The following is a 72,089-nucleotide window of genomic DNA, read 5'->3' as shown; positions in this document are numbered from 1 at the left end:
GTATGTTGATCAAACGTTGCAAAAGAGTTTTTATGCATATAAATTGAAGGAGTGGAACTTGAGATGCTAATTACCTCTTTAAACTTGTCATGTATCCTTTCATCTTTTGATGATGATGATGATGGCCAACTCATAGAAGACACTAGCCACCCACTCTTATCCATTGGGATATGGTGTGCTTGTTGAAGATGTTTGCAAAATGTACATGGAACATATTCGAGATATGGTCAAAAACCACTACTTGAACCATGACCACACATTGGCCTCATTCTAGAGGTTTCCCTTGTTGGTGCAGGAGTTGAACTTTTTGCAACTTCCTCATCAAGAAATTGTTGCAAAACAAAGCACATGTGTCTCTTCTCCTCTTCATCTATCTCCAGCATCCTTCTCAATTCTATGTACTCCATCCGAAGAGCCAAACTGTTCTCCTCTAGATCTTGAAGACTCTTTTTACTGCACATTCTTGCAACTTGGTCAATTGCTGCTCTGATACCAAACTGATATGACATTCAATTACGTGATTTCTTTGTGTTTTCAAAAATCAAATAAAACAAAACTTAGGACCGTGTCAATGCTTTGCAAGGTTAAAATGTCTCTTGAAAGAAAAAAATTTACAATGAACCTTGAAATCATGGATCAGTATTCATATGTAAGTTAACATAATTAACATAATAGCACATAATCCATGTAGGCATAAAGAAGAACAAGACAAAAGGTTTGTTGATTGACTTCATCCCTCCTAAGCTACATCTCAGGGATTGTTAACACGACCAGACTACTCATATATTCAGTATCAATGAAGTACATAAACATTTGGTACAGGTAAATATGTGGCTATTACCCCTATAAGGTAATGTTCTCCTACAAAGAACTCTCACAACAACAACAACTCAAAAATGTCTCCTACAAAGATGACATGCTTCAACTGAAATGAGCTAAAAACATCATGTGAACCCTACAATTCCACATTGAAGCACATAATCAAAAATTTGTGTTAAAAGAAGTTGAACCTGAACTAAACCCTACTAGTTATAGCTACTGTAGTAGCCTTGTGGAAGTGAGAATACCCCTACAAGATCTTCTCCAAGCCAAAATACCTCCCATAAGTGCTTCCAAACTTTGACTGATCCATACACATTTAGTATCAAACTGGAAAAAATAATTTCAAGGTTTACTCAAATCCAAAATTAGAGGTTACCAATGGATTCCGAACACCCAAAAACCCCGAAGTAGCCTCTTTCTGACCTGAATTTGGATAAAAATTCCAAATGTTATGAGCTTCTAAGCTCTCTCATGAACTTCATTCTTAACCATCCTATAAATCCGCCCTTCTGGCTAACTATCCTACAAATCCGCCCTTTTGGCTAACTATCCTACAAATCCACCCCAAAAATTGCTAACGGAGCGACAATTCCACCCTTTGCCAGGGCATTTCATTGGAACTTTAATTCAACCTATAACCCATTCTAACCAAAAATCAAGGTCAACAACAACCAAAGCATGGTCAACAACAACCAAAGCATGATGTATTTGTAATGCACCTTCCTGCTTGGTGGGAGGTCTCGTTTTTTATCCCTACAGGAGCAATTTAGCCCAACGCAATAATTATTTACCATTGTTGAGAGGCCATGGGGCATCCACCCTTTGGCCCATGTGGATTCCACCCATTGGAATTGGAAACAACCAATCAACATTACAAAATTCGACCACTCTAGAGAGGAAAAGTGTCAGTGTGCCATTAGCCCCACATTGTACAGTCAACTTGCCCAGTTAGTGTATGTACTACAAAATTTTTGTTTGTTTGGGAAACTGATCAGAACACAATATCAGGAGCATACAATATCAGCTTTGAGAGATTTAGGTTGTGTTGCATTCATATTGATGATCTCTTTGATTTGGGACTAGTTTCAAGAAGTTCTAGGCACTTTAGATTTTAAGCTTAAAATTGATCACATGATCAGTGGGTTGGGGAGGAGGTTGTGTGCTGCCTTGACGATTTAAAAAAAAAAAACTGAACACAGTTGTCGTGCACTATAATGAAGGCCGATTTTTGAATTAACACAGGAAAAAAAGTTGATTTCACTTCTCATGAAAAAAAAATCATATATTAACCATCGAAGAGACAGGATTCTAAAGAAGCTTACCAAACACAAATGGAATTGAATATTGAACAAGAGTTAGGCCAAGAGTCACAAAATACCTCCAGAAAGCATAGAAACTAGCAGAAACTAGTAATTCTTGCTTGTCAGTCTCTCAAAACAATGAAGAAGATGCTAAAAAATCCAATGAGAAGGTAGTAGACACAATAATTTTTTTAAAGTGAAGGACATAGGTGACATTTCTGTAGAAATTTGTAGAACATGGGAAGGATGGAGTTACAAGGGAAAGTAGGGAAGCCAAAAATGGAGCTAGCTCTGATACCATGTCAGGCCAGGAGGTAATTCCTCAAACTTAATTATGATTTTTCATTAAGGTTAATCATAGATATATACATGGAGGGAGATACTCTTGGGTTTCATCTCCTAATGTCCCTTCATATTCCAGCTCTCCTTATTTTCTATTTACATTATCTTACACATACTCACCCAATCCCAAGTATTAGGTGTCAACACCTATGAATATTAGGGCACAATGGAATCGAACAATCATCTAAAATCACCCCTAGGTGACCTCAAGAAATTAATGAAGGTTTTACAAACTCATGTGCTGGGATATGCCTATGTTATTTTAAGCAACAGATTGTTAAGATTGCGAAATGCACAGGCATTGGAAAACAGTAAGAGAAACATAGCAAGCAAATGCAAAACACAACAATTTAATAAGGAGTTCACCCAATCCTCCTGGGCTACGTCTCTGGTCCAGCTTTTAGTGGTGGCCCTTTCTATTGTGTCTTTAACCAGAGTTTTTACGATGAGTAGCTCAATTTGAGTCTCCTGTAACAGATGAAGCTCAATAGGGTGGTACTTGGATTCCCCAAGCCACTAGAGTACACAAACTCCCACTTACCCAGTCTTGACCTCAACTGGTCTAAATGGGATGAGTCCAATCTGGTACTCAGTTCTCGACCGATATCGTCACAGGGATTGCTTGAATCTCTAAAGCCTTCTTGGTTCTGTCTACTTGATGCTCCCTTAGCTCTACCGATCAGCTCGATTTCTCTCTTCTCTACTTCTTGCTTCCCTCTCTTCTTTGCATACTCTCTACTCTTTGTCTGTTCGTGGCTTAAAGCCAAGTTGTCCTGTGACTATTCGCTTGCTCTTCTGTCTCTTCGGGTCACCTGCCTCTATCTGTTGGAATTCCCTGCTTCTGTGTCATTGCCACTGTGTAACGTTTCACAGAGAGGTGATCACTTGTCTCCTTATGAACTGGGCGCCAACTTTTCATTGAACGATCATTATTTTGGTTTTTTTGTGAAATGATTCATCTGCCATCTCATTGGTCACGTCGAACCCCAAATTTCATGTGCCTCAGTCTATTCTTCCATCAAATCTGGTCTCCCATCGGGTGCAATCTCTATCATTGATCTACAGCCTCTAGATCCTACGATCATTGCTTTTATTACACAGGTGAGTTGCTCGACTGTTACCCTACGATGAGAGCAGTTTTCTCTCTCATCCACCAAACACGCGTCATTCAGTGTATGGAATCACTAGGTCCTTGGCCAAACCTGCTTACTGCCCAAAATGCCTCCGATATTCTGTCGGTTTTGGGTGCAGGACCCGCCTTGTCAGTTTTAGTGCTTTCCCACAGTTTTCAAGTTTCCCTTGTAACTGAGTGTTGGGGCTTTTCCTTCTCCGAGGTTTTTATCCTACGATACGCGATTAGTGAAACAACCTCTGTTTTCAGATCTGGACTCCCTATTTGCTAGTTTGCACCACTGCATGGTCTCCATGGGTCAACAGTCAGTGCACTTTGACTGAGGATCCTAGTTGTTCTATGCTGGCTACAAACTGCCACTTTCCAGAGGTCTTTCCTAGTAGCTCATTTGAAACTGTCATAGAAACTCTGATAATTTTCAAGGATCCAATTCGAATCACAACCTTTCCACCGAAAAATCTTTTGGACCACCAAAATTTGGTTTTCAAGCATCGACTAAATGAGGATACCACTTTCTCACCTGTCCAATCTCTATCCATTTTGCACTTCTTGGCTTTGAACCCCTAATCCCAATTCTGAGGTACTCAACATCTCCCCTACGCATCGTTCTCCCCTTCCTGTCCAGAACTGTGTCTTCCTGCAATTCATTAAGATATTTAGGTAGCAGGTCATAAATAGAAGACAATTGACAGTTCTGCTCTTCGGGATCCTCAATTAGTGAAGGTTCAAATGATCTTAAGCTATCTGCATTTACGACTGAGTAGATGTGCATGTAAGTTGGTAGATCAAGGTGAAAAGCATTCTCACCAATTTTCTCAAGTATCTTGAAAGGTCCATACCTGATAGGCTTTAGATTTTTACCTTCACCTTACATCTTTTCCTTGCTGATATATAGCCAGACTTGATCACCAACTTGGAAACTGTGCTCCATCCGATGCTTGTCATGCCTTGCCTTGTATTTGGCCTGGCCCTTTTCGAGCCATTTCTGTACTACCTGGTGGATCTCTTGGATTTGTTCAATGAACCCGGTTGCCTTGTCCACATCATTGTGTCCCTCAACTATTATGTCCTTACCAAAGACAAAATCCAAGGGAGACCTTGGTGTGAAACCAAAACAGGTCTCAAAAGGAGATCTCAGTGTAGAAGAATGTTTGGCTCGGTTGTAAGCATGCTGCACATAATGCAAATGTTCATCCCAAAGCTTAGGATGCTTACTGCAATATCCCCTAAGCAACTGGATCACTATCCTGTTGACTACTTCTTTCTGGCAATCGGTTTGTTGATGGAAAGTTGTGTTTTTCTTTAGTTTGGTGTCCATTAGTTCCCAAAGACATGACCAAAACATTACCACAAATCTGGTGTCTTGATCGGATATGATGGAAGTGGGTAATCCAAAATGAACCCATACATGTTAAAAGAACAATTTTGTAGTTTGTTCAACTGTAATTTGTTTATTACAAGGTATCAAAATACACATTTTGTTGAACCTATCCACAACAAGATACAGATAATCATGACCTTTCCTAGATTTACATAGTCCTCCAACAAAGTCCATGGAAACACTTTCCCAAGGATGAGAAGGAACTAGTAACGAAGTGTACAAGCCTAGTTTTCTATTGTTGGGCTTCCTTTTAGCACACATAGTACACCCTCTTACATCTCTAAAAACTGTCTCATTCATTTTTGGCCAATAACAGAATCTTTGTAGCTGTGTAACTATTTTACTTACTCCAAAGTGACTTGATATTAGAGAAGTGTGTGCTTCTCGAATTATCTTTACTCTTCAGTTTATGGAATGCATAGCTTCCCACAATGATATGGGAGTCAGTCCTTAATATGATAATCCAATTCTTCTACTCGTTTGCCTTGACTTAAAGTTGTATATACATCTTTAAAGTCTATATCTTGAGCATATTGTTCAATGTAGCTCTCATGTAACACAAAATTATGCTTAAGTATAGTAGATGCATTTATAATGGGTCTATATAACATATCTGCAAATTTATTGTATATTCCCTTTTTATATCTGATGACTAAATGAAACTGTTGTAGAAAACCCATCCATCTATAGTGTCTTGATTGCTGCAACTTAGTTTGGGAGCGTACATATTGAAGTGGTTTATGATCAGTATGTATAACTATTTATTTGACCATTAAATAATGATTCCATTTTTTCACACTCTGTACTAATGCATACAATTCTTTATCATATGTGGGATAGTTAACTACTACAGAATTAAATGTCTCAAAATGATAACATATGGGTTTACCGTGTTGTATCAACACTGCTCCCATGGCATAGTCACTGGCATCTATTTGGATCTCAAATGGTCTTCGAAGATCTAGCAGTGCTAGTACTGGTGTTGTACTAATCTTTTCTTTGAAGGTTTCGAAGGCTTTCTTCTATTTGCCTCCCCACTGAAACACCTTGTTCAGTCCTGTTAAAGCATGTAAGGGAGTTGCAGTTAAGGAAAAGTTAGAAATGAACTTTCTCCAATATTGTGCTACTCTTAATAAACTCCTAACTTCTGTAGTAGATTTCGGTTTAGGCCAGTTTACAATGACTGCCACCTTAGATGGATCTATCTTCAATTCACCACCCCCTACTATATGTCCCAAATAATTCAAGGATGTTTTTCCAAATTCACATTCTGAGATTTTAACATAAATTTTTTCTCTTTTCAAAACATCTAATGTCTGCTTAACATGCTTTAAATGTTCTTCCCATGTTTTTCTAAATATCATAATGTCATCCAGATACACAATAATAAAATCAACAAGAAAAGGTTTGAGTACATCATTCATTATTGTCATGAAAGCAGCAAGAGCATTAGTTAAGCCAAAAGGCATAACCAGCCACTCACATAATCCCTGCTTTGTTTTGAAAGCAGTCTTCCATGCATCTTGCTCTGTAACTCGGACGTGATAATATCCACTATGCAAGTCTAACTTGGAAAAATAAATATCTTCTTTCAATTGATCTAATAGATCATCTATGCGAGGAAGGGGATAACAATTTTTAATTGCTATCTTATTTAGTGCTTGGTAATCAATGCACATTCTCCACGAGCCATCTTTCTTTCTCACCAAAACTATTGGAGATCCACATGGTGATGTGCTAGGTTTGATGAACCCCTTCTCGAGCAAGTCGTGCACCTACTTCTTGATTTCCGCATTCTCTAAAGCGGACAACCTATACATTCCAATGTTAGGCAATGGAGCATCTGCTGCAAATTAATATCATGCACTATTTCCTTCTTGGGTGGCAGACCTTTAGGTTCTTGAAACAAGACATCAAACTCTGAAACAACTTTTTCTAAATCAGCTTGCTGTTTACCATCACTGCCCTCAAATACATTGGTTTTAACAGGTTTCTTTTCCTTTACAACCATCAACAAAAATTGTTTGCATGAATTTTTAATTCATTTCATCTACCGTGAGTTTATGAGAGCGTAATTATCTTTGAGATTATGAGCTCTTACAAAGTATTTGATTGCATCTTTAATGAGTAGATACTTGTTCTCGGATCTATCGAAAATATCTTTTCTGTCATACAAGTAAGGACTTCCTAAAACAATTCATATATATCCAAAGGAATTATGTCTAACTCAACCTCATCTACAAATGCTGACGCAAAAGAAAACTTGAGTTTGCATTGTCTAGTCACTTGTAGTTGTGCTTTATCACTTAACCATCCTAATGGGTATGGTTTCTTGTGAGGTGTAGTCAGTAATCCCAACTTCTTTACAATTTCTTCAAAAATTAAATTTACTTGTGAGCCACTATCAAACAAACTATCAACCTTTTGATGTTTGGAAATAACTCGAATATGGAAAAGCTCATGTCTTTTTCTCTCATTTTCATCATCAATAGTAGATTGTGCAAAATTACTAGTAGATGCTTTAGGATTCTTACCTTTTATACCTGTGGATGCAATGATTGTTTCATCTCCTCAGTCTGACCCCAAATCTTTCTTAATAGCTGCAGCAGTCTTCTTGTTCTTGCCCTTGAACTTCTTAGGTCTCAGCTCCATATGCAGAATCTAATAGTGCTCATCATGATGCCAATCCTTCTTACAGCGAGTGCATGAAGATTTGCTTTTCTATGCAGTGTTGGCCTTCCTTGCTTTCCTTTTCTATTTTCTTTTCTCCTTATTCTTGCTTGTAGTGGGTTGGGTTGATCCCCCAACTTTTGGGTTCCCATTCTTTCCTCTAGCTTCTGGATGCATAGCTTGAATAGATACCTCATCTATATTGGTGGGATTACACATGAGGATAGTGTGCCTCATGTAGCTATGTAGACCACTGATGTACTTCAATAGGTGAGTCTAATGAGATTCCTAGAATCAAACCTTTCTTCCTAAATTCTTGGGTGTAACCTTGTACACTTTTCCTTTTCAATTGTTGAAGAGTTTTCCAGCTCATCATGGCTTGCTGCATGTAGGCCAGTGGATAGTACTGCCTTTTGATTGCAGAAACAAATTCACTCCAGAAAAAAGAGTCTTACCATGTCTTTTCATGTCAGCTTGGGTCCTACCTTCCCACCAAACCAAGGCAGTGCCTCCAAGGGATAGGCTAGCCAGGTGAATCTTATTCTTATCTGAATTGATACTCTGCACTTTGCAATAAACATCAATTTGTCTGATCCAATTGTCCAACTTTTCTGCATTAAAATCTCCATCATATATTGGTAGATCAAATTTAACATCTAGTTTAATCAAAGATGTCTTCTTTTTATGTTCAGGGCTATTAGGAGGTGTGAGAAAGATTTCTTCTTTCCATTTGCCTTTTGACTGGTCATGGAGGAGAGACTTTTCTTCTCCTTTATCTTGTTTGGAGCCTGAGGATTCTTCATCTTTATGTTTTCTAAATTCCTTATACATTTCCTCTACCATGGACCTTATGGCCAAGAAACTATCTATAAATTGAGGGTCTGGCCCCACAGAACCTTCCTCTAACATTATCTTCTAAGGATAGACTTTTCCAATTTCAGGATTAGTTTTGACCAACTCTCCTTCTCCTAATTTGAGCTTTGATCTAGTTATCATTCAATAGCTAAATCCATCACAAGCTTGTCTAACCTTAACAACCTATAGCTCTGAAACCTCCTGATTTGAAATCACTCCTAGGTGACCTTAGGAAATTAATGAAGGTATTACAGACTCATGTGTTGGGATATGCCTATGTTATTTTAAGCAACGGATCGATAAGATTGCGAAATACATAGGAATTTGAAAATAGTAAGAGAAACACAACAAGCAAATGAAAAACACAAAAATTTAATAAGGAGTTCATCCAATCCTCCTGGGCTATGTCTCTTGGTGCAACTTTCAGTGGTGGCCTTTTCTATTTTTTCTTTAAGCAGGGTTTTTTACAATGAGGAGCTCAATTTGAGTCTCTTGTAACAAATGATGCTCAGTAGGGTGGTACTTGGATTCCTAAGCCACTAGAGAACATAGAATCCCCTTTACTGAGTCTCGACCTTGACTGGTCTTAATGGGATGAGTCCAATCTGGTACTCAGCTCCCGACCAATATCCTCACAGGGATTGCTTGAACCTCTCAAGCCTTATCAATTCTGTCTGCTCAATGCTGCCTTAGCTCTGCAGGTTAGTTCGACTTCTCTGTTCTCTGCTTCTTGCTTCTCTCTCTTCTCTATCTCCTCTCTGCTCTTTGTCTGTTCATGGCTTAAAGCCAATCTGTCCCGTGACTGTTCTCTTCCTCTTTCATATCTTTGGATCACCTGCCTCTGTCCGCTGGAATTCCCTACTTCTGTGTCATCGCCACTGTGTAACATTTCACATAGAGGTGGCCACTTGTATCCTTACAAACTAAGTGCCAGCTTTTCCTTGAACGGTCATTATTTTGGTTATTCCACGAAATGATTCATCTGCCAGCTCATTGGTCACATCAGACCCAAAATTTCATATGCCTCAGCCTATTCTTCCGTCAAATACGGTCTCCCATCGGGTGCAATCTCAGTCATTGATCTAGGGCCTCCAGATCCTATGGTCATCGGTTTTATCACATGGGTGAGTTGCTCAACCGTTACCCTATGATGAGAGCATTTTTCTCTCTCATCCACTGAACATGCGTCACTCAGTGTATGGAATCACTGGGTCCTCAGCCTAACCCGAATATTGCCTGAAATGCCTCTGATATTCTGCCGGTTTTGAGCAAGAGACCTGCCTTGTTAGTTTTAGCGCTTTCTCATAGTTTTTGGGTTTCCCTTATGACCGAGTGCTGGGGCCTTTCCTTCTCTGAGGTTTTTATGCTAATGTTTTTGGATCTGGACTCCCTATTTCCTAGTTTGCACCACTGTGTAGTCTCCATGGGCCAATGGTCAGCTCACTTTGAACGAGGGTCCTCGTTGTTCCATGCTAGCTACAAACTGCCACTATCCAAAGGTCTTCCCTAATAGCTCATTTGAAATAGTCATAGAAACTATTATAATTTTCAAGGATCCAATTTAGATCAAACCACCAACCACCTTCTTGTAAAGAAGGTTCTCTTCCATTGAGCTAACACCCTTCGAAGAATTAGTCCTTGAAACTTTATAAATTGTAAATTCTCAAACGTTAACTAAATTATAAAAAATTGTAAAGCCTTGTTGGTTTCATTGACACAGCTAGCACAAAAAATCAACTAATAGATGTAAAACATAATTGTTTTAGAACAAAGAAGCAACTTTCACATGGTTAATACAATCAACCACCTAAAAATAATAATCAAAGTCGATTGTTTAAACATGATACTAACCAAATTACAAACCCAAAGTCCCCATGCTCTATGGCTCATCTAAGACAATTTTATAGAGGAAATAAATCACTGAAGAACCTAAAAATTGTATACAACTATAGAAAAAATTGACGAAAATAGGCATCATAACTACTATGATGATTAAATATGAAAACCATATAGCATTTGAAATTCAACAAAGAGATTGAACATCATGGAGCCAACACAAATTCCAGTGCACATTTCTCACATCGACTCCAAGATTATACATGCCTCTAGAATGTAACTCTTTTGAATCCCTAAAAAAGTAATATAGAACTCCAATGATATATAAATGAAGAAAATGGGAATTATAACTTAACAATAGAGATTCAAAATCTTGCAGGGTTGGTAATTTTTGTATAAAAATTGGACATATGGGTTAGACATGAGATCTTGTGCATGGGAATAGCAAGAGATTTCCAAATGTACATACCTCCAAAAATTTACTCTTTTGAAGCGCCAAAATTTAAAATAAAACTTCGAATATTAAAATAGAAATTCAATTATTAAAATAAAACATTAATTATTTCTCTTGTAAAATGGGAGCTTCAAGTACTAAGACTATGGTCAATTACCGTAATCCTCAATAAAAAGGACAATATTTGATCATAATGTCATCAAAAATCACTTCATGAGGTATCATAGTATGGAGGGATAAGTGTAGTTTTGGTACCTATTATAGGAAATCCATATTGGCTAGACTGTCGAGATTGAAAGGTTGCATATTGGTTATAGTGGGGGTTGTAGTATGTTGGTGCTACAACTTCATGGAGAAACAATTTACATACCAACTAAGCACTCAACATTGCTAACCAAAGAGTTCAATAAGATGACTAAATATGTATCATGTTTAATATATGTGCATTTTTTTCATGGGATGACCAAGTACAACAAAGTTGATTTGACACTTTACCCAATAACAACACATAATTGAAAAACTAGCTAACAAATCAAGAAACATTTAACATGGTTATATCTAATGGGTTTTGAATCAACAACCTGTTGGCTTGATGAGGCCTGACCTAGGTTTAGAAGTGTCTTAGCCAAACAAATCCCATACTACTGGCCCTTTTGGCAACAATCCACAGATCACGGACTAAAGTCTCACCCGAGGTAGTATTGGAGGGTGCTGGAACCAGGTTTCCGCACCCTAAGGATGTCTTGATGAGGACTGGAAGGGTCACGAACCGATCTGCGCACTCACGCTACTCTGCATAGCTGTCTGGCCTCTAATTCTTAAGGTCTTTAATCAAGCATTCAATAGTTATAACCAATGCGCGCAACAATAAATCTTACAGATATGCATAAACTCAGAACATAAGCATAAACAAATAGATCTGGGATAAAATGCCCAATAATTCAGAAACACTTAGCTCTATTAATCTTCTACTCAGTACAATCAGCTCCACCCTGGGCACTCAGCTGTAGGGGTCTGTGCACACAGTTGTGGACTCTACTAGGCCTCTGCACACAGCTGTAGAGCCTACTTTAACTACTACCATCAATGACTCGAACTTACAGACTGAATGTGGCTATTGCATTCACAAACCCATAATAACTCAAATATTCACCAAAAGCTACCTCCTACCCTTCGAGCCTTGCTCTATTTATGCATTCCCATGCTTCGCAGACCATGGGCAGACCGACTCACTCTCTATTCTTTCACATTATTTTTGGGCGAATGACCCTTTGACTTGACCCATTACAATTCACGCTCCACGCACTTCGTGGAGCTTTTTCCATACTATTACCCAAAATTGTTGGCTTTAAGCCCCAAAACCGTTACGTGGGGGATCCGCTGCCCAAAAGGCTCCCAACACAATCATCGTGACTCGTCCTGACTCAATCGTCGGTGCAGTGATATGCGTTGCCAAGGCGTTTCAGTCCACCATCACTGTGAGTGACATAGTACGTTTTGCTGCTCCTGCCTTGTTTCTTGCAACTCTTCTTCAAGCTCCTACTCCATTGCCTCTACTAATTCGCTCAACTGATGATGCTCATCTTGCTCTGCTTAGTTAACAAAAAGATACCCCTCATAGGATTTTAGCTCTAGTTGAGGCGCCAAAAGTGGGAATTCTTTATACCAAAGCACCAAGTTTCCAATCTCTAGTCTAGTATATGCACTGTCTGGTGAATCCTGTGTTACATTTTTATAAGAGAGATGTTGTTGTCCACGAGATCCCAATCTTCAAGGTGCATCAAAGACAAACTGTTAACTGAAATTCCATCCTTTGTCCCAAGATTCACCATCCTTTCCTTATCTTTCATGGGTCGCCTATTAGCCTGTGGTTTAGGCAATGACATCTAGACAAGTTCTGCTTCGTCGCTGGGAATTTCCGGTACATCCCCTATTGTTGGTGCTGATCTCAATGCAGCGTCAGCGATCATCGACATCACACTATCTAGAAGATCATGCATCTCTGTTGGACATATTAAAACCCCTGGGCTTACCCCTTGAGCATTGAAGTTCAACAGTTCCATACTGATAGGAAGTTTGTTGAAATTCAAATTGAGCCATTCCCTCCTTTCCTGGCTCAATAATGTTAGGCATATGGTAGATCATTCTGAATCTAACTCATACATCGTATCTAAATTACCTGTCGCCTGCTCCATTTCATCATAACTCATACATCTTGTCGTGAACAGTGACAACAACAGTCACTTCCATGTTTATCCTCGTAGCAGCATAGCCTCGTCGGTGCATTCCCGACTTTGATGACAGACCAATCTTACTCACGCCCCCGATGCCGCACAACTCTTTAACAGACTGTTTTACCATCCCTCGCTCTCTTTCAACTGTCAAGAGTGCTGAGACTGTGCTCCGGTCGGTTAGTCAAGTAGCTGGCCCACCCATGTAGAGCTTCAGGTCACTGCCATTTACTCTTCCTTGTAAGGGCTCTCCATTAAGCTTGTTAAGCTAGACCACGCCTCCATCTGTGACTTCTTTGACTACATATGGTCCCAACAAATGCATTTGGAGCTTTCCAGGGAATTTCTTGAACTTGTTGTCGTACAACAATACTAGATTGTTTTCTTTGAACGTGTGCAACTTGATATGGTGATCATGCAAAGCTTTTTCTCGCTGCTTTTGTACCTGCTGATGGAATCTTGCTAGAAACTGTTCCTTCTCAAGTTCTTTCAATTGCATGAGCCTCTCTTCCAAGGCCCTGTAGTCTGCCATGCCTGTCATTGCTGCTATTCACAAACTACGTACAATGCATTCCATTGGCATGATGGCTTTCGTGCCGCAGACTAACCGGAAAGGTGTCTGACCCGTCAACTTCTTGCATGTGGTTGGGTATGCTCAGAGAAAAGCAGGTTTGTGTAAATCCCAATCGTTTCACTACACATTACATACTTTTGTCAATGGAGTCTGCAAAATCTTGTTGAAAGCTTTGATGGTCCCATTCACTTGCGGATGGTATGACATACTTTGCTGATGATATATCTAGAATTCCTCAGTGAGTGCATTGATAGTTTCATTTAGGAAGTGTGTTCTACAGTTGCTCATTAGAATTTTTGGGCACCAAAACCATGTCAACATGTGATAAAAAAAAAATGTTGTAGTTGTAGTAGCCTTGCAGTCCTTAACTAGCTGTGCTTCTACCCATTGAGTCAAGTATTCTATTGCGGTGATGATATAGCGTGCACCCATCTTTCCTTGAGGTGAGATAGGCCCGACAAAGTTGATTTCCCATTTCTCTAATGGTTGTAGTATCATTTATGGACTGAGCGGCATTTCACCCCACCGCGATGGTTTCCTAGTCCGTTGACATACGTCATAGGCCCGATAGTACACTTTCGAGTCTTGATGTAAAGTTGGCCACCATAGTCTAGCACAAAGAATCTTCTGTGTTGTTGCACGTCCTACATAATTTCCTCTGGTAGCCCCCCATGTGATTCCGTAAGGATCTGTCCTCGCTCAAATTCAGGTACATATCTCCGTAATATTTCATCGTTTCCCATCTTGTAGAGGTGCCCTCCGATAACAATAAAATCCACTGCACGTATCACCAGTTCTATCCTCTACTGAACTAAATATCCCTATGGCACGGTCCCTGTGGTTAAGAAGTGGATTATATCTTCGAAGTTTTCATCCATGACATGCATTGCATAGAGCTATGCATCAAGTAGTCCTTCCTCCAAATTTGTTGGCTCCTCACCATTCTCAATTCGCAATAGGTGATATGGCCCAGCTTCACGATGACCTCGAAGTCATATTCTTGAAATAGTAACAACCATCTACAAATGTACCCTCCTAACATAGGCTTATTCACTAAGTATTTCAACATGGAATGATCAGTATACATCTTAAAGTGCCCGCCCAATAGATAGTGGCGGTGTTTCTGGAGTGCCTATACCATCGCCAATCCTTCGCGCTCAGTAGTAGAATAGTTATTTTCGGCTTTGGATAACCATAAACTTGCAAATGGAATGGGGTGATCAGTGCATTTCACACCTTCCTGTGTGAGTACAACACCTAGCGTGATAGACAACGCATCAACATGTACATGAAATTTGATGTCCCATTTTGGAAAAACCAAGATTGGAGCGGATGCCATTTTTTCCTTGAGAATCTCCAAACTTTTCTTACTATCGTCATTCCAACAATATGTAGCATGCTTTTTGAACAACTGTTTCATTGGTGCCATGATTTGCGCATAGCCCTTAATAAACTTGTAATAGTAGCCAGTGTGTCCCAATGTGGTGTGGAGTTGTTTGACACTTCACGATGCTTGCAGATTGAGGATGACTGCAATCTTCACAAGGTCCACCATCAGGCGTTGTCTACAAACCACATGGATGTGAAAGTTTCCAAAGGGGATGAGGAAAGTGCATTTCTTAAGGTTTAGTGCAATTTGGTGTCGTCAACACGTATCCAGTATCAACCGTAAGCTCACAATGTGTTTCTCGACTAGCCCAAATACAGTGCAATCATCAAAATAAACTTCCAATAACTTGTGGATGAATTCCGTGAATGCAGCTACTACTACACACGAAAATATCTTTGGGGCATTATTTAACCCAAAGGGCATAACAAGGTACTAAAAACATCCCCATTCATTTGCGAAGGTGGTCTTGTTTATATCCTCCAGTGCGATATTGATCTGATGGTACCCTAAGAACCCATTTGTGAATGAGTATGCTTCCTGTCCACCCACATTCTCTAGAACTTCATCTGTGAATGGGGTTAGGACTGGGTCATGAATGCAGGCGTCATTCAGTTTTCGGAGGTCCACATAGATTCAAATTTCACCCTTCTTTTTTTTCTCCTGTACTATCATGGGACTCACCCAGTTAGACTCTTCCACAGGTTCAATAATTCCTGCTAAAAGCATTTTATCCAATTCCTCGTAGACGTTCTCTTTATACTTTGGATTCAAACAGTAAGGCTACTTCTTAACTGGATTCGCATCCGATTTCAGAGTTATCTTCATTATTCCTAGGTTGCCAAGGATCCCTTTTAACTTCATTATTTTGGTCGGGCATAAGTCTTGATATTCGCGAACTAACTCAATGAATTTGTTCACTGTCGCATCGTCCTAATAATCCCCAAGAGTTGTGTACTTCGGCTCCGCATCCGTAGCAATGTTTACTTGTTTTCAGTTGCGTGATGATGTTGGGGTTCTCGATCGATGATCAGTGAACCTCGCGACTCCCCTTTGTTTTCAGAATATTAATGTTTCTGGGGTCATCATCATCATCCTCTACTTGCACATTGTAACATTATAGGGCTTGGCTTAACTGATGTGACCATACTGGTTGCACTATTTCTTCCGGTTCCTATGGAATTTTGAAAATGGCAGCTTTCACCACTTGTAGTGCATCGTCAACAATATCCATCCATTGGTCCTCAAATAAGAATGTTAATAAAAATCCTTCACGCAAGATATCCCATTCACCTGTACCATTTCGAAGTTTTGTCTCAGTATACCAGTTCCTTGGAGTGACATCCAGGGTATGATAAAATAAGTGTACCTACTCCAGCTGGGGTTCTTCTACATAGGCTTTGGTCCATTTTGTGAGGTGCATGCGCAAGTCATCCCATCCATCATATTTCTCGATTATTCATAGTTCTGGCTTCCCAAACCTTATCTGCATCATCCTCCTATAACCATGCCAATCTTCAAAGGTTCCTTCATATGTTCCCCACCAATGCGTAGGCGTCGAGAGCAACACCCTTTTTAAAGCATCGAATGCTTGGTGCTCTGGTACTGCGCTCTCAAACTTATTCAAGAATTCATCCACCGCTATCAACCCATCATATGTTGGTAGTTCTTGATCCTAGGCTATTACGCAACACAGCGACCTAGACATCATGTTCCAGTTTAACGTTGTTACTTCGTTCAGTTGATTATGCTAATGTTCATCTTCTTCATCTGAATCTGAGGTGTAGGAATCTACATGCTCCCATGATATTCGCCCCTCTGTAGTCGGATTTACCCAATCCTGATCTTGCGCAATTATTTTTTAGATATAATCCAAGTCATCATCACATCCATTGTCACGTACATGATCAGTGTAACGTGCTGCTTCAGCTAGATCTAGCGGAATCACTACACGTAGGGACATTTTCTCATATGTCATATTTCACTTCTTTAAGTTGATGAATCCATTCATATCTATGGCCCAGTCTATTCCTAGTAATGTGGGGTAAGGGTTGCTATCATCCAAAATTTCAATTACCTCAAAATCCATTTCTATGCTCATGCCTTTTATATCCACTGTTCCTCCTTGCAATCTCCCCATGGGCAAGATATTTTGTTAGTTTTCCATCTGTAATTGAATAGGAGACCATTGTAATGCAGGCCTGCCCATGCATTCACATGTCTGTTTAGGTAGCACACTCGCATCCAAACCTAAGTCCAGGATGACCTGATCCATTTCAAAGTTGCCAGTCTGTGCTATCAATTGCATTTCCCACCCAGTGCGCAATGCATGCCTTCCGAGTTTGCGGACCACATCCGGTTCACCTGACCTTATGCACATGGCTATCAGCTCTTGTAATCCCTTAACTACCTTATTGTCATGTAGCAGCTTTATGCATGTCTCTAAAAAGGTAGTTAGCATATAGGGATCCATTTTCGGCTCGGGTTGATCCTTGCTACCTGAAGTAGAGACCTTTGCAAAGCTCCTCTTAGCTTCCATAAATTTCTCCTTTGCACATTCCAAGTCGAACTCAGGTTGCTTTATAGGAGCCTTCCGAACCCATGTAGTTTCTTTAAGTTGTTTCCCTTTATCTTCCCCTATGGCTGCACTAGGTTTGAGCATCATGTTCACGTTGGGGTCTTCTTTGCATAGTTCGGACCTCATTATATGGACATTCTGCATTGGCATAGGCTGCGCTACCCTTTTCTCGCGTATCTACACTATCAGCATGGGACAATCTATCATTTCGTTATTGAACTGCTCACAGTATGAACACAATATCCTAGTTTGGTTGGTACAGTCACGCGCGTAGTGCCTAGGTCCTCCATAATTGTAGCAGATTAGCTATCCACAGCTTCCTCCAGGTCCCATTCCTCCTCATCCTCGACCTTATCCCTGGAACCCACTGTGTACTATTGTTTCCGATAGATCCTAACCTCGCGCCTTAGTCTGCATCCTGTAAGCAGGTGGTCGATCCATCAACAATTCATAACTCCGACAGTCTTATTCATCATGGCCCACCAATCGACAAAAATTGCAAAATAGTTGTTGGGGGTCTGGGTAAACTTCTCCAATAGATGACAGTTGTGTATCATGTGCTTTCCTCCCACCCGACAGATTGTGCACCAGAGCGCAGGTGCCATGCTTGGTCCTGTCTGCAGCTCTATTCTCAATGGAATTGCTGCCCACCCCTACGAATACCGAACAATGATCCTTATCATGGCCTTGGCTTCTACTTTTTATGCACCATTCTTCTTCTCGTGCTTTTAGATGGAGTTCCCTATCCTATTTCAAATTCTTCATCTCTAAGCATAGGTTTTATAGTTGCACGTAGATTTCCTAAACTCCCAACCTAGGATCTTGTATTGGAGTTTCATGCAACCTCATTGCTATCTCTAATGGTTCAGCCTGGGTTGAGATCTTTTTCTGTGACAGTATCATCCTCATATGTGGTGTCAAAGATGCCACAAACCATGCACGGTGCTATGCATCCGTCAACATCATGTTAGCTTCGTGGATCGTGCTCTTCAATCTTGGATCCAAATCCCAAGGGGTTTTTCCTAGAAGCATCGTGATCTCCTTGAATCCAATGATCTAGGAGATCATGACTGGCTAAATTCTCTGTTTAGTGCAATCTAGATTTCCGCTATCTTGACATTTGGATGATCATTCAAGTGCTTGATATACCAAGTCAACACGTGATCCTACAGCACACTTACTAGGGTGGCCTTCTTAATGTTATCATCCGTAACTCCATGTGCTTCCATTACTACTCTTACTACGAACTGAAACTGATCTGGATATTCACTTCCTACTCCTCTGAATATAGGCAACTTAGTCGCGCTCGCCATGTTAAACTTCTAGGTTGGTGGAGGTGGTTTGGGCGAAGATGGGGGTGAAGGAGGTGAGCGAGTGGTGGTGTTAACGGAGATGATAGTCGTGGAATGTATTGCCTTATCAAACTGATAGCACTCCCTAAAGAAGCCCAAGCGCGCTCTTCCTTGTCCTCTTGCAGAGGTGAAATTAATAGACTATTTCCTGACCCTTTGATACCTTTGTAGGTCTTCCTGCTCTGCGTCATTCAACTCATTAATGGATTCACATCACCGTTTTTCACATAATAGTATCTTAATCCAGGTATTCAGGGATTTGATGTACCTACCTTAAGGTCCCTTGAGAAAACATCGCTCTACTTCGATGTAGCTCATGGTTGTGTCTATCACGAACTCAATGAAAAAACCTCCTATTATTCGATCCAGCCAATGATATACTGCTCGTGCGATTTTATCTTCAGATGCCTCTAGCCTGTGCACCAACTCTAGAGTCCACACAATGGGTTGTTCAAGTTTGCACCTTCCCTGACTGTCAGCTAGCCTCACAATCCACTCATACAGTTCTGTCGAGAAGAAGATCTTGTGGATTTCCGTGTATAGGTAGCGATCCAGCCACCTCTTCTCAAATACCTAAAAAGTTTTATTTTCCTGTACCACGAACTCGTGAAGCTTCAGATTCAACCAATCTTCAATTTATTTCTTCATAGGGTTCCAGTGTTCCAACATCAGAAATCCCTTAGGTAGATCCTAGTTCCGACAACGAAACCATTGGTTGGCCTGATGGGGCTTGACCTAGGTTCATAAGTGTTTTAGCCAAAAAAATCCCATACTACCAGCCCTTTCGGCAACAATCCATGAAGCGCAGACTGAAGTGTCACCTGTGGTAGTATGGAAGGGTGTTGGAACTAGGTTTTTTCACCCTAGGGATGTCTTGATGAGGACTGGAAGGGTCACGAACCGATCTCTACACCCGTGCTACTCTGCACAACTTTCTGGCCTCTGCGTAGCTCGGCAATGAGGTAGTTCTTAGATTTGTATTATTAATGTGTTTATTATGGATCAGATCTAATTCTTAAGGTCTTTAATCAAGCATTCAACAGTTATAACCAATGCGCGCAACCATAAATCTTACAAATATTCATAAACTTAGAACATAAGCATAAACATATAGATCCGCGATCAAATGCACAATAACTTAGAAACACTTATCTTTATTAATCTTCTATTCAGTACAATCAGCTGCACCCTGGGCACTCACTTGGAGGGGTCTGCGGACACAGCTGCGGACTCAACCATGCCTCTGTGCACACAGCTGCAGAGCCTACTCTAACTACTACCACCCATGACTTGATTTACAGACTCAAAGTGGCTATTACATTCAAAAAACCATAATACCTCAGATCTTCAGCAAAAGCTACCTCCTACCCTTAGAGCCTTGCTCTATTTATACATTCCCATGGTCCACGGACCATGGGCAGACCGACTCACTCTCTATTCTTTTACATTATTTTCGGGCGGACGACCCTTTGACTGGACCCATTACAATTCGCGCTTCGTGCACTTTGTGGAGCTTTTTCCATACTATTACCTAAAATTATGGGCTTTAAGCCCCAAAACCGTTACGTGGGGGATCCGCTGCCCAACACAACCTTCACACAATAAATGCCTTAATAGAACAACTTGTTGCCAACTATTCTAGACCTTGTGAGTTTGCAATGAAAAACTATTATCCACTTAAAAATTTCAAAGCTAATCTATGTAATTAATGAATCATGAATAAAACACTTATTTATGGTCTTAATTTGCTTATATATTTTTTCTAGTTAGGAAAGGATGGACATGGTTTCAATCATCTTATTCATGCATTCTAAACAATGTGATTGATGGATCTTGATTAACTATTTATCTCTATTTTAACCTGCTTATTTCAAGTAAATGATGAGCTCGGTTTCAACCTGCACTGTTCCTTGTTAGGAAACATGGGAAATCTTCAAATTCCTATGTAGTGGAAAGTTTTAGCTATTGGGAAATATTTCATATTTATTGAGAGCTTAAGAATGAACTACCCATATAGCATCAAATGTATGTGTCCTCAACCCACAACGTGCTTTAATTGTGTTCCCACGCATAGGGTCATTGACCCATGTAATAATCAAGCCTACCTAATTCACGGCTTTCATAAAATAGGGTAGCTTCAACGTCAATTTGTCAACTCCCATTCATACTATTATCTTCATCCACCTCGATTTATTTGTAGGGTTTAATATCTCACAAATATTCACTGACTCTATTGGCTCCATTTTATCACTAGATTGTCAATTAGAAATCCTTATATAAGTTCACAAACAACATGAAGTGCTTCTTAGAAAGAAAAACATCATGTGAACCCATCCATATAACATTCCAAGAGGAGTTATCATTGAAAAATTCAAAGAATTAGATAGAGAAATGGCCTAATCAAACAAGAAATATACAGTTAAAAAAAGAATATCATTGCAACTGAATAAATTTTCCCAAAATTTAATTTCAAGACTCAATAAAATTAGTCATAACACCAAAACAGTTAGTATTGATATCATAAAACAAAAACCAAAACATTTATATTATTATAAATTTAATTTTCCCCATTTGTTTCAGTCATATATATTTCATCTAATTAAATTATAAAAAAGAGCTTAGATTTTCCATATTTTGTTTTATATTATGAAATTATTATCCTTAAATCAATAACCTAAGTCAACATAACAAGGTATCTACACTGAAATTACAACCAATATAGTTGGGTTTTAACCAACACCCAATTATCAGAATGGTTACAAACCTGTTTGGAGTATGTTTTACATTATGAGATTGGACACCTCACACGTTTTAAATGATATATGAGGATGTTTGAACAAATAATGAAAGATATCATTAAAGCAAGAAAGTTTTGAGTTCTAGATGTTATAGTGATTCAATTATGAGCTCTCTTTGTTTCTCAAGAAAACATTTTGACCTCCCAAATAGGTGGTCTTCCCATATTTCCTTGGTAGACAAGGGAAAGGGGAAAGACCATTAATGATGGCTATCATTCTATGTACTCTTTGGTGGCTAAAAAAACCCAATAGATAGAGGTAACCATTATTTAATATGAAATAGGCTATTTCAAATGGTGGAATTCCACACAATTGAAATATTTTACTAATTAGTATTCTTCCCTATCAAAATTTGAAACTTAGTTTCCCTGCCTAGGGTGCCTTTGAGCAGTTACATTAGGCTTAGGAGTATAAGTACAATCCGTCTAAGTCAAATCCAAACCTATTCGATCGAAATTTGCACATGTCTTGATTCCTTGATTAAAAATAAATAAATTTATTGACAGGTTACCTTCGATTACATAGGAAGATGAATGGGAAAGTTAAAACTATGAAATACTGATGGTTCCACCTTGCCATGATTTTACCAATTTCCCAACATCCTATGTACTCTTTGGAAAATATATTTCTTTGAAAAAATTTTCCTTGTACAATCATTATAAAAACACACAATCCAAAGGAAAACATCCTCTACTATGCAACAATTTAATGATTGTTTCTAGAAATTAGGAAACATTTTTAATGGGCGGGTTGAAAAAATGTATAAATGACTATCTCCAACCTGCCCATATTTGTTTCTACCAGTTTCGAAGAAGTAAACCTTGCATTTTTCCATAACCAAACCAACAAGAAAAGGTACAAGCATTGAAATTTTGGTACCTTGAGACCTATAGGATTAATGACACCTCTCAAGAACTCAATATGTTCACCATCACGTTTCTTGGTGTGTTCACCAACCCACAAGATATGACCAGAGAAATCATACCATATTCTAGAACTGGACTTTTCTATGTTCATTGCTTGATCATATGGGAGTATCATGCATTCATGGGATGTCCAAAATTTAGTGGAATTCATAATGGGATGGTCAATTGTAAGACCACAGGGAGAGACGAATTTGAGAGCTTTTTTGACATGATGAGAAAGATCCATATACCTTAAACACATACATATTATCAAGGATAGAGAACAATAATATATAGATGAATTCATAAAAAAAATTTAATGCCTTGCAAAGAAACAAGAATGCAAAGTTATAAATGAATTTTGAAAGCTTTTATGAGGCATAGTGAAACTATTACTTCTCCCCTTGCTCGTTGTTAGAGGTGAAATCCAAATTCTACTGAACAATGCATTGCATTATTGAATAACCTCCAGTTGAAAATGTGAGAATAAGGTTGAGGGTTGCAACAACTTTTCAATAAGCATGAACCGTGCTTTCAGTATTTGGTTGTTGAGCTTTTAAGTTGAAAGTATCGCCATTAATATTATCTCCTCTTTAACATGGTAGTGTCACACCATTCACAGTTTCAAAATCATTTGATATGGTTCTAGAAAACTACCTGGCCATTTACCTAACCTTAGACGGAAGAAAAATCATTCTTAGCTAATCCTTTGTTACCACTACAAATTCCAACTTGCACCAAAGCAAACTCTTCCTGAACATTGGAACCTCTTCCTTGGGAGAAAATTTTTAATCTAAAATGAAATTTAAGTTATTGAAGGCTCAAATCATAGTTAGAATTGAAGCATGCAGAAAATATATGATATTTATAATTTCAATTAGTATTATGTACAATTTGTTTGACCCGAGTGTAGCATCAAGCGTTGACTTTTAAAGGAAATCTCTTCCTTCTCTATGAAACAATATAACTTTTCAAGAAAATTTAAATTTTTGTTCATGAATAGGAATTTATTTTCATATAAGGAATTTATCCTCAAAACATGAGAACAATGCCCATCTACAAGAGAACACACAAGTTATATCATATGCTATTATTATTGAATTCCTTGAAACTATCTACACAATCCCCTCCCTGTAGTAGAAAAGTGTTCCCCATCGCAACTTCTCGAAGCCTTTCTTCTAGTTTTAGTGTCTCTCTGAAAAACAGGAGAGGAGGAGAGGCATTCAGAATGACCACAAAAAGCTCCAAAGTCTTCAACAACTGGGTATTGGGGTAGTTGAAGGGAATATTTGAATTTACAACTATTAAGTATCCACCATGAATAGATACTCGCATGGATGAATAACCTCAAATATAATTGTCATATTATTCCTTTTAATCTCCTTTTCTCTTCCGAAAATTTTCTAATTCAGTGCATTATAGAAGCCACTTTCCTTCACTATCCTTCCTAATATCTTGTTCGAAGTAGTGAAGAACTTGCGACAGACATTTGTGAAGCAACAAATGCTATTATTCACAAAAATTTTGAGCCAAAAGGGGAGAAAAATAGAGTGATGATTTAATGAAATGGGGATTATACTTTCACAAGAAAGTTATGGCATGAAATAGACATCGATTTCAGTAGTTGATACTCTCTATCAACTTGAAGAAGAAGTTTGAAGAGAATCCACAATAAAGCTCTCTTTGAGTTTGATCTCTGCTACTTAAAAGTCTAACATGGTACATCAAAGGCAAAGCCTTAAAACTCATTAATAACATTCATTGTTTGGAACGATAAAATTTATGTGATCCACATGCATTATTTGCATGAGTGAGAATGGATGGGGTCAAGGTATTGACTACCACCTTTTTTAGTAAAAAAAAACATGGAATCATATGGGATAGTAAAATAGTAGGACTCCATGATTTACTCAATTATACATAGTTTTAATTGTCCATGGTTCATTGAATACATAGTGGTCTGTTAGTGCTTCAATAGCTTTCAATGATAGTCATATGATCCTTAGCTTAAAAAGAATAATCCTATAAATTGAATTCTAGAGTGGTAGATAGAGGAAAATGACATAGTCTAACGAATCCAAGTTTGGGCCAATGTTTTTGGAATCAAACGATACAATTTTGGGGAGATTGTGATTTCTTGTTGTTTGAAATCCATTTTCGAATGAATAAATGGATTGAGTGACTTGAAAATCCCTTAGACACATGGATTGTGTAAACTACAAAACTCAAGCTTATTCTTGTAAAAAATCTCTACTAAAATTTAGACAAAATTAACCAAGAAAAAAGAAAAAACATCGATTATTTAGACTAAGCTAAAAAAATAGTGGACCTAATACTAGTGAATATCTTCTAAGACTATGGTATTGATGGTGCGAGACAAATTTTGTGGTGAATTACAAATTTTCCAAGTACACCCAAATCAGTTATGAAATGTACAATAAAATTTGCACACATACAAGTAACAGAAAAAATAAGAGAATTGATAAGTAGCCCAAATAATTGAGTGGATGTATAAGGGTCATGGAAATATTATAACCATAAATTTAATATTAATTGAAATAATTTTTATGATAAAGTATCATTCATATTTTACGTCTTTATTTAGAGATAAAAGCAACTTAGGTTGAGATCAAAACAAAATAGTAATCTCGTTTTCACAATAAAAGAAGAAAATATTTGAATTTTAGTGGGGAAGATACCATATTTACAATGAGGAGAATGAATATATGGGAATATTCATGGAAGATGGTACTGGGAGATGACCACACTAAATACATTCACATGGAATTCCTTATAAAGGTTAGAGGATTAATAGTGAGTGTGGAAAGTGAGACCAAATCATGTAGAATTAGAAATAGTAACGTACAACAAACTCAATTATGAAATGCAAACATCATTAAGGCACATTGAACCAATTTTAAAATCCATATATTAAAATTTCCATACAAAAAATCACAAAGAAAAAAACTGATAAATACTCTAAATAATTAAGTGGAGGCCAAAGCATGTGAAGAGCTCAAACAACAAACTTCAAAATCCATAGATGGTTAAGGTTTTCTATAATAAAATATCATTTATTGTTTACCTCTTAAAATAGAACCAAGTTACTCCCATATTGGTTTTCAAATCTAAATCAAAAGTATTATACATTAAATAATACTGTGTAAGTGTTTTCAACGTTTGGAGGCTAAACTGTGTGGAAGTACTTTGAATTATTGTAGTGTTTTGTTATCACAAAAAAATTGGTCATCTAGCTTAATTTACTAGATGGATCGAAGTACAACATGTAAAGCCAATTTTTCCTTAGTAAAATTGCTTTCACTGTGAGAAATTACTTAATAAACCACCTTTGTTAAGTAATTTATAGTTAAACCCATGAAGAATAATTAAATAAATCACTATTTATTTGATTTTATTCTAGGAATAAATAATTAAACCATTATTATTCCTTGTCATTTTTGACTCAATCATGAAAAATAAATAGATAAATCATTAATTATCTTATTTTTCTCTAATAATAACTAATTAATCAATAATTAATTCAAATTTGACTAAATCGCTTAGGAATATTAAATAAATCCTTATTTGTTTTTTATTCCTTAACTAATTCCTTGAGATGATAAATAAATCGTTTATTTATTTATTATTTATAAATAAAAGTTTAAATACTTTTTCCCTCCTAACAAAATATAATAAAATATTCCTAGTGGTTATTCCAAGAATGGGGTTAATAATATTTTATTATTGATCATTATTCAAGGATAACTCAATATTTTGTTATAAATAGAAGGGTTTTCCATTCATTATTCACTTTTGATTATTTGCACTATTGCACTCATTATTGTAACTGGTTATTTTCATTGTTGTGCACCATATTTTTGTTGGGTTTATACATTATAGAGAAGCGAGACTCTACACAAGTTGAAGACGTTTCAGGATAGCCAAGAACCCATCCCATAGAGGGGGAATGGTAACATATATTTGTTCCCTTCACAGGTGTTATAATAAAACTATTCTTTTTATATCACATTTCCATTGGATGATTGAAGTTATTACTATTTCCTTTTGTTGTTTAACTATGATTGTGCCATAATTTAGAATTTTGGCAGGTTTTGTTTCTATCAATTGCTGTGGATCTACAATGTTTAGTAGTCACTTATATTGTTGAGATTTTTTGTCATCCACAATCTTATGTGGGTTATTTTTGTACATATTTGAGAAGAAAACACAACAACAAAACTGGTGACTCTGTTGGGGACTTTTCTAATTACTGCCAATCACAAAAATTGGTGACTCCACTGGTTTTATACTTCAGATCCAAAAACCTAGGCGACCTTTGGTTTTAAGATTAGGGTTTCTTCTTTTTTCAAGTCTCTTAATGTTTCCTAGCTTTTTAACCCTAGATCTATCAACTTTCTGACTTCTGCAAGGTTTCTAGTATTTTTCGCAGGTCACAGGAACCAGCCATGACAAAGGCGATAGCCTTTTCTAAGATTTGCCAACTGGGATCCATGGAGTAGAAATCACAATTTTGAGCCTAAAAAGAGTGATATAGAGGCCAGAGTAGATTTATCAGCCCAAAAAGTGTGATTCCACCTGAAAAAAGGCCAGTACCTATAATTTTTGGGTTTCTTAGCTTCTCTCAAATCTATTTCTGGGTTTCTAGAGAGCTGTCTGCTAGGTTGTCTAACCTCTCTCCCATCCCACTTGGGCCTCGATCTACTATGATTACTCATCGAAGTGGAATTTAGGCCCCCTAGGCCTTCTAGTACGCTTCCACCTTTATAAGAGGAGTTTAGCTGATTGAGTAGTTTGAATTTTTGCAGCGCTTTCAACCATATCTTCGAGATCTATACCCTTTTGCTTCAGATCTATAAAGATAGGTTGTCATCATCCATAGTTTCACATTACAACTTGTTTATTCATTCACCTTGGTGTCCCATCGGTTGCCCTAGGTGTTTCACCCATCTCCCTATCTTTCTGCAGTGATCTTACTCTCTAACTTTTTGTTCTTGTTGCACCACTTTCGAACAACTAGTGTCACTTGATCCCAGTCACACCGACATTTAGATCTGTTGACCATTCTAGTGTATTTTCCATCAATGTAGCCACCAACCAGCACAGTGTTTGCAAACATAGTTTGGGTGGCATTTAGTTAATTGTTTTGCTCTTCATTTTGTGTTGTTAATTTCAGTTTATTTTCAGCAATCGTTTTTCTTTTTTACAAACATGATACAGGCTTAATCAATAAATACACTCGCACACATAAGCACACCTTAAGCGAAGGGCGCTTGGTTTCCACTACAAAACCAAGACTTAACATAATAAATTTATCTCCCCTCATCGAGACAAAGGCATATTGTTGGTCTCCCTTCACCATTTCCATGTCATGTGTGTCTTACCATCATTGCACCACCCAAGTGTTTGTCTCGAAGACTATTAGCTCTTCACCCCCAGTTTTTGCTTTAGCATATTACACCTCCCCGTCAAGTTCAAGTTCATGGTCCTGATGCTGACTCTTCTCCTAGTTCTTTTGATTCCTCATTTTATTCTGAACCTCCTTCATCACATATCCTCACCATGTCTGGACCCACATCTGGCACAGGAACCTAACCTAGTGTTGGCTCCAGTTCCATCCTAGTGGTCACATCAAGTAGAACAATCCTAGAAATAGTTCCAACAGTCCGCATGCTCCCCTTTATGGTTGAGTTAAGCCTATCATATTTTAGCCAGTTGATAAATGACCCCATACACCACGACGCTAGTTGGTCATCTATGCCGACTAAACCTCCCTAAGACATCGCAAAGTTTGAGGGTAATGCTAGAGAGGATCCTACCAACCATGTACGATCCTTCCACATGTGGTGTACATCCAACTCCATTACCAATGACTCCATTCATCTTCAGCTATTCCAATGCATGCTCACTCGAGACGCTACAAAATGGTATGTAGACCAACCCGCCACATCTCATTCCGTTTTTGTGATGCTTGCTAAACAATTCCTCTCATATTTCTAGTTACCTCCTTGACACGACACTGGTATCAAGCTATTGCCCTCATTCTTTCAGTCCTCCACCACTCACCTTTCTGACCATGTTCAAGAGTGGTGTTGAAGGAGGAGCACATGTCGTGGCCTACCCTTCGAAGACTGTGTCTATCTAGATTGGTTTCTTAGGAGCCTTTTAGCACCCATTGGAAAATTTGTTGCAACCCATTTTCCTCAAACCGAGAAAGAGGCTCTCTAAACAGCTCTAATATATGACCTGATTTCTCCACAATCTGGTTATGTCTATACCATCTTTCAAGACCTCCCTCGTCTTGGAAGTGCCAATGCACCGAGGGCATCCCATGCCATAGACGGTGTCATTGCAATGCTTTCACACCCATCACCATATACTCATAAAAATTATGGCTATTCACAGAGGGGCACCAGTTCCTCTAACACTTATACCCCTTGCTAGAAACATGTTTTTAGGGCCCCAACCTATCTACAAAATTTTTGCTCCTTCTTATGCACCACCCAACACTCTAGCCCCTTAGGCATTAACGCCACAACCTCCCATGTATCCACAGTCCTAGCAGCCACTGCCCCCTCAAGGTCAAGTGTTTGCATAGCAAAGTGCGACCAATCCCCAATATTCGAAGAAAAAGAATGAGGGGAAGGGTAACAAGGTTAACTAGGGTAATCAAGGTAATTAACCTAGTGAACCCGAGGGAACCAACCTAACACCAACAACCAACAATAGGGTAGCTAGCCCAAGCAGAACAAGGTTATTCATATGAAGAAGGCTTGTGCATGTTGTGGTGTACATGGCCATTATACACATGAGTGTCCTCTCTTGCCCCATATGTGCCAAATGTGGGAAGCTCAAGAATCTTTTAGATGTCAACAATCACCTCAGAATCCTTCATCATCTCAACTGAAAGTGCTTACAAACCCTTTCCCTCAGCAAGGATTTGTATCTACCCAACCTTATTCTGGTCAAGTGACCCATCCCCCCTAACCTTCTGGTCCTAGTGATTACCAGATCATTATGAGGCTTTCTGATGAGGCTAACCCCTCCAATATCAACTTGCAAGCTCGGTCACATTAATATGACAAGCCATCGACTTCATCTGCCAAAACCAAAGCATATGCTGAGCCCCTTATGATACCAAATGGTCCATTACAGATCCCTCAACCTAAAGTTGAGGCAATTTCCAAGATCCCAAAAGGACCATTATGTTGTAATGCGACTTCTAACCAAGCTGCCCATACGTACAATATAGTAGATGACATGGCCCAACCAACTATTGCCATGTCGATGTTGGAACTCCTAGAGTTGTGCCCATCCCAGAAGAAAGCTCTACTAATTGACTTGGGCGCAGTAGATCCTTTTGACAATTGTTTGATTGTCTTTCCAGTCGATACATCAGAACATCCCCCATTGCCTTCACCTATTGCTTTCGATATACCAATTAGAGTTTGTAATGCCATCATATCATGATGCATTATTGATGAAGGTGCATCAACCTATGTGATGTCCGCTACTATTTGGAAACAACTTAAGTCATCTGATTTGTTTACCTCCACCATCACTTTGCGTGTTTAGGTCAGACACTCCTTCCAGTATCTTTCCATTTATCGCAACTCTCCAGTGACCCTTGCAGGCCATACTTTCCATGTCGACATTGAGGTTATTGATGCCCCTTTGGATTATCAGATTGTCTTAGGTGATAGTTACACATATCTCATGGCATCCGTTGTGTCTGCAGTGTTCTGCAAGTTGTGCTTCCCCCAAGAAGGGAATATTGTTACCATCGATTAGTAGACTTACTACAAGCTTGCATCTGTGACCTCCCTTGAGTCCATTACCTCCTCAATGTTGGACAAGCAGTCCTCACCTCCTCTCACCAGTGTTTCACCCAGAGTCTATAAATATTCCTCATTGTTGGGTGCTTTCCCTGGTCCTCCCCCTCCCATCTCAGAGCCTAACTCTATGAGCATTTGCATGTTACAAGTGTCACAGGCTTCCCTTAAGCAGTCTGGTACATTCGATCAACAACCAATTCCTCAACACCCTGTTGTTTCCATCCCAGTTGAGCCCTCTCGATCCACCCACCCTAGACCTCCTCCTTTCATGGGTGCCTCTCCTATTTTTCCACCAGGAATTGTTCCTCCAGGTGTCAACCATCCAGGAGATATTCCTTTGGTACATTACTCTGCGGGCTAGATACCTTTCTTATTTCCCCCTCCGGGAGTATTTTTGGTCCCTATCATGGCTTCATCAGTCATTCCTCACATGACTTTGGGCATCCCAGTATGGTGCATCGATCCCCCTGGAATAATTCTAGATGGTTAGCTAATACCTTATCATGCTTTGACCTCTATTCAACCGATCCCTATAGCCCCTGCCGCTGCTTCAGTTCCATTACAACCTCAACAAGAACCCATCATTATTGTACACGCATCTAGATAGATGGGAAAATATAAGAGGAAAGAACCAAAATACAAGGCTCCCCAAGATCCTCCAGCCCCTAAGTACCCAAAGTTGTCATGTCTATGTGCTTTTGTGTAAATTGGTAGGGCACACCACCAATAATTGTCCCAAACTTCCTCATCTCAAACCTTTAGTTCATGAAAAAAATATCCATGAAGTCCACGTTAACTTGTCGAGTCAACTAAAGAAACTCATAAAGTCATGAAAAAATCACCCTTGCGCCTTGTGTGATCATCATGGTCACTATTCCCATTGTTGCCCCTGTATCGATGAATTTCGTGATTGCCTTGAAGGTGATCTAGAGGATCCATCGATGCAAATGCACAAGTGTTCAAAGTGTCGTCATCAGCATTCATGGGTGTCGTTTAGTGTCGTTATCACTTTAATTCACTGTCGACAGATCGACCGTGCTGATTATGATCAAGTTAAGGTAATGTTATGGTTTCATGGCGTTCAATTGATGTGATTTTGTACCTAGTTGTCGACTTGTGTCATCGATAGTTCCACTAGGGTTTGGTCGATGACATGTGTTTTGTCGTTTGACTTTGCAGGATTTATGTTTGATATAGTAGATTGTGTAAAAGGGTTCAAGTTAAAGTACCAAGTTGATGACATAGTCTTCTCGTCGTCACCAGTGTTAGTTTCGAAGATGTGATCGTCGTCATTGTGCAATGTTGACGAATGTCGCACAGAGACCACAAGGATGTTGTAGGGTCGATCATCTAGTGAAGACTTCAGTTTTGCCGATGTCACTGGGCAGAGTTGACATGGGTCTTTGAATAGTTAAATGAAACTGTTTACCTAAGCCTAGACCTAAACCCTAACACCTAAGCTATCTTAATCATCTTTGCTACCCTAAGAATTCTAATGCACTCTAACCTATTTCTAAACCATGTTCAAAACCTATTCTACATCCATGTTTAAACCTAAATTCCTACCTGTATTCAAAATACATCTATCCTAGCCTTTATAATCCATGTATTAATGCATTACATCTATGTATTAATAATACATTGAAAAACATTAAAATTTATAGTCCTAAACCTATGAAATACCCCTATTGGCCTATTTATAAATGTTAAACAATGTTAAAACATTATAAATACAAATAAAACACACAACATAGTCCCATAAACACCAAATCTAACCACGTCGGAACCGTTGGGGAACAGGCTCATATGAGCGGAGTTGATAAAGCCATCGAGATGACAGTCAGATTATGTAACTGCGCAAGGTTATAAAACCACAGTCACCATGTGATCATTTGAATTAACAGTGCGGAGTTTCTTAACTGTTAGTGCTAACCGCAGCCTAACCACATGGGGAGTCAACTGTGACAGGTAGCTTTCACATGCAATAGTCACCGCCACTACCAACCGAAACAACTAGTGGGTTAACCACAGAATTATAGTAGTGCTCACATGCAGCGGTTACACCTCCGCCTAGTTAATGCTCACCATTTTTGGTTCTTGGTTTATTCCAATGTTATTTTGGGTTTTTTGTTTGTTAATTAATCTTTTTAATAATTCAAATACCATGAATAGGATCTAAGTTTGAAAAACAAACCTATTCAACCCCAAAAGTTAGCTTGTTCATCCCTAAATCAGTCAAAGGATGTTATTATGCATTTGCAGGCCTTTAAGAGGTGGATTTGTTCTTTGAAGACAAGGAGGAGAGTTTACAGTTTTCATGTGCAGGTTCTGGAAGGATATAGGTTGTTTTTTTTTCAAGATTTTGGGAGCATCGGGAGTGAGACTTGGAAACTATAAGCGGCATTGGAAAGCTGGTTCAGAGAGATATCTGATGACAGTAACCAGAAATGCCTGTGTGAACATTCAGTCTAGTCTTTTCACTGTGTAATCCACTTCTTCTTTCTCATTCCTAATAAAATGGTCATCCATCTTCAAAGCGGACCCAAAGACGTAGTCCATCACAGACAAAGTCCGTAATCAATATCGATGTCTGGTGTAACTATTTTTTCGCTGTTTACATTTCAGTTTTGTATATTTTTTCATGGTTTATCAGCTATCATAAAGTGCTCTGCTCTAGCAATCTTTCTCATTTTCCATGCTTTCGGTTTTCATTCAATTCACTAATGGCTAATCAACTCTACATCAGTATTTAATATATGATCATATCAGATCAGAAGGGCTTCGCAAATATGAGGCCACTCACAGTGGAAACCTTACTCCTTTACCCATGGATTCTTGTAACCGTAGTCAACCAGAATAGGGGGAATCTATTCCCACCATTGTGATCCCTCCCCCTACTATCGAGATGACATACACCATAAGCCATATCCATTACCTCTCATCATCCTTGAGTTCCTGATAGGAAAACTTTTCTGAGGTTTCTACGTGTGCTTCTATCGAACCTCCTTTGATAGAATCCAAGGTCTCGAGATCCGTAGATCCTCTATCTACCAATTCATCATCTACCATTATAGATGATGTATATGTGAACCTTATTTCTCAGGTTGATCCACCAGGTAATCTTGCCACATCATGCAGTCAATCTTCCTCCCATCTACCCATCTTCTAGTTTGATGAGGACGTCATGGAAGATATGTCTACCCCTGATTACCCCTACACTTAGGAAAGGGGGCATATATTTGGAGGATTCTGAATGAAATTTCCTTCCTAATTCTCCCAGTGCACTCTACCTCAAGAAATTTCACTCATATAATATCCATTTTATTTGCATGTCTTTATTTCTGCCATGAAGTTAGGTAGATTACATCATCTCATCTATTTTGTTTTTCACCTTTCAGATGGATTCATCATCCACAACGTATATCGGTCATGATGATAGTGCGAGTCGCTTCTCCTAGAATCTAGCCTCTATAGCCTGGACCATTTTAATCGCCTTTCATATGTTAGTCCTTTCAAGCAATGTATGTATTGGATCTGCCACCAATAATCAAGTCGAATATGATGCAGTGATAGGTTTGTTAGTCGATGTCCTTGCTCATCGCATCCTTCATCTTCATGTTCGTTTACATTCCTTACTACCTGTCATGCAATTGACTGGTGTGTATCCTGAGTATAACCAGGGCCTACTTAGAAAATATCTACGAGTAACCTCTTAGTACATGAATTTGAAATCTTTACGTTTAGTCATGTTCCTAGAGCCCAAAATCACTATGTAGATACCATTGAAAATAATATTATATATTGGCATTTATCACATGTATACCATAGAAGACAACCATAAAACATAACACATGGAGAACCATCAGCGTCATACAAAAATGCATAATCATATTATGTATCATATAAGTCTTTGGAGCCAATATCTCTAAATACATCTGATATGCCTATAGCATGTTACAAAATCAAAATCAAAAGGAGCCACATGTCCCCACATCTAGTCATTGTTCGATGGATCCCGTGCCAAAGGCTCTACCCCACCTACACGTAGATCATGTACTTCCTGACCAGCCATCACCACGTGCTGCATAATACCTCACGACTCTAAGTGAAGTCTAGTACACTCATCTGTGTATCGATCGTCCAACTCATGCCATCTGTTCTCTGAAACTCCAGTCAAAAGTAAATCAAATCTATGATGTGGATCAGCGAGTAGCGCACTCTCCTCTAGACCTTGTCGTGATGATGATGTTCCCCGATCTACAACCCTAGGAACTGCGACTTGTCCTCCATATCTTGTTGGTTTTACCAGTGCTATGTCTGCATACAACATATTTTACACTCAGTACCATATACATGTGACAAAAATATGAAATGCACCATAAAAATAGCAACTTAATACTTACCGTTTGGTCACCATGCTTTCCTGGGTAGAAGTGGCAAGTCAGGATCTCCCTGATAGTTCATCCTGCTATAAGGGTAATCAATGTAGAGGGGCATCTAATCCAAATATATGAAAAAATCAGTTCGAAACACCTGTCCTATTCCCTCTCCTCCTCCTCTCCATAGTAGCTACCCTAGCGGCGCATCCTGGGCTCTTGAGGGCCTCCATCTTGGATCTGTACATGAGGATGAATGGTGGGTATCTTCTTAGAGAAGAATGCACACACTACTATACCGAAAGTGAAGTCACGGTTCAAACGCCTCCTACATATAGTTAATTGTTGTTTCAGTAATGACAGCGTCATCTGGGCCCACCCATAGTAGTACCTAGCCAAAGCACTCGCAACCGACATCATCTCCCCACTAGTGATTCAGTGGAATTCTTGGCTGCTGAAGACCCATAGCACAACTATGGTAATATCTCATGTCTCTAGCTACTTTAGATCACCAATCGTGATAGTCAGGCCCTTGACACGTACATCCCGTGGACAATGGAACTCCACAAAATCAGTAATGTTCCTCCCATGATGCAACACCAGATGAATATCCCCAACCACCTCGAGGGGAGGTAGTCTGGTCAAGAAATAAATATCCTATAATGTGAGCTCAATCTTGTGCCTGTGCATGAAAAAACCCTCTTGGTCTGGATCCCAATAACTCACAATTCTCGATAGCAAGGACTCACCTGCTCTCATCAGTGGGTTATCTACCAACTTGAGAACCCTATAATGAGCCATCGCCTCTTGAACTCCCTGATCCCTTTGGATCTTGAATCAAAGAGTATCCAAGTCCCATTCACGCTAGTTGATTTTTAGCTCTGCCATGCCTGCAAAACACCACATGTCTTGTCAGTTCAAAGAAGAAAACATTGGTCTACATTGATCAACCTACAGCCCCCACTAGGCTAGTAGGCCACCTTTCCTTTCAGCACCAAATCACATTTTTTTTCCCAAAATGAGAGAGCTTGCATGTCTTCACCTATTTCCTACGAGCAAGATCATGCTTCTATGCCCAAAAAGTGTGATACGACCGTGAAGAGGAGAAAGGGTCTCCCAGGGAGCTTCCAGGTACCAAAAATGAGGAAATAAACGACTGAAATTGAAGAGATGAGTAAGGCCACCTACCTGAAAGTCACAGATCCTAATTCCAAAGGTCAGTTTGTTCGCTATGATCTCCACAATATTTAGGGTGTTTTCCATCACCATAGATCACTTAGCAAATGAATCCAAATTGGAGGGAATATGTCCTTTCATAGAAAAATTCACAATTTTTTGTTTCCCATTAGGACCGAACCATATCTCAGTTTGACGAATCGTCAACACCATTGGAAAGCTATCATCAAGCTATATAATGTGTATTCCTTAGTTTTTGATGGTTTGACACTTCACCAGGAAGTTATTTTTCCATGAAGGGTCACTTCGCCACCTCTCAAAATTGAATTTCATCATAAAGTGACACTTGGACTTTGAGGTCATCCTCCTCTGAATAATTTTCATACGATGTGTCAATTTTCGTCATGAGTAACCATTATTTATTCATTTTTTGATGGTCCCCACCGGGCCTAGTCTCTATGCCAGCGTGATCGAGTCACCCTTGTTCAGAGTATCCACGATGAGTCACCCTTACATTCATGGAGTCTATTTCACATCTCATTATATCATGTCACAGTATTCCATCCATCTTTGCATACCATTCATCCTATTTTGCTCATTTTGGCCTCAAGTGATACTATCCCCATCCCCTCGGGAGTTGAGTCAGCCACTGCCAGGTCGACCATGCACTTTATTCTCTGACAAGGGAATTCGTCTATTTGTCCCTCAGTCCCAAATTTTACATTATCCCTAGAGTCAGTCCATCAGTCACATTACTATTTTCCCTCATGCCTTAGTTGAGGATCCTCATTGACTCATCTATCGCGGACCCTATTCTGCCAACATCAGTTTGTTTATTCCAAAAGAACGGTTTAGAGGGCGGTGTATCTTTGTTACAGCTTCCATTTGTGTTTGATCCCTTGGATCGAGCAAAGGGACTCATTATTTCCATTTGACTTGGTTGTTTCATGTTTGTGATTCATACACTTGATGTTCCAGTGATGCGATAGATTGTACCAGTGATTCCCGTGTCTGTGTGAGATGTTTCTGACCAAATGAGGGCGTGGCCCTTCAGGTAGCCCCCTGCATGCCTAGATGCATTCTTATTATGCTACAGCCTTAGATGTAGTTCTCCAAAGTTGATGGATTCGGTTCTTACTGATCGTAGTGTTCATACCATGCACGTCTCCTTCAGATGACCCATTCATTTTTGCAGAGCCCTTCCCTATTTAGCAGGGCATCTCCAGTTGTTTTATGTACCTCCACCCATTTTTTCAGGGAAGGGCCAATATATCTCATGTACTCACAAATTATTATATTCAGCTCTGGCTCATGTTTTTCTAGGTGCATTATATATATGGGACACATTGTATTACTTTATGTCTCTGTTATGCGAGCATTATTTTTGTACTAAGTTATCTTGGCAGGTATGGATATGCCTCCCCCACCTCATTGAGGTCTGGTACCACAACATAAACGAAGACTTGCATTAGTCTCTCCCCCTTTGTCCCTATCCTCTTTCACTTCAACTTTATTGGTGTCTCTCTCTCTCTCTGAATCCCCTGTGTTGTGTAGTGATTCTATCTCTACAACATACTTCGGTCATACATTTTTCTCCTAACACTCGTACATTGGGGGGAAATTTGTTATGACCAAAAAATTGATCATCTAGAATAATTTACTAGATGGATCAAAGTACACATGTAAAGCCAATTTAACCATAGTAAAATTGTTTTCATTGTGAGAAATTACTTAATAAACCACCTTTCTAAAGTAATTTATTGTTAAACCCATGAAGAATAATTAAACAAATCACTATTTATTTTATTTTCTTCTAGGAATAATTAATTAAAGCATTATTATTCCTTGTCATATTTGACCCAATGATGAAAAATAAACTGATAAATAATTGATTATCTTATTTTTATCTAAGAATAATTAATTAATCACTAATTAATTATTATTATTTGTCAAATTTGACTAAATCCCTTAGGAATAATTAAATAAATCCTTATTTGTTTGTTATTCCTTAACTAATTCCTTGAGATGATAAATAAATTATCTATTTATTTATTATTTCTAAATAAAAGTTTAAATGTTTTTCCCTCCTAACCAAATATAATAAAATATTCCAAGTCGTTATTCCAGGAATGGGGTTAATAATATTTAATCATTGTTCATTATTTGAGGATAACTCAATATTTTTTTTATAAATATTAGGGTTTTCCATTAATTATTCACTTTTGATTATTTTCAATTTTGAACTCACTATTGTGACTCTGATTATTTTCATTTTCGCACACCATTCTTTTTATGGATTTATATATTATAGAGAAGAGAGACTCTACACAAGCATAAGACTTTTGAGGATAGCCAAGGACCCATCCCATAGAGGGGGACTGCTAACATTTATTTGTTCCCTTCACAGGGATTATAATAAAACTATTCTTTGTATGTCTGGTTTCCATTAGATCGTTGGAGTTATTATTGTTTATTTTTGCTATTTAACTATGATTGTGGCATAGATCAAAATTTTGGCAGGTTTTGTTTCTATCAATTGGTGCAGATCTACAATGTTTAGCAACCATTTATATTGTTGAGATTTTTTGGCATCCACAATCTTAAGTGGGTTCTTTTCATACATCTTGGAGAAGAAAACACTACAACAATGGTCATAGTGCCATTGTAGAAGATATTATGATACATATCATCAAGGAAATAAAATAAGAAATATTAAGATTGAAGGCAGATATTATATTACATCACCATTGGTAGAGAACTCGATAAATGAGATTTACACATACCATTTTGTAAATGTTCATATTGGTTTTTTCCAACCTGCCTGGATGAAAATGCATAAATATTAGCTTAACTATGCTTAAGCTAAGGAATCCACCAATTGGCCATCTAATGCAATTGTTGCCTCACCTAACAGTAATATGCTTAGATTATTTATGATCCTCTTTTCCTTCACTATAACTGCAATCCTCTATCTGCATAGTTCGTTTTTCAACCAACAACTGCATAGTTCGTTTTGCAACGAATAGTTGCAGAAAAAGGCTAAACAAATGGCATGTTCCTAAGAAGTTTGTATTTTCTAGGTTCTTTTAAATGAGTAATTTTTGGGGCTTTGGTCCAATAACGATAAAGAAAAGTTACAATTAAATCTTAAAAAATATAAACTAGAAATTACACCAATTGTTGCAAAGGAAATGTCGTAAGTCAGTAGCATATGGAAGGAGAGAATAGATGAAGAGTGACTTGATATGTTATTTGATCTAGATTTTGTGTACTTTCGAACTGTATCCTTTGCAACATAAATTACTACCTTTAATAGTAGGTAATAAATTTATTTAAACATAAATGAAAATTTAACATAAATCCATGTAGGCCCAAAATAATCATAAATGCAATTAAACAGGAAAATTTCAAGTACTGATTTCAAAAACATCTACTATAACATCAAAAAATTGATCATTAGAGCCTTGAAATAATGGCTTACTAGTGTTCATGGCAATGTAACATTTTCTACAAATGTAGTGTTTTTTTCTCTTCACTCTTGACATTTGACCTATCAATCCATCTAATCAGATTTCCATCCATCATATATAATCCTCAGTTTCATTGACCAAGATTTCAAAGCCCATATTTTGAGGGGAAATACTAGGTGCTGACAAACCCCAAAGGGAAAAATTGCATACATTGTGGGTGGTAATGTCGTTAAATAAGGAATATTGTGTGTTTAGCTTGTATCATTGCACATTTAATTCATGACTCCATAGGTTGAATCCCTCATACCAATTGTTCCTAAGAATACTTATTTTGTTCTACAATAACTGATGATAGACTCACAATAGAAGACTTAATTCAAAGTATGAGAAGTTTTAAATATATGGATATTGTTATGATGGAAAATTTGCAAAATATTGTAGAAACATGCAAAATATGTGTACAGAAGTTCAAGTGACTAGGATTACCTGGATGCGAGTAGCTTGAAAACAGAAGGGGTGTGTATGCATCATAGAACAATTTTTACTTTGATATGAGAGTTTGAGTAGAATTTTGGATATAAGATATCCCAAGGGTTCTGAAATTATAGAATTCTAGAACCCTTAATCTTTAGGTTGTGATACCAATTGATATGAGTGCATTTTACAACAATGTGAAATGCTCACAAATATGAATAAGGAAATCATACTGTACATGTTTTAAATTGTGGACTCTATTAGATAATTATTGTAGTACACAATTGATGGAAAGAGATCTTATTTGACCAAGTCTCTCAAGGTTACAATTAAAAGCATACGAAGCTAGGTCAGTGATCAGCTTGAATCAAGACAACAATGAAATATTTATGAATAGGTAGGTTGAATACATAATATAAAAATATAATTATTTCTTATTGAATAGGATGAACCATGCGAGCTAGGGGATATATAAAACCTTTTTTTCTCATCTTGACATCATAGTGAAGATGTTCCTTTCTTACGGATTCTATTGTATCTTCTCACCAGGGTAACTACTTTGTGCTCCTCATCTCAACCACCATGTTAATCCAATGAGATTACCTCAAGAAGTTGTAAATTTAAATTCAATATGGAACATGCTATGAAGTTCATAGAAAGAGATATATATTCAACAAAAAATCTCTATTAGTTTCCTTGTTCTCATATTTCTAAAGGATTTAGGGAAAAACTATAGCACTAAGGGGAAGCAAGATTAAAAATTTGGATTCCTTTTATTTACATTGAATCAATGCGTTTTAGGATTCAGAAACATACCCTTCCCTTTAAGGGAAAAGATCCTAGTGTGAAGGTATGGTTCTGAATCTTGAGAATCAGGCACAATTATGAATATTGAAACTCATTGATTTAGAGTAAGCTATAAAGTGTCAAAATATCTAATGGATAGTGTCACTTTAGAATTAGGGAGCTTTTGAACACAAGAATCAATTATTTTTAAGCTCTATTGGCCTTGTCAAAACACTCGCCCTAACCTCACTGGCATCACTTGTAGATACATAATCGGTCTTGGAGAAACAAAAGAAACTCCCTATCTCGCATCAAGATGTTGTAGAATACCTACAACCAGACCTTATCTCCTAACATAAACATCAATTTTAACAATTATTTTTTAAAATATAGGCCAAGGTGTACTCCCAGAGGATGTTGTATTTACAATTATCGAAGAACTCATGTGACAAGGGTCTTGATCTAGATATTGAAATTAGTAAATCCAAAGTAAATGAAAAACATGAGAAATCAATGCTATCAAGATTTTGAAAAGAAAATACGAGTATTTCACACTCATTTTATTAGACCCGCATTCAAAAAAATTCTATATGAACTCATATGGTGAAGAGCTAATTGAGGAAGCAAACATTGGATTTTGTGAAACCAAATCTATATAATTTCTTGTATATAAATTTTTAAATGGTAGAGACGTCTGAAACATATAGGAATATGTTGAATTTAAATAGGATTCAACGATTCAAAATATAAATGTACCTATTTTCAGACAATGTTCTCATAAGTTGTAAAGCTTCTGTAAGTAGGTGAGTTTGTGGTAAAGTATGTTGTAACTGCATATCCTTCATCAACTCCATAACTGATGAATTCATATTCTTATGTGTTTATTTTTCCATCTCTAATAACTCATATTCCTCATTGAATTATGTGTTTCTCTGTGAAACTAAAGGAATGACAATTGATCCAAACTTCTGGTCATGGTTAAAAATGACAATAGTTTTATGAATTCCATCAATATCTGCTGCTCCAGAATGAACTAGAGTGTTCAACTAGAGTGTTCACTGATATTATCTGCTTCTTCAGAATGAACCAAAGGCAAAGATTACTTAAAACTAGCAAATATTTTATTCTATATCATGGTGCCTTTGAGTTTTTATTGTGACACATTCCTATGTTTGCATTTTCAAACATTTTTAGTTAGTAGTATTACTTATAATGGAGGTATTTTCTAAAGACCTAATATGCACATTAAGAAGTCCAAGATTGATTAGAGTGGGGTTTGGATGAGATTGAAATTTGCACCTTTTTTTGTATTTGTATTGCACACGTATATCTTACAACTCTCCAAGGTGTTAATTTTTCATACGGATATATTGTTCTTTGCTTTAAATATTGCATTTCTTCAGTAACTAATTACATTTACCCCATAAAATCTTAACATTATTCATATTTACATCATTATTCAACAGCATATGCAACTATATAGAAATAAAAATTTCACTATCATTAATGCAGCACAACATAAAAGAAAAATAGAAGAAAAGAATTCACACATAGTGATGAGCCTTGGTATTTCAACAAGAATGTTGCAACTCCCAAGGCTATCGACTTTAATTATCAACCGGGGTTCATACAAACTTAAGAGGTATCCGCACTATATGTGCATCATCCAATGCGTCCTTCCTTTGTTGTCATGATGTAATGGAGTGCATGTACTAAAGTCAAATCCTACACTAATTACAAAAAATGAAATGTTTGAAATTGAACCTTAACCTATTGAAAGAAAGAAAGTATAAGAAAAGAAAACTATTCTAATTGCATACAGATCATGAACTAAATGTAAAAGAAACCTAGCTTACCCCTATTTATCACATGTGATTTAAACTAAGTGAGCATGAAATATGATCTAGAGAGTAATAACTAATTTGTGCATGTGTAGATATAAAATAACTCATTTTTAAAATATTTTTCTTTGTTAATGAAAATGCTAATCCTTCCTTGATCTTTGGTATGGGAGACAAGTGTGGAGTAAGAGCAGTACAATGATTTTGATGGATTGGAGGTCAAGTAGGTGCCTAATCCCAGCTCCAATGATGATTTTTCTCAATTTTGTCTCAAAGCAAGCCACTATAGGATTTCCTAATGGATGTACTAGCTCTCCTACAAGATCTCCTAGTTCTCCTACATGATCCCTGATTTACTATAAGATGTTACATATTTACTATATGGAATTATAATTCATCGAATGACCAAGAAAATCAAATCCAAATTGGATGGGACAATTTTTTTTATCTAATAGGATGTCCTAGGTCCCCATTCCAAGTGGAATCACTCAAAAATAACTTTGTTAACCCATGCTAAAATATAGCAGAAAATTACTAGTTGAAAATCTAGAAAATTGAGATCTAGTGAGCCAACAAATCTATAAAATGCCTAATCGAATCAAGTGAAAATTAAATGGGGTGATTATTTTTATGAACTAGAATTTTTGTTTGATCTAATTCAAGTGGAACCAAATTTATTGAATCTCGTTAACATCCTCTAAAAAATAGCAGAAATCTGTTGTTCCTTTCCACAAAGGAGTTCCATAAAACTAGATTTCGAAATAAGAAAGCTAATCCAAGTAGCTCAATGATTAATATGACTTTACAAAGCTTTTCCAAGGATGAAATGATTCTTTTGATGCTGCAAAATAACTTACATAATCCATTTAACCCAATCCTACAACAAGAAATCATTAATACCAAATGCAGAAATAGAAAGAAATAAAAACAAGAGATGCATGTGAATAAGAAGTGAAAAGAAGGAAAGAAAATGATACAAAAGGGATTTGAGGCTCTTGGGATGGCCAAGCCCAAGGAAACTCAGATACCTATAGAGGCGAATAATATTTATAATCTGAACATAACACCAATCTTCATTATTTTCATAAATACAATTACATCCCTGCAAGAAAATACAATCGAACTGCAGAAATACGAGTTCTCTCCACAAGAACACTAATGAAAATCTCCACCTAGAGACAAATTTGACTTCATACTTATAAAAAATGGTTAGGAATCATTTGCCATAAATGGAGGAAGTTTTCCCCACCAAAATCCCTTGATTAGTGGATCTGCTCCCAATACTAAGAATTTGCATTAAATGGTAGGGAACACATTCCTAGATTTTTTCAATCATTGGAGTTCCACAACCTGTGCCATAATTCCATAATATATTGTTGATTTATTATTTAATAGTGATCCTCCTGTAATAGGGAGAAATTCCGTAAACTATCTCCTCCTCCAAATCTTCATAATCCGCCCAATATTCTCATAATATTCCACAAAATAAATAATATTAGGAACATATATGCAATTATTCATAAACCCTCCTAATGAATATAGTAAAGTTCAAAATATATTATATAATGCAAAAAGAGAGGTTTAATGTGCTAAAGGATGGTCGTTGGCCTTAATTTATGTTTAATTTAGAGGCATGCGCTTTAATTCATGTCTAATTTAGAGTCCCATCATACCCCCATACTGAAAGTGTTGCTCATCCTCTAAGCAACTTAGTGACCTCATTGTGCCTCATTCATGGCCCTGGTGGGCTCTCTCCTATGCACCCCTCAGTCTTTTCTCTTAAGAATCTTGGATGTATGTTCTACAAGGACAAGCCAAAAAATCTGTTTGTGCATAGAAAAATCATTGTTTCTTGAAACCATTAGTTTTCCTTCTTCCCCTTATTCAAGATGGTTCTTGAATATTTTTCAGTTTAGCAAGGTCTTCCACATCCTTATCAACCTTCTACTACCTTGTTCAACCATTTGGAAACCTTTGAAACCTTCAAAATGTGTTTAGATGAAAACTAGACCATCTTGTAGTAATTCCTATCAAAACTATAAGAAACCTATAGGAAACCCTGTTAAAACTACATGAGACCCTGTTAAAGCTACATGAAACCCTATTTTAGCATAAATGATATTCTGAGCCTAGGACAAGCCCTAAACCTAACTCCCATGCGTTTTTCTCATTTCTATAACATATTTTAGGCCTTGGAAAAAATCTAGAAAGATATTAGAGACCTTTCGGAAAGTCTCTTTTCATCACTACAGTTTGAGTTCTGCTTTGATGGTGGATGTCTCATTTCCTTTTGTTGCCTTCTTATTCTCTTGTATGGCCTAAATGGTTTCTAATGGCCTTGGAGTTATTTTTTTTGAATAGGTCTCGCTTAGGCACTATCATTTTGGGTGTTATGACAATTTTTTGTTTCTACCTTCTTGTAGCAGCATTCTGCCTTCCTGTAGTAGTCATTCCTTCTTCCTTCTGAGTCTTATAACTATATGGGAGTGATGAGATATGATGCATGTTTGTGAAAATGGAGAAGATGCTCTATTTTCTTTTTGAAGAATGAAATGGGATCGATGAATGATGAATAGATAGTGAATATAAAGTGGATAGAGGGCTTCGATTACTGTAGTGACTTGGCCTTTGCAAAAAATTATTCTTTTACTGCTATCTTCATTCCTTGAAATCATCACCCTTCATAATTTGACTTTTCAACATTGCATGAGTGAAGGAGTGAGCTATAATTAACTAGTTGAAGGTTGCTAAGACTGTTGGCCCATCCTTAGCCTATAAAACCTCATCTCTTATTCATTGACAACAAATTTCTAACTATAATATGCTCAAGGGAAGAGGTAAAGAATATTTCTTACCTGTACCTATCTGATGGTTGTTGGAGACACATGCATGCTACTACTAAGTTGATGTTGATGTGCCAGCTTTGAGAGACCTATATCAACCTTCCCAGAAGAATACCTAAACTTTTGACCCATTTCTCCATCATATTGCCTCTTGTATCTTCTTCTCGACATTCCTGTAGATTTTCAGAACTTCCTATAGTACTATAGGAAACTCCTGTAGTAATTCACGATAGCCTCTTGTAGCAGACTTGTTTTGTCCATATCTCCCAAACAGTAGAATGGATTGAGCTAAAACTCTCTGAGCATCTTGCCATCATCTTTATGCATCTCCTCATAAAACAATTTTGTCAATGGATGCATGGATCTCGAGAAAAACTAAAAATGGCTGAAGGTGACGAAGGTCGATTTCATGGAAACTGTACACTAGAATTTGCTGAAATTTCCTGGGAATGTTACCATCATCGATATGCATCTCTCCATGAAACAGATTTTTAAATGGATGCATAGATATCAAGAAAATGAAAACATAGTTGTAGGTGATGGAGGTTGATTTCTCAAAAATTGTGTAGTGGAATTTACTGAAATTGCTTGAGAATGTTACCATCATCCATATGCATATCCCCTTGAAACAGGTTTCCAAATGGATTCATGGTTTTCAAGTTATCGCAAGAACAAATTTCTTCTCTATGTATTTTTGTTTCCTGTGGTAAAACAGAGTCTTCTTGTAGTTTTTTGGGAAAACAAGGAAAATGAGTGGTAGAAGCTGGGGAATGATGAGTGGATGGTGGAAATAGATGAGGGTGATGGATTAGCATGGTCTTGGTCCTCTTGGAGCATTTGAGCAAAGCAGTAGAAAGTCAAAATTTCACTTCTTTTGACTAGGTTTGAAATATTTTTTTCTTTGTTGGAAACTTGTTTTTGTTCCTTGTAGATGTCGGACAACACCTTCATTCATCAAAGAGATACATGGAGCAAGGATTTTTTAGTTTTTCTTTTCTCTCGCTTTTTTTTTCTCTAGGCCTACTAGTTGCCTCAATGAGATTTTCAACTAGTAGGTCTCCCTAGGCACCTCAAACGAGGTTTTCACCTAGGACCTTTTTTCTCTCTCCTTTTCTTTTTTCCAACCCATTGACTGCCTCATGGAGGATTTCAAACAATGAACCAATCTCAAACACCTCAAAGGAGGTTTTCACCTGAGATTCTATTTTTTCTCTTATTTTTAATTTTATTTTTTTCTGCCCTACTCTACTTGAAAAACAAAATCACTTTGAAGTATAAGAGTACCTCCAATAGAGCCATGTGCACATCAAGATGTCAAAAAAACTGATGTGAAGACTTGAAATGTATGATTTGACATGTACCTGAATTTGAGTGATCAAATTCTTTGACTTTGATGATATCAAGCACAATTGAAGAAGAGATTATTGATGAAACTTAGTGATTTTCTGGAACCATATTTCAATATAGTTGTGATGATTTTGGTCCATTCGCTGATTTGGATCATCTTGGATGTCTTCTTCTACCATGACCTTCAAATATTTCTCTTTTTTTGATTTACCTCTTGAATACATGGACGATTTGATGGTAACCATGAGGGAGCTTTCTCAATCTCTAGTTTTGCTGTCTGCTCTTCATCAAATGCAGTCAAAGGTTCTTTGATCTTCACTTTTGAATCTTCCTTTTCTACATGTTGTCCTTGAATGGCATCAATAGAATCACTTTTTTATAATGTTCTTCCTGAGCTGAGATGAATACCATTGATATTGAGACAAGATATTTGGAAGTGTTGTACCTCAGCATTGTAAGTGGGATGAGCTACTTCAAAGTGTGGGTTTGGAAATGGTGGTACATGTAGTTGAGTGGAAGTGTATATTTGAGATGGATGTAGTTGGGGTTGTGGTTGTGGTGGAGATGAATGGTAGGGATAACATGGAGTTGGGTATGGAGAATATTGAGGAAAATACTAAGGATATTCTGGATGGCTCCCATAACTTCCTTGTGAACCTTGTTGCGAAGATTGGCTTTTGGGTTGAGATGGCCAATTTTACAAAGGAAATAATTACTTTGCATAAGCTTGAAATCTTGAATTAGGCTCTTGCATCATACTAGGCTGACTAGGCTGCCATGGTCCCTTTGGAGCTACATAACATAGCTGCATTGGCAATTGACTTGCTCCATGGTCCTCTTGGTAAACATCCTTCAAGCTTGGTAATGATGGACAATGTTTAACATTATGTGATTTTGCATTCACAACACAACCAAAAACATCTTATTTTTCTTCAACTTTCATTCTCAACATTTCTACTTGTTTAGATTGCTAAGAATTTCCTTTTTGAAATCATCAAACAAATTTCCAAGTTTAGCTTGACTTACCAATCTTGATGCTGATTGACTTACTCTTGCCCTTCCTCTTGATATGTGTTTACATGTTTCACAAATTCCTTCAAATGATAATTGGTATAAATCACCTCTACTCATGAGATTAAGTAGGTTAATCCATTCATCCCTAATTGTTGTAAGTAAGAGCGTTTTTATTCTGTCAGATCCTAGATGATGTAGTTTTACCCGCTTAACATTATACACAAGCCTCTCTATTAGATTCTCTAGACTCCCATATTCTCTTTGATTCATTCTAAGTATTTGTTCTTAAAGATCATGATCTTTATATTTCTCTAAATATATATTTTTCATATCATTCCATGATCTTATTGAATTAGTCCCTAAACTCATGAACAATTTAAGAGCTATATCCTTCAATGTTATAGGAAACAATCTTCGTTTTTGAGTTTTTAATAAGTAACCATAAGATCTACAAACAACTTCAAATTCAAAGAGAAGGGTTTCTGGATCCTCTGACCTTAGACCCTAAAATTTTGGAAGAAAAGATGGAGGGATTTTCTTCATGTGCACACTATCATTAGTACCTTGAATGGGAAATATCAGAGGATCTTCCTCATTATCATCATCTCAATCGATTTCTTCCACATTATTTTTCATCTTCTTCCTCTACCTGCACAAGTGAATGGTGATGTGGATCTTACTGCACCATGTGATCAAATGGGGGGTTGGGTTGGTGTTGGAGATCTTTTCGTTTTTATGATTGAATGAAATCTATATTGCAATGCAATTTCCTAGTTTTGAAATTAAATATGCCTACTGCAATTTTTTTTTTTCAAAAAGTAAAAAGAAATGAATTAACTAAGGAATAAAACTATGCCTACTTTGACACCTCCCCGAAAACAACACCAAAAAGTGATGAGCCTCGGTATTGCAACAAGAATGTTGCAACTCCCAAGGCTATTGACTTCAATTATCAACCCGACATTCCTACAAACTTAAGAGGTATCAGCACTATAAGTGCAACATACAATGCTTCCTCCCTTTGATGTCATGATGTAATGGAGTTCATGTACTGAAGTGAAATCCTAAACTAATTGTAGAAAATGAAATGTTTGAAATGGAACCTCAACCTATTGCAAGAAAGTAAGTACAAGGAAAGAAACCTATTCTAATTTCATAAAGATCATGAAATAAATGTAAAAGAAACCTATGTTAACCCTATTTATCACATGTGATGATTTAAACTAACTGAGCATGAAATCCAATCTAGAGAGTGCTAACTGTGTTTTGTATGTGTAAATATAAAATAAATCATTTTTTAAATCTTTTTTCTTTATAAATGCAAAAGCGAATCTTTCCTTGATCTTTGACAAGGGAGACAAGTGTGGAGCAAGAGGGGTACAATGATTTTGATGGCTTGGAGGTCAAGTAGGGACCTAATCACAAATTTAATGATGATTTTTCTCAATTTGGGCTCAAAGCAGGCCATTACAGGATGTACTAGTTCTCCTACAGGATCTCCTAGTTCTCCTACAGGATCCCTGATTTACTACAGGGTGTTACGGATTTATTATATGAAATTATAATTCATCGAATGACCAAGAAAATAAAATACAAATTGTATGGGAAAAAATTTACTATTCATTAGGATGTGTTAGGTGCACATTCCAAGTGGAATCACTCAAAAATACCTATGTTAACCCATGCTAAAAAAAAAAGAAAATTGAAAGTCAAAAATCTAGAAATTCAAGAACTAGTGAGCTAGGAAATCTATAAATGCCTAACCGAATCAAGTGAAAATTAAATGGGGTAATTTTTTTTATGAACTACAATTTTTTTTTGATATAATGCAAGTGGAACCAACTTGATTCAATCTCGTTAGCATGCTCTAAAAAACAGTAGAAATTTACTATTCTTTGCCACAAAGGAGTTCCAGAAATCTAGATTTGGGAATAGGAAAGCTAATCCATGTAGCTCAAAGATTACTACAACTTTTCAAAGTTTTTCCAAGGATTAAATGATGGTTTTGATCCTACAAAATAAATTTCATAAACCATTTAACCCAATCCTACAACAAGAAATCACTAATACTAAATGCAGAAATACAAAGAAATAAAAACAAGAGATGCATGTGAATAAGAAGTGAAAACAAGGAAAGAAAATGATACAAAAGCGCTCTAAGGCTCCTGCGATGGCCAAGACCAAGGAAAATCAGAGACCTATGGAGGATAATAAGATTTATAAGTTGAACATGACACCAATATTCATTATTTTCATGAATACAATTACATCCCTGCAAGAAAATACAATGGAACTGTAGAAATACGAGTAATCTCCACAAGAGCAGTAATGAAAATCTCCCCCTAGAGGAAAATTCAACTCGGTACTTATAAAAAATGATTAGTAATCATTCCCCATGAATGGAGGAAGCTTTCCCCTCCAAAATCCCTTGATTAGTGGATCTGGTCCGCAATACTAGGAATTTATATTAAATGGTAGGGAACACATTCCTAGATTTTTTCAATCATTGGAGTTCCACAATCTGTGCCATAATTCCATAGTATCTTGTTGATTTATTATTTAATAGTGATCCTCCTGTAGTAGGGAGAAAGTCCCTAGATTATCTCTTGCTCCAAATCTTCAAAATCTGCCTAATATTCTCATAAGATTCCACAAAAATAAATAATATTAGGCACAAATATACAATTATTCATAAACCTTCATAATGAATATAGTAAATTTAAAAATACATTATCTAATGCAAAAAGAGAGTTATAATGTGCTGAGGTATGGTCATAGCCCTTAATTTATGTTTAATTTAGAGGCATGGGCTTTAATTTATATCTAATTTAGAGGCCCATCATAAAGAGACACGGGGATTGGTTGGAGACTAGGGAAAAACCCAGTATGTGGAAATGCTTCCAAATTATTTTTCTTATTAGATCGTCATTAAATGATTAAGAAAAAGAGAGTACAATGATCCATATCTTCATATATGCAAATAACTAACAAAAAAACTACAAAATCCTTAAGTGAACCCAACAAATCATATACTCAAAAATATCATTTTAAAGTCTGTGATGAACTATCACTATCTTCAATCAATTATCGAACCATGCAGTCATTGAGCGAAATATTGAGAAGAATAATATTTTCTATTTTAGGCCCCAATCACTTGGAGGAGGTGTCATGCAAGTGAATATGGCTTTCCATGTCACTCCCTTAAGGCTTGCATGCGAGCGACTAGGGTTAGATATAGAATGTGGAAGCCATAAACCCCCATTTGCATGGATGGAGAGCTTCTTGTGTAACTAGAAGGTTCTAGTCGCATGGATGACATTTTTTTCAAGCGAATGGGGTCAACTTCATCCTATGTTTTTCCTGTGATTGATGCCCAAAACCGTAAATTAGAGATGTGAGCTTCGGACCCTGAAATTTCACCTCAAAGCAAACCGATTCCTCCGCAAATGAGCCTTAAACCCATGAAAGCTAGAAGCCAAGATAGAAGAGTGTCTTTTCGTTGTGTCTAAATGACATAGAGGTCACTTGTATTTACATCCTTGCAAGGTGGTCCACTTTTCTTTAGGGCTGACCTTATCAAATATGCACATGTGGGATTTTCTTCATAATTACACTTTCGCTTATCTGATTTGAGTGATATTTAGGTCAATTTTGGTCCTCTCAAAATGAGGAATTCTAAAATTATTATCGCCATCAAGTGATATTTCCAAAGTTGAATTTTTCCACAGCTACATATTTTTCACACTCCCTCTCAACTAGGGAGAATCCCACCTGCCAATATCAAACCATTGATCATCATGTTACCCTATCATCATATCACATCCAGTCTCAAGTATCTCATAATATTGTATAATCATTATTTATCTTGATTCGTCTCTTTCTCTTTCCATATTATCTCTTGATTTTATCTACTCATATGTTGAATATTCTCAAATCTAAAAGAAGAAGAATTTTGACATTGGACGGGATCTTAATCTACCATCCTTTGTCCATTGGGTTACTACCTAAAATCTCTGTCAGCGAACTACTACCTAGAAATATCAATGGGGAGCTAAATCTATGATCTATATGATCATTAAATAACATACCATCAGGGAGCACGTCTCAAATTGAAACCACATCGGGGAGCATATATCAACTCATAATCGCATGCGGTATCTACTACTATGGCCCCATATTGAGCAATACGACATCCAAACACACAAGGGAGAACCTCTCAATGTGATCCTATTGTCTACTGATCTTCCCATCGATGACTCTAAATATTCATGTGGTATAACACTCGCATCATAGTTGACTTGGGTTTTACACCCCAAGTACACTCTCAACCCCTGCTTCTAGGTATGATGCCAACTTGGGTATACTCTACATAGACCGGATAGAGGAGCAACATCTATGACCCTATTTATATAGGGGATCAATATATCCAACCCTATGGGTAACAAGTAGTGGTGATACCCTATTTTCCAGAGTTCCCACAACCCCAGGAGCCCTCTATCTCAATTCCACATTGTGGGAGCTCAAATAGGGGAGGAATAGCTGGCTCAGTGTCCTCGATCAACAATGTTGTTATCATACTCATATATGGTAATCATCAAGTCTCAATAGAAACTATATATTGTTCATACAAGACATCAAATCAAATATCATATTAGAATAAAATATATATATCACAAAAAGGATACCATAGTTATCCTCCGTCTCAACGAGGTGCCAACCACAAGCTTGAGCTTGTCACAATATGTGAAGGCAACTTAGTTCCTACTCAAACGACTCTCGAAGGAGCTTCTTCATCATGCCACATAGCTAGCCATGCTAGAAACATCATATTCAACCTCATTTGTTCTACAAAACTCTCATCTAAGATATCATGGAAGTTCTCATACTAAAGAAGCATCCAAATGTGCTCATCAATAATAATCCCAAACACCATTAGTACATCCATGCAGTCACATATTGTAGAATGAATATCTCAGATCAAAATTGATTGCCCCATGTAATTATATTGAAGGGTGCTAGATGGAAACTTTATGTAAGCAAAGCAGCTCAACCATGAACTCATTTAGTTTCAATGAACATTATATATATATATATATACAGGTGTTTGAAATGGAAGATCAATGCTTCAATCAACTGTTGGTTGCCAAATTGAGTTCAACAATATTTCTTCCCAAGATATTTATATTCAGCCTTAGTGTGAACGGATTTTTATTTCAACTTTCCAATACTTCTTCAATAGATTTTCAATATATATTATCTTTTCCAGACTTTAGAAATTCCATTATTCACTATTTCAAGCTTTAGAAGCCATCGCCCTCTTACTTTGATCATCAGAGGCTCATTACCTATCAATAGCAGACCATCAGTATATAAAAACCAAACCAAAATCAAAGTCATACCTTGCAGCACTTCTGAAGTAGAGGTTCGGTTCAACATATCTTCTTGGCTTTACTAGATAACTATCAATTCAAACATAACTGTATTGGGGAGCTTACTTCATACAATTCTCTCTGCAAACATAACACTTTTCCAAACCAATATGCTCAAAATCACATAAATCAATATTGTACAATGAAATCAAGTAATTCAGCTCATCAAAGCTTAGATGTGAAATTAGAACCAATATCAAGATCATCAAAATATCAAAGTATAAGAATATTTAGACCAGGTGATAGGTAGAGATCTTATCAAGTCATGATTTCATCTATTTTAATGCCAAGAAGTTGTCATAAGCTTCATCAAGTCATTCTCACAATCATAGTTTAAGTCACTAGATGCAAATAAGTTGTCCAGATTCCATCCATTCATTTTTAGATTACTTCACACTGAATCATAATTGTCAATATTTCAACCAATTTTCTAGGGAAAAGGAGGCCAACACAAAACCAATATCAAATACCAACACTAGTCACTGAAATTCACTATGCCCACATAGCATTTTCATCAAGGAAAATCATCAGTCATCAAATCAAATCATCAGTCATTAGGTCAAATCCCAAATTCTCTATCATATTTATAACTATAGTCTAGAACATATCTCAACATCAATTCAAAGTTCTAAGTCATTATCAAGCATTATGTCAAAACTCTAGACATGCTTATCTATATCAATTAGCCAAATCATGTCAAATTGTTGTAGCACAAAATTCAAACATAATGACAAAAGTTCAGTCTACATATATTCATATTATAGTAAACATTCAAACTCTCATTCTCATATATATTTGTGTTGTCGTCTTTTTGTATCTAGTGTTATCACTCTGATATTTCTTTTGAAGTTAATATAGGAAGAATAATCAAAGGTAACCACAAACCACTTTTGGAGATCAGGACCTAGCCTTCCTGATGCTCAGAGAGGGTTCTATCTTTATAATTTAACTTTTTTTTAGTTAAGATAATTTTAGGCTAGTTATTGCTTGCACTTGGCGTTTTGTTTTGAAATTTGGTGGTGGGATCACTTTACTTAGATGAATAGAGGTTTGGTTTCTACCATAGGGCTATGGAGTCAAATATCAAACAAACAATATTGGATTGAGTTTTAAAAATAGTGTCTACAGGGCAAGATAGATGAGTTATTGTAGATCTCAAAGGCTAAATGGTGAATGGCTTAAAATAAGATCCAGGGATGAATTAAGGGTTCCCCAGGCCAGACTTTGGAAGGAATGAAAGAATTCAACCAGGATGGGAGAGAAATTAAGGGTTCTCAAATGCGGGTATCAGTGAAAAACATGTAAATGATTAACTGTGCAAAACATAGTGTAATTAAAAAAGTTCTGAGTGATATTTTTAGTTAATTCATTGAGATTTTAGAACACATTTAAAATTATGAAAACACATAAGAAAGGTAACAAAATCACACAATGAAAGTACTTCATTGTAAATGGATCATGTCATGAATCCTATAGCGAAATTCTTTTATTACTTGGTCCAGTCTGTTGACTTGAAAATGATACAATCACCCTTCGGTTCAAGATCAAAATAACTCTACAAATGTAAAATAATCCACCATAATACTTCGAATTTTGAAGTCTTTATACAAAAGGAATTACAAAATATATGAAACTGCTTTTAGAACTAAACTAGTAAAAAGGAATATCTTCTTGCAAGAAGATAGAGGCAGCTATTGAACTGCTCCTTGCTATCCCTGTTATTAAGGTTCTGATGGCCTTTGCTCTTTGATATTTTTCCCTTTATGTTGCTTGGTTGTTTAGTATTTACACTGGATGTTCTATTTTACTTTGACCTTTCACTTGATACTCTTTCATCTGATACACTTTAACCCTACTGACCTGTCAATATCCTTTTACCTTGTTGTTTCACTTTTTACTATAGATTTATAATTTACTATCCTTTTACTATAGTAAATCATTTAGTTTTTCCCATCTTTCTTCATCTGGTAATTGGATATTGATCATTTTTCTGTATATCTCATCTGCCTATGTATATTTTTCAAAAGTGGGGTTGTTAATAAACAGTTGTTTTACCTCATGCTGAAAGTAAAACAAGTTTTCAAAATTTTGGTACAAGACTTTGCCTGTTGGCATGCCCTTCATAGATGAAGTGATCACCTATTCTTTGGCCACTTCCCTGATCTTCTTGTTGTAATCTGTCTGTGTCATTAACTTGTCATTTATAACTAAGGGATTAGGTAATCCCTTTTCCTTCAATAGCTCAAACTTAGCCATGAACATGTCAATGACTAGCTGCATGTTCTGACACTTATCTTCTAGATTCAACATCAAATTCCTCTTGATGAGGCCTCTTTTGACTTTCAAAATTGTACCTATCCTATCAGGTATCACAAGCTCTTGCAATTCATATTTATTCTTGGAGTTGAGGAAGTGGATGATAATTGCTGCTTCCTCTAGCATATCTCCAAGTTCTATTTTAACCATTTCAATGGCTTATGTAGCCTGCTTTATTAAATCTATCTGCTCAAATATGACCTGGATGGATGGCCAAACATCATTGACAGATCCAATGATATTGGCCCACAATTTCTCTTTAGCCTTTCCTATTGGTTCAATCTAGGTCAGTTCTTTTTCGAGTTTCTTTGTCTCATTCATCCTTGTATCCTTTTGTTGTTCTTCCTTATGCATGATCTGGGAAAGTTTGCAATCTATCTCAAGGTTGCTGACTTTCTCTTCCAATTTGTTCATCTCATTAGTCTGAATGGACATTTCTTCCATTGCTTTGACCAGCCCATTTGATTCTTCACTTGTGGAGGCCATTGTTGTTGATCCTATTGCTGATGTAGTATGTGTTGATGCTAAAAGTGCAATGGCCATTGGAGCAGTGGGAGCTAACGTTGCTGCTAGAGTAGAAGGTATAGTTGTGGTCACTGTTGGAATGACAGTTGCAGGAGCATTATCAATTCTAGCTTGTTTGAACTGGATTAAGGTATCCAACTCCTTCTCCATCTCCTTCAACTGGTCATTTAGTTGCAACACCAATTCCATCATCTCTTCATGATTGGTATGGCTCTCTAGGACTTCTTTTGTCTATGGATGTTGCAAGTGAGGCAATTTGAGCTGTTTCTTGAGGGCTGCTCTATCCTCATTTTTCTTCTTGATTAGTTTCTCTGTACATCACTTGGATCATGGCCGAGTTCGATAACCAAGTCCTCCAAGGACTTTATCCTCGTGTCTTTAGCCTATGAAGAAGCTCTCTCCAGCTTGAATTGAGCTGTCACATTGTCTAATGAATCGTGTAACTTGTAAGTAGCCATGGCCTTTACTGTGAGGGTGGAGTAGATCATTTCTTTATCCTGCTTCTGAAATTTGATCTGATAAATGGGATGAAAATCCTTAGCCAAGACCTCAAAATTGGTCTTGTTGTAGTCTGATGAGGTCTTTGGTTTCTCTACAGTGGGCTATAGGAATGAGACCTCCATTTTTCCTTCTTTGATGTCAAAAGCTGACACTAGTCTAGTCTGGTTTGGTGGTGTGAGCTTGAGGTACTGTGCATATGTTTTTTCCTTCAATCTTTCATTCCTCATTTTGATTTCTTTAAATCTGTCTTTGAGGTATTTTTCCTTGTCAGCTGGCCTGACATAGGAAGAAATCTCCATACCCGGTTGTCTATCTACCAACAATGTGTTGGATGTTGAGGGTTTTTGTGTCTCCTTTGATGCAGCTACTTCTTTGCCTTTATGTCTCATTGTCTCAGTCTTAATTATTTCTAGTGATGCAATGTTATACTCCTATTCAAAGACAGGATTCAATTTGGGTATTTTGCTTGGCTCCCTCAACTAACCAGTGGTCTCCATGGCAGAGCTAGATGCCTCATCCCTTCTCATCTTAGGATTCTTCTCCTCATTTACTAGGGCCTGTATGACTAGAGGAATGTTCATTGGCCTTCCCTATTCTGAAACCTGCAGGAAAGAGTTATGATCAAATTGTCTCTCCAAATCAATAAGTGTATTCTCTATGTCCACAATAGTGTTGTCCATGTCTATCAAGGTGTTCTCCACCCACTCATCCTAGTTAAAAAATTGTTCAATGTTAAGCCTTGGGTGGTCTATGTAAGCTGCTAACAAGACCTTGAGTCTGAGCTTCTTTATGACCCCATGAGGGTCCTAGTGCTAGATGAAACTGTTTTTGAACTTCATTAATTGAAGTAACTTGTCAGCCTCTGGTCTAGCTTCTCCGTTGTTGCAAATAAATGGGCCCATCTGGTTCTTCACTTTGAACTGGGTTTTCTTCCTATAAGATATGAATTTGATGTCATCAGAGTTGATCATCTGTCTAAAGTACTCAAGAGAGAATATCCTCACTGAGAGGTACTTGGGAAACTTGTAGGGGGCTATCTCACAGCCATAAATCCTAATCTCTGTGTGGTTTTGGTACAAGTACCAATGTCACACCTTGCTATTCAAGGCTAATTGCAGTACTCTTTTATTCTCTGGGTTGATTCTAGGTTGAGTATTAGAAGTCATCATGTTCATAACTAGGTATACAAAGGAGTCTATGAAATCTTTGTAGGTGAATCAGGTGGAAAACTTGTGGACCAAGGGTGTCTAGTAGATGACTGATCTCTCATTTCCCTTGGCGTCCAATTTCTGGATCCTCGAAGTGAACTTATCTGCCTAATAATACAAGAACATATGAAACAACACTGAAGAATATTTGAAGACTCTTTTAGTGGGCACTCTAGTGAACTATTCCTACATTCTGCCTGCAATGAAATAGGGATAATCATACATGACAGCAGGAGGCTTGCCTAGAGTGAAAATGGATAAGAAGGCCATGATGACCTCATCCACATGCTCATCTGATGTGAATCCTAGGATGCATGAGAGCACGGTGATTATTCTCCTGCTAGTATCTGAGAAACTAGTGGCAACATAGGGTCGAATGTCTTTAGGAGTATGTATCTCCTCAATGATGAAATTATGCAATATTTGTTTAATTTTGTCTAGGCCCAGTGTGATGTACAGGTCCAACAGGTTTCCAATGGACAAAGGAGTCAGACTAGGACTAGGCTGGATTTGCAGCATCTGGTTGATGGATTCAGTAGTGATGGTGAATAATATCTCATGGTTTGGTGCCTCAATAGCCCTATGGCTTGGAACATAATGGGCATGACAAAAATGTACTATGTCTGGGAATGGGTGGACTTTTGGGAATTTATATTTGGGCAAATTGGATTCCCAAAGGTTTATATCATCAGCATGGTTTAGGAACCTATCCTTGGCCTAGCAGTGGATTCTGAGAAGGTGGCCTCGGGTGGTTGTGTATTTAATTTCAAAATCCATGTCTGTCAGGGCAAAATGGTCAATGTCTAAATGAGGGGTTGTCACTGGTCTGACATCAAAAGAGGCTGGGGTAGCCATCTTTGTGATAAAAATGTGGGAATTGGGCTTATACAGTCTGTGGGAATGAATTATTGTAAACTCTGGCAGAGGGGTAGAGTATCGACAATTTCCAGGTAGGAGTTTTCGTATTTTAGGAGAGGGAATACTCTCAATTTAATGGAATTCAATTAAATTCAATCAACCATTTCATGAATTTTACTATTCATTTTAAACTAAGACAACCATTCTCCTTTTATGTCAAAATACCTGGAATTTATGGTCGAAGCTGCAAAATAGTCTTTGAATGATGGCTGCAGAGGTTTCTGTGTCTTCAATCATGCGTTGGAGGGTTGAAATGGGCTTTCTGAACATGTTTGGGCTACTATTGGTGGTCAGAAATGGTTGTAGAAGCTCGGGGGTGCACGAAGGCTTAGAACTCTTTCGCAGAGAAAATTCGTCAAAAAGGGTGAAAATGGGGGTGTACAAGATTTTAACGGGAAATGTTGTAAAATTGGTGGGGAAAATGTTTTTATGAACAATGATGGTTTTCGCGCTAGGTGGGGAGGTGGATTAGGGAGATTTCGCATCGCTTCCGGGGTTCGGGTGATATTTTCCCGAGAGCATGTAACTTAGCATGGTGCTGCCACGTAACCCAAGGGGGCCCGGGGAATACCACCCATATCACGTGCTTTTAGGCCACTAAAGGTCGGGTAGTGGGTGGGTGAGATATGGCAGAGGGTTGTAAGATCTGAGGGCGGATGATCTAATGGTCATCACGTGCCGGAGATGCACGGTGGGAGATGTGGGTGGGATTTAGTGGCGCCCATGGTTGATTACCCTTAAGTGTAATTAATCACTGTATAAATGTGGGGTTAATAGAGTAATGTGGTTTTATGGAAAAATAGTGCTTCAAGATCCTACCATTAACAGGTCCTCCTGGTAGATCTGATCCATCTATCTCTCTCAAGAAAAAGGCATTGTTGCCCCTGTAGCCATAAATGACATAAGGCCCCTGCCACAAAAAATCAAATCTTCCATGCTTGACTTTGTCTTCTCTTCTTGAATCCGACTTAAGGACCTTATCTCCTATGTAAAATTCATCTGCTTTAGTCTTTTCATCAAAGAATTTCTGAATTATTTCCTGGATTACCTGTGATTTTACATATACTTCTTCTCTAGTCTGTTGCAGGTGTATGGTTTGATTTATTCTTCTCTGAATATAATTTGGTTCCACCTATAATTCCTTAATGATCTTCATCACTCGCACTCCCAACGATGATGGGAAAACTGCATCCATACCATAAACCAGCTGATAGGGTGGTGTTCCAATGGACTTCTTAGTAGTCAGTTTATCTGCCTATAAGGCATTGACTAACTTCTTGTTCCATGGATTTTTGTTATCATCCAACAATTTTTTAATGATATTGACCAGGCTTTTGTTGGACGACTATGCTAGTCCATTCCCTTGAGGGTAATAAGAGGTGGAATGGCCAAGGGTGATGTGGTACTTGTTACAAAAATTTATCATTCTCTTGGATTTAAAGGAAACTGCATTATCATTAATGAGCTTCTGGGGACATCCAAATCTTGACAGTATATTACTCTCTAGGAAGGAGATTATGACAGTGTATGTGGCTTGCCTAGGAGGTATGGCCTCTATCAATTTGGTGAAATAGTTAGTGACTGTCAAAATCCACTTGTGTTGAGTTGAGGAGGCTGGGTGTATTTCTCCAATGAAGTCTAACCCCCATTATTGAAATGGAATTTCAGTGGAAATTGGTTTAAGAGGCAAGGGTAAAAGTTTCTTTTTCCCTCAAATATCTCACATTAATGACATGATGTCACATGTTTTTTAACATCTGCAAACAAAGAAGGCTAGTAGAAACCAGCCCTCAGGATTTTGTCAGTAGTAGTCTTCCAGTACAAGTGTCCTCCACAATCCCCTGCATGAAACTCTTGAATGATTTTATCAGCTTCATTTTTCAATAAAAAATTCAAAAGAATACCAGTACTATCTTTCCAAAACAATGCATTATCTATGATAAAATATTTTAATGACTTCATCTTTAAAAATATAGCTTTAGTTCTTGTCAAACTAGGAGGATCTTGTAAATTTTGTAATAAAAATATAATATATACATACCAGGGTGAATCAATAAAAGGTTCACTAATCGGTGGAGTCACCATCTCTTCCTGATCATCGAGGGTCTGATAGTTCGATTCAGCCATGAGTTTGGCTAAACCTTGGCCTTTGATAAGCTTAGTTGGCTTTATCTCTATGACATATTCCAATATTGTGGCAATCCACTTAGGTCGTTTCTCTTCAGGCCCATTCTGTGTCAAAATGTCCTTAACTACAGAATTTGTAACATAAGCAATAATGTGAGAATACATAATGTATACTCTAAAGTTTTTGATAGCCTTTATAAAAGTTAATGCTTGTTTTTCCATGATATTGTATTTGAGTGTGGAATCTCTTAAAGGATTTACTAAAAAATGCAATTGGTTGTTCATATCCTTGCTTGTTCTTTTGCAGCAAGACTACTGCAATGGTGTGTTTTGAAGCAAAAGAAAAAATTATAAAATCCTTGTTAAAATCAGGACTTATTAGGACTGGAGTCTTGGTTAAGGCTTCCTTGATGGCTTCAAAGGATTTTTTGGCCTCGACTACCCATTTAAGTGCTGAGTCATTTCTTAGCATGTTATTTAACTCTCTAATTAGTTCTGATAGATTTGAAATCAATCTCCTAATAAAGTTTATCTTGCCTAGAAATGACTGAAACTCTCTAATGTTTCTAGGATGGGTAATGGTCAAAATGGCCTCTATTCTAGCAGGATCTATTCTAATTCCATCTTTAGATATGATATGCCCCAACAATTTTCCCTCCTCCAGAACAAAGAGTGTTTTCTTGGGACTTAAAGAAATCCCAAATTTTCTACATTTGATAAATACTCCTCTCAGGTGGTCTAGGTGTTCATTGTTAGATTTAGAGAAGACTGTGATGTCATCCTGGTATACTATTAGGAAGTCTTGGATCTCCTTGGAAAAAGCTATATCCATAGCTCTTTTAAATGTCGCACTTGCATTCATTAATCGAAAAGGCATCTGAAAATACATTAGGGTAACCCATGGAGTAGTAAATGTAGTTTTGGCTTGGTCCTCAGGTTGGACTAAGATTTGGTTATACCTAAAGAATCCACCTAACAGTGAAATCCTAGATGAGCCTACTACCCTCTGCAGTATATGGTCCAGTTTTGGTAGAGGATAGTTATCTTGTAGTGAGACCTTGTTTAAATTTCTAAAATCTACACAAAGTCTAATTTCACCTGTCTTTTTCCTAGTTGTGACTAAGTTTGAAATCCAGTCTGAGTATCTAATGGAGGCTATTATTTGGGCATCAAACATTATTTCAATTTCCTTCTCAATAGAGGGCATAAGAACTGGGTTTATTTTCCTAAGTTTCTATTTGAAAGGTTTATGATCTTCTATTAAAGGTATTTTGTGTTGGATTATGCTAGTTTCATAGGATTTTAAGTCTTCATAACTCCATGCGAATACATCCTGGAACTCTTTAAACAAAATGATGTATTTAACCTTCTCCTCTAGAGGTAAGGCTTTTGATATTTTAATGAGTTTTGGCTTATCCTCAGTTCCTATTTTAACCACTTCTATGTCAACTCTCATAAGTTCCATTTTGGGTTTCCTAGCTACATCATTAGAGTCAAACAAATCTTCTAAAGGTACTAATCCTTTAGGCAAAAAAATATTTTTCAAATTAAGAATCTCAGGATCATCATTCATTATTTCTTCAATCTATACATTCTCTAAACTATCTATTTCTACTCTAGTAGATTTAGTTGGTTTAGCTACATTTAAAATATTTACATCTATGCTACTTTGTATATTATTGTCTAATGTACAATCAATATCTATCTTGCAATTCTGAAATTCACCTTCATTGTTCATGAAATCGTAAATATGAGAATCCTAGGAGAAAATCTGCCAATACTTCAGGTTGTCTGGTATAACAGGCCTATGTCTAACTTCTATAGTGTGCTAACGGTTGGGTTGAAATGGAAATTTACAAGTACTTGCAAAGGTGGCCAAATTGTGGACTCGTTGTTTTGTTTTCTAGTAATGACAACAAAGTTTGATTCCAGGAGGTCTTTGATCAAGTCTAGAATAGTATCCCTATATCAACCAAGTCTAGGATTTTTTATAGAGTATTCAATATTAGTCTATTTAATAATCAGCTCTGAGTCTCCCATGATAGAAACTCTTTTGGATCCCAGTTTCCTAACCAATTGTAACCCTAGAATTAGGGCTTCATATTCGTCCATGTTATTTTTACACTTGAAGTTCAATATGAAAACATGTCTATTTGACAAACCCATCGAAGTCTAGATGCCACAGTGACTCATGAAATATGTTTTCACTGTCAGTTGTTATGTATTTCAGGTCTTTAGCTGTGATTTCGTTTTTATCATTTACTACATTATATAAGATAAAAGAGTCCATATCTGAATGTATTGAGTATACTGGAAAGTTTTGTGGCTTTTCCTCACTACTCACCATGTATTTCATCAAGGTCTCCCTATACAATCTTCTCGTTGGCCAAAAATAGATATGGTGGCATAAGACATATCCAACTGCCATTTTTTCTCCCCATGAGCAAGATTGTAGTATTCCATATTTTGGTGGGATGTCTACAACTACAATGTCCATTAGAATGCCCTTTGCAGGGCACTGGACAAGATTTACACATAAGTCCTTGATCAAACAAAGGCATTTAACTTGGCTAGAGTCAAAAGAAAACAAATCCTTATATGGCCTGGTAATGTCTAGGTTTACTCTTTCCATTATTTCCTTGGGCATCAAATTGTGGGATGCCCCTGAGTCCAACATAGCATTATGAAATATTTTATCATGAATGTTTAGGCTAATGTAAAAAGGATGAAATTTCCCTTGCTGACGAATACCATTGGCTTCAGGGCCAAACAATAATTCAGGTTGATCATCATTCAAACTAACAGAATCCTCTCCCTTTCCTATGTTTAAAGTTTCATTTATGTGTGACCTATAAGATTCATTCTTTACTAGTTTGTTCAAAGGAACTGATATCTTTAATTTTTCTATTTTAGTTTTGATGTTAAAAGGGAGCTGAGATTTGTTTGTTTGATTTAGATCTTCCTTAATATGTGCAGTTTGTGTGTCCTTATTATGTTTCTCAATACTAGGCATTTCAGTCTGTGTTTCTATTGTTTTTCCTTGACTTCTCTTATATTGATTATTTTCAGTAATTGTCTCTATTTGGGTTTCAGTGGAGGTTATATCTACATTCTTAGGGGTTGAAATCTCTGGTGTTCCCCTAGGAAGGATTTGTAAGTCTTTGTTAACTGCAGCTTATTTTATTATCTCAGTCTAAGTCTGTATGGATCTTTTAATGGGAGTCTCATTATTCTTTTTACTCCTCAAGCTATATTGTTTGTGTACCTCATATATAGCTAACTCATATTCCTGTTTAAAATCAAAGGATTCACCATATTCTAATTGCAACTGCTGCAACATATATAACTCATGTTCTTCTTGAGTAAGAAAAATAGTGTCCTCATCTTCGGTTTGTAGTAAGTTAATATCGGTATCATCCTCTCCTTCTTGGTTCCATGAATCCTCAACATAATTTTCTTGGAAGGGGGGGCCTAATCTGTTGATTTGGTGTAGCATTCTTTCTAGCATTAGGGTTCTTCCTAAAATTTGGGTTTTTTATTAGGGATTGTTGTTGTTGATTCTCCCATTGATATTTCCTCTCCATGTTTTCTAATGTATCCATGATTCTGTCTAAACTCTTAGCTAAAATATCTACTTTTCCATCTGAAGTGGAAGACTCCTCTTTAAATACAACTTTCTTTGCATTCCTCGTTCGTGCTTTCTTAGCTAATAAGTTGGCCTCTACACTAACAACATTGATTTGCATTTGTTCAAGTGTTTCAAGGTTCCTTTCCCTTAGTTGGTATGACATGTCAGTGTCAAAACCATCAGGGAACTTAATTAATGCTAGGTCAGGTGGAGGCTTAATGTTGGGTGGAATTGCATTGTAGATACTAACAATGTAAACTTTGAAACGGGAACTATAAACTCAAAATGGGAACTCTAGCCAAAAAACCCCTTAAAAACATCGAAAACAGTGCTAAAAATGAAAAGTGTTGATGTTGGAATAACACCTTTTTTTTTCTAGGGTAAATTTTGAACATGTTTTAAAAATAGTGGTGAAAACCAATTTTTTGTGCAAAAATTGTCCAAAAAACACCCTCAAAACAAAAAGTGTTAACGTTGGGATAAGACTTTTTTTTCCCTTTTTTTCCAAGGGTAATATTTCAACATTTCGAAATAATAGCGTAAAATATTTTATCATGATTAAAATTTCAAACAAATAATGACGACATAAAATAAAATTAAAAATAAAAAAATTAAAACAATGAAAAAACAAAAAAAAATGTTTAAAAATTAACAAAACATAAATTAAAGTATATGCTAAAAATAAAACATAAAATAAAACAAAAAAAAATATGAAAACGAAAAAAAACAATCAAAAAATGTAAAAAAAAAACTAAATTAAAAAACTAAAAAAAAATATAAATTATAAACAAATGAATAATAAAAAAACCATATTTAAAAAAATGGAAAAGAAAAAAAAAAAAAAAAACTCTTGTAAACCATAAAAAAAAATTGTCGAAAGAAAAGAAATATATATATATATATATATATATGGAAAAGAAAAAAAAATTAAAATAGACTATAAAATTTAGGTAAAATAGAAAAATTTAAAAGATATTATCAAAAAACTAAAAAAAAAAATGAAAATTAAAAACAAGCTAAATTTAATAAAAAATAGAAAATTAAAAAATAAAAACTACTAAAATTAAGATTAAAATGTTAATTACTTAAAAATATGTATATACAAAAGATAAAAAAAAAAAAAAAAAGAAGTTATCTCATAAACCAAAAAGGAATTAGGAAAAAAAAAGACAAAATAAAAAAATAAAATAAAAAATATATTATATATATAATTAAGTAAATAAAAATAGACAATAAAAAAAACATTAAATAAAAACTAGGAAAAAAAAATTAAAAACAAACTAGATTAAAAAAAAATAGAAAATTAACCAAAGTAAAAATAAAAAACTAGTAAAATTAAAATTAAAAACATTTAAAAGAAAACTAAAAAATAAATTAAACTGAAATTAAAACCAAAAAACCAAAAAAATTTAAAAATATATGTCTTTCCAAATTAAAAATAAAAATAAAAATAAAAAAAACCCAAAAAATTTAAAAAAATTAAAATTTTTAAAGAAAAATGTATTTTCTATTTAAAAAATAAAAGACAAAATTAATTAAACTTAACTTTTTTATTTAAAGCACAGAAAAAAAACCAGAAAAAAAAAATTAAACTACCGTTTTATTTATAACACAAAAAAAAAAAAAATATTTAAACAAATCGTTTTTTTTTTTATTATTTAAAAAAAATACTTATTAAAAAATGTTTAAATTTTTTTAAAACAAGAATTGTTTTTTAATTAATTAATTAATTTATTTTAATTTAAAACACAATTTTTTAAACTTTTTATATTTAAAAAATAAAATAAAATAAAATATAATTGGCGCCCTCCCCGCCGCCCGCGGTGGCGCGGCTCCGGGCGGAGGTCCTCCATGACCTTTGCGCGGGGCCGCGCCACCACGGGCGGCCAAGAGGGCGCCAATTTTTTTTTTTAATAATTTTTTTCTTTTAAATAAAAACCTTAAAAAAAAAATTAACACAAATTTTTTTTTAAATAGTTTTTTTTTTAATAAAAAACTTAAAAAAAAAATTGTTTAAAAAAAAAAAACTTGTTTAAAAAAATATAAACATTTTTTAATAATTATTTTTTTTAAATAATAAAAAAAACAAAGTTGTTTAACAATTATTTTAAATTTTTTAATATATATATTTTTTGAACAGAAAAAACAATTTGTTTAAAAAAATTTTAATTTTTAATTTTTTTTTTTTTTTTTTTTTAAGTTTAAAAAGTAAGTTTATTCAATTTTGTTTGTTATTTTTTAAATAAAAAATATATGATTTTTTAAGAATTTAATTTTTAATTTTAAATACATGTTTTTTAATTTTTTTTTTTTTTTTTTTTTTTTAAAAGAGATATATTTTTAAAATTTTTATATATTTTTGGTTTTTGTTTTTTCTTTTAATTTTAGTTTATTTTTGTTATTGAATTGAGACTTCTGTGATCCATATCAATTTGTAGAGGAAGCTTCGGCGAAAATCACATAGAAAAACTTTTGTCGACGCGTTTCGAACCAGCTAGTGTGGTTCATCGTCAGGACAAGTTGAATGAGCAAATCTCATTAAGCACAATAAATAGATAGGGCAGAGAATCCAGCCTTAATGGCTAACAACCAACGGCTAGAATTGACTGGAAAACGGCTAGCTTGACTTTGATAAAGGGTCAAAGAATAAAAATAAAATTTTAATTCATTTTATTATATTAATTAATTAAATGCAATTTTTTTTTGGTTATTGATATTATATTAGAATTAAAATGTAAGGGACAATGCTAGAATTATGATATAAATCATTGTAAATATATTAATGAATGTGAATGAAATAAATTAAATATTATGTAAAATAACTCAATTACAAAAATATTAATTAGTTATAAATATCAAAAAGGAAAAAAAAAAAAATATTGTTAATGTTTTAGTTTTTTTTTTTAATGTTTTTAATGCTAATTTTACTAGTTTTTTACTTTTATTTTTGTTAATTTTTTATTTTTCTTTTAATCTAGTTTGTTTTTATCTATTTATTTATTTATTTTCTTCTTTTTGTTAATGTTTTTTTTTTTTTTTTTTTTTTTGGCTTACTTGATTTTATATATATATTTTTTTAAATTATGTTTTTTTTTTCAAATTCTTTTATGGTTTATGAGATAATTTTTTTTTATTAACATTTTTTTTTTCTTTTTTTATATATATTTTTATATGAGTTTCTTGAAGTAATCAACATTTAAAAAAATAAAAATAAAACGACTTAAAAATTCGTTAAGTAATCATAGTTTAAAAAAAAAATGGACATAATAAATTTTAAAGTGTGAAAAATAAGTCCTCTAAAAAAAAATGTATGTTGTATAACACATTGCAACAACACGTTTCAAAATCAGCATAGAAATCACTAATGTTTAAAAACAAATATTTATATTTGATAAATACGAATATTTAAATTGTCAAAAATATGCTCCAAAAAATAAGTATTGTATTCTGCATCACCACTTTTCAAAATCGGGTCACGTTTTTACTACCTCTACGAAACAGGTAATAACGTGTAATCGTATTGGTTATTTAAAGTGCCAAAAACTATGCTCTAAAAAAAACATGTATGTTCTGCATCACCCCTTTTCAAAATCAAGTCACTTTTTTGCTATCTCTACGAAACGGGTAACAGTATCAGTTCCCGTTTCAAAGTTTACATTTTTTACTATTAAAGGTAATGCAACAGTCCTTAATTAACTCATGAGGAGCTCTTCTAATGTTTTCATATTCAGAAAGTATTTGCAATGGGTTTTTCTTTCTCTCCCATCTATCAATAAATAACTTATGAAAATTGGCTAAGTCTGCAATATGGTTGGAAGGAAAGGATTTGAACCATTTCTTGATAGCCCCAGTTAAAGTTTGGACAAACAATCTCATTTGGACATTTGCTTCATCTATATCATGCAAGTCAAAATAGTCAGGCGTCTTGTTTACATGTTTCTGGGCAGTGTAATGACTAGTAGCATCAAACAAGAATACCTTACTCTGATAATCTGTAGGAATGGCATGGAGTTTTGCAGGGAGAACAAGACGTCCATATTGGTTTACCATTGTTTTGATTCTAGCTTGACTATGGGGTAAAGCTGTGCTGCTTGAGGAAGGACTTGAAATTGATGGAGGTGAACTAGATGATAATGAAGATGGTTGATTAATAACTGGTTTAGGTGATTGGATTGTGGTAGATACAATTGGTGAAGTTGTGGTAAAAGAAGGGGTATTTATAGTGAGTGAAGTTTGTGCAGAAACTTCAAGGGAAACAACAGTAAAGGCAGCTATTTCAAGAGACTGTTGATTGTAAGAATCACCTATATTACTTATCAATTTAGAAGCCCAAGCTTCCATCTTGTCAAAAGTCTCAACGACAAATTTATCTAAATCTGAATGAATAATCCTTTTTTATTCAATGAGTTGAAGAAACTCAGGGCCTAAGACCATTTCATGGATTGCATTCTCATATTTACTTCTAGATAATGAGATATCGAATGAAAAATCAAAAGGGATGTCCTCTAAAGTTGAAAATTCATTAGGGAGTGAATTGGATCTAACTAACTTGCTACTATTGGCTAGAGTTTCTATTGTTTTGGGTTGTCTTAAAATTCTCTCCGGTTCATCAACTATAGTTGCAGGGTTTGGATTTGGGTTTGCCCTAGTATAGTGAATCCTCTTAGGAGCCATAATTTTAACTTTTTAAAACTATTTTTATGAAAATTTTGAAAATATACTTCAGAAAATGACCTTAAGGCGCTGATTATTAAATTTAAGGTTTCCTTAAAGTTTTATGAGACTAAGGATTGAAGTCCCTAGTATGGTCGCCAGAAATGTTATCACTCTAATATTTCTTTTGAAGTTAATGAAGAAAGAAAAATCAAAGGTAACTACAAACCACTTTTGGAGATCAAGACCTAGCCTTCCTAATGCTCAGAGAGGGCTCTCTCTTTATAATTTAACATAGTTTTAGTTAGATAATTTTAGTCTAGTTATTGCTTGCACTTGGGGTTTTGTTTTGAAATTTGGTGGTGGGATCACTTTACTTAGATGAACAGAGGTTTGGTTTCCACCATCGGGCTATGGAATCAAATACCAGACAAACAAGATTGTATCGAGTTCTAAAACCAATGTCTACAGGGCAAGATAGATGGGTTACTATAGATCTCAAAGGCTAAATGGTGAATGGCTTCAAATCAAATCTAGGGAGAAATTAAGGGTTCCCTAGGCCGGATTTTGGGAAGAATGAAAGAAGTCAACCAGGATGGGAGAGCAAATAAGGGTTCTCAAATCTGGGCATCAGAGGAAAACATGTAAATGACTAGCTGTGCAAAACAAAGTGTAATTAAACAAATTACCAGTGATCTTTCCAGTTAATTCATTGAGGTTTTAGATCACATTTAAAATTATGAAAACACATGAGAAAGGTAACAAAATCACACAGAGAAAGTAATTCATAGCAAATGGCTCATCTCATGAATCCTGTAGCGAAATGCTTTTATTACTTGCTCCAGTCTGTTCACTTGAAAATGATACAATCACCCTTAGGTTCAAGATAAAAATAACTCTACAAATTTAAAATAATCTAACATAATACTTCGAATTTTGAAGTCTTTATACAAAAGGAATTACAAAATATCTGAAACTTCTTTTAGAATTAAACTAGGAAAAAAGGAATATCTTTTTGCAAGAAGATAGAGACAGCTATTGAACAACTGCTTGTTGTCCCTGTTATTAAGGTTCTACTAGACTTTCTCTTTGATCTTTTTCCCTTTATGCTGCTTGGTTGTTTGGTCTTTACACTAGATGCTCTGTTTTACTTTGACCTTTCACCTAATACTCTTTCATCTAATACACTTTTACCCTGCTGACATGTCAATATCCTTTTACCTTGTTGTTTCACTTTTCACTGTAGGTTTATAATTTATTGTCCTTTTACCACAGTAAATCATTCATTTTTTCCCATTTTTCTTCATCTGGTAATTGGATATTGGTCATTTTTTTGTATATCTCATCTGCCTCTGTATATTTGACAAAAGTGGGCTTGTTAACAGATAGGTGTTTTACCTCATGATGGAGGTAAAACATGTTTTCAAAAGTTTGGGACAAGACTTTGCCTGTTGGCATGCCCTTCACAGATGAAGTGATCACATGTTCTTTGGCCACTTCCTTGATCTTCTTGTTGTAATCTTCTTGTGTCATTAAATTGTCATTTATAACTAAGGGATTAGGTAATCCCTTTTCCTTCAATAGCTCAAACTTAGCCATGAATCTTCCAATGACTAATTGCATGTTCTAACACTTATCTTCTCGATTCAACATTAAATTCCTCTTGGTGAGGACTCTTCTGAAGTCCAAAATTGTACCTGTCCTATAAGATATCTCAAGCTCTTGCAGTTCATATTTATTCTTGCAGTTGAGGAAGTGGATGATTCTTGTTGCTTCCTCTGGCATATCTCCAAGTTTTGTTTTAACCTTTTCAATGGCTTCTGTGGCCTCCTTTATTAAATCTATCTACTCAAATATGACCTCGATGGATGGCCAAATATCATTGACAGAGTCAGTGATATTGGCCCATAGTTGCTCCTTAGCCTTTCCTATTGGTTTAATCAAGGTTAGTTCTTTTTCCAGGTTCTTTATTCTCTCATTCATCCTTGCAGCCTTTTGTTGTTCTTCATGATGCATGATCTAGGCAAGTTTGCAATCTGTCTCAAGGTTGCTGACTTTGTCTTTTAGTTTTTTCATCTCATTGGTCTGAATGGACATTTATTCCATGGCTTTGGCCAGCCTATTTTCTTCTTCACTTTTCGAGGTTGTTGTTTTTGATCTTGTTGCTGATGTAGTTTGTGTTGATGTTGATAATGCAGTGGCCATTGAAGCAGTGGGAGCTAATGCTACTGCCAGAGTAGAAGGTACAGTTGTGGTCACTGTTGGAATGATAGTTGCAGGAGCATTATCACTGCTAGCTTGTTTGAGATAGATTAAGGTATACAACTCCTTCTCCATCTCCTTAACCTGGTCATTTAATTGCATCACCAAGTCCATCATCACTTCATGATTGGTCTAGATTTCTAGGACTTCTTTTTCTATGGATGCTGCAAGTGAGGCAATTTGATATGTTTCTTGAGGGCTACTATGTCCTCATTTTTCTTCTTGATCAGCTTCTTTGTGGCCTTCACATCACTAGGGTCATGGCCCAGTTCAATAACCAAGTCCTCCAAGGACTTTATCCTAGTATATTTAGCCTGTGAAGAGGTTCTCTCCAGCTTTAATTGAGTTGTCACATAGTCTAATGAATCTTGTAACTTGTAAGAAGACATGTCCTTTGTTGTGAGGGTGGAGTAGATCATTTCTCCAGCCTGCTTGTCAAATTTGATCTGATCAATGGGATGAACTTCCCTAGCCAAGACCTCAAAATTGGTCTTCTTGTAGTCTACTGAGGTCTACGATTGCTCTACAGTGGGTTGTAGGAATGGGACCTGCATTTTTCCTTCTTTGATGTCAAAGGCTGACATTAGTCTAGTCTGGTTTGGTGGTGTGAGCTTGAGGTACTGTGCATATGTTTCTACCATCAATCTACGAACTGTGTGTTGGATGATGAGTGCTATTATGTCTCCTCTAATGCAGTTGCTTCTTTGCTTCTCTGTATCATTAC

General features: G+C 36.3%; 1 pseudogene; it reads right to left on the bottom strand.

The window, feature by feature from the left end:
• Window positions 1-20,909: 20,909 nt before the first annotated feature.
• LOC149231237 (phospho-2-dehydro-3-deoxyheptonate aldolase 1, chloroplastic-like) lies at window positions 20,910-23,773 on the bottom strand (annotated as a pseudogene).
• Window positions 23,774-72,089: the final 48,316 nt, after the last annotated feature.

This window comes from Pinus tabuliformis, chromosome J (assembly GCF_031772625.1).
Source record: "Pinus tabuliformis cultivar Carrire ecotype Pingquan chromosome J, CPIR1, whole genome shotgun sequence".
NCBI lineage: Eukaryota > Viridiplantae > Streptophyta > Pinopsida > Pinales > Pinaceae > Pinus > Pinus tabuliformis.
This window is presented reverse-complemented; position numbering and strand designations above follow the sequence as displayed.